Source organism: Prionailurus bengalensis, chromosome D1, assembly GCF_016509475.1.
Source record: "Prionailurus bengalensis isolate Pbe53 chromosome D1, Fcat_Pben_1.1_paternal_pri, whole genome shotgun sequence".
NCBI classification, from domain to species: Eukaryota; Metazoa; Chordata; class Mammalia; order Carnivora; family Felidae; genus Prionailurus; species Prionailurus bengalensis.
The window spans coordinates 91,613,703-91,685,791 of NC_057346.1; positions in this window are offsets into that span (position 1 = coordinate 91,613,703).

Genomic DNA, 72,089 nt, shown 5'->3' on the forward strand with positions numbered 1-72,089 from the left:
CTGTCTCTCTCTCTCTCTCTCAAATATAAATAAACATTAAAAAATAAAAAAAAATAAATTAAAAAAAGAATTAAGAAAATTACCCAAAAGGCATGCTATTTTAGGGCAACTAGTTCTTATTTATCATAGTATGAAAATCATCTGTCCAACAGAAGTTCAGGAGCTATCCGACACATGTATTTAGTTTCTTAGTGGCATATCAGAGCTATAAATCCATGTCTATCTAACTCAGAAGCTTACTACTTATTAACGATGGCTTTGTCTCTCAAGGGTGCCTCTACTTTAGTCAGTAATGTCACTTTGGGATTGATAAATGTTAGGTGACTGGGTTTTGATCCCACCCACCAAAAAGTAATAAAGCCTATAATGCAACATAGAGAAGATTCTTTGGCTTTTTATTTAAAACCATTATGGTTTGATAAGTATGAACTATCTTGCATTTGTGAAAATTCTCATTGTTAACATTCTAGCAACCACTTAAACTACTGACGTTTAGACTGCACAAGATGAAGACTTTTTTAGCTGGCTTCTCTTCAATTCATCGCCAATCAATGAACATTTTCCCTTCCCAGTGGAGCAGGGCCTACAGGGTTTCCTTCAAGTCTTCCTGGACAATTTTGGGTTCACCAGTTGGGTTGTGTGCTTACTTAAAGTCCCTTGAGTCTTTCCCAAATGTGTTGCAGTTACCATACTCTGATTCAATATGAATACAGAAAGAAAAATAGCTATTTTTTTAAGTTTTCTTATTTATTTAGAGAGAAAGAGAGTGAGTGAGCATCAGGGAGGGGCAGAGAGGGAGAAAGAGAGTGAGAGAGAGAGAGAGAGAGAGAGAGAGAGAGAGAGAGAGAGAATATCCCAAGCAGACTCTGCACTGTCAGCACAGAGCTAGATGCAAGGCTTGATCTCACAGTTTGTGAGATCATGACCTGAGCCGAAACCAAAAGTTGGTTGCTTAACCAACTGAGACACCCAGGCTCCCCAAGAGCTGTGGTTTTTATGCAACCTGAACTAAAGGAGCTTGACTTCATAAAGTTAAGCTACTAAACCACAATTGCTATCAGAATGGGTAGGAGAAAGGAGAGTGTAGAAGATTAAGAAAACCAGTCCTAAAAGTCTATAAATATTTTGTACTGGAACTTGTTTATAAGTGTTTTAAAATTTTAGCTTCACCTTATGAGACTCATGCTGGAAATTTCAGAAGACACAGTAATAGTGTGGGTTTTTTTTTTTTTTTTTTTTTTGGAAAGAAAGGTCATACGAATCTCCATTAGCAAATTCATTTGAGGAAGAAGGCTTGGCTCTACATCAACAGATTATATAATGAATACACATTGTTTTTTTCTGTTTTAGGCTAAAAAGTATTTGAATGACACATATATCATTTTTTTAAATAATTCTTTGCTTCAACTGATTTTTCTAATAACTTAGCAACTGTTGTTACTGATCTTGTCAGGTGAGAAATCTTCTACTGTACTTAACTACAAATGCCCAGCCACTGGATGTAGATTTTACGTGGATCAACACTGAATACTTCCTCCATTTTTCTTTGGGGCTTGCTTGCCAATTTTTTTAAGTAGGCTCCATGCCCCGTGTGGGGTTTGAACTCACAACCCTGAGATTAAGAGTCTCATGCAATACCGGTTGAGCCAGCCAGCTACCCCTTGTTTGCCATTTCTACTTATGTTAGTGCTCAAACTCTTTGTGTATGACTTTTAAATAATTATAGTAATTGTAATAGTAATAATAATAAAAGCAACTAATATTATTAACAAAAATACAATAATTGATGGGTGTCTGAGTGTACATTATCCTTGTAGTATGAAAAAATCTGAGTAATTACATGGAAGAATCATGATGGAATCTGTTCAGTTTGCAAAACTGGTTTCAGCTGCAACTTTGACAGGGGCAGCAAAAGAGAACGTTTTCATTCTCTACAAAGTTTATTCTGTATAGGTTTGGCCCCAGGGTACTAGTCTAAATAACTTGGCCATTTTTTTTTTCTCCCCTGACTTTTCCCTTCCAAACTTCTGAAAAGGGGAATTTTTGATTAGTTATGCTATCTCATTTCTTTATCCCTTTCTTCCTTTCTTCAACAAATATTTATAATGCACCTACTATATTCAAGCCATTTGGGGGGCTCTAGTGAACCAAATAACAGTGCCTGGCCTCAGAAATCTTATATCCCAAGGAGGAGAGAGATAGTACATAAATAATTATACAGATATTAGTTAACTATCATTATGGTAATTGCTGTAAAGGAGAAGTGCAGAGTGGTATAAAATGCATAAGAGGGACCTAATTAAAGTAGTCTTTGGCAGTAGAGAGGACTTCATTGGAGAAAATGACATTAAAGTGCACCTGAAAGATCATCTAAATGAGCCAGGAGAGAGGAGAGAGGTCTGTGTAAGGGCCCTTTTGAAGCATACCTCGGCTGGGGAAGAAATCAAAGAGTTAAAGGTAATGATCAGAATTCTTGTATTTTTATTTTTTTTAATGTTTATTTTGAGAGAGAGAGAGAGAAAGAGAGAGAGAGAGAGAGAGAGCGAGCAACTGTGCAAGTGAGCAGGGGAGGGGCAGAGAGTGAAGGAGAGAGAGAATCCCAAGCAGATTCCACGCTCAGCGCAGAGCCCAATGTCAGGGCTCAATCTCACGAATGTGAGATCATGACCTGAGCTGGTAAGGTGTCAAGAGTCAGATGCTCAACTGACTGAGCCACTCAGGAGCCCCCCAAAATTCTTGTAATTTTAGATAAGAGATTTACAAATGAAGTATAGGAAAAAGCTGCATCAGACTGTATTAACTAAAAATGCAGATTACTGAGACCCACTCATGACCTCCTAAGGAGAACATCTGGAAATGGAATCTGGTACTCTCCTTCCAAGGAAACACCAAGTGGTTCTTATGGATGATACAAATAGTTTGAGATTTGCAAAATTAGATCAACATACTTTCCAAATGTATTACTACATCAAAATGAAGAAGTAAACATATAATGTCAAGCTTTATAATCAGACTCAATTCTGGAAATATTTAATCCTTTCTTTTTCTTTCTTATATTCTTTTTTTTTTCCCTCCAAGACGGTAATAAAGAATTACATCTTGGGAATGTAGTAAAAACTCTACTTTTACCTAATGCTGCCTTATTTCTCCTCTTAGACTATCAAAGGACTAGATGGGAACATCTATTTCTCTCATGTTACACATCAGAAACGGTGGCCCAGAGAGGTTAATTGCTTTTCTGGGAATCACAGTTTGTCCAAAGCAGTGCAAAGGTCTTCTGACTCCAGCGTCCACTCTCTTCTTTCCTAGAACCCCTGTGTCCCTTTATCTCATCTGGGGGTCATTAGTATTTGCTCTCTTCCCCAAGTGGCACTTTTCACATAAACTAGATCCATACTCATAGAAAAAATAAAACAATAGGAAATGCTAAATGTTGAACTTTTCACAGGTGATGTTTTCAAAAATTGATGTCAAGAATAAAATAGCTGTTGGCAGTTACAACTGTTTGGATGTCATTTTACAAAACAATTGCCTGTGAGGTCTTTGTGGATTAAAGTTTTCACATAAATTGGGGAAATCTGGCTGCCTGCTCTCCCTTCTGACCTCCTTTCCCTTGCATTTTTTTTACATAGATACATAGAACAGTTGGTCCCCAGATCTGCCAAGCTCTTTTTCGCCTAAAGAAATAATAACTATCAAAGAAGAAAAGCTTCAAATGGAGGAGCCATAAAAATCACGAGGGCTGTTCTAATTTATTAACAGGTGTTGCAATTACAGCATTCCCCTGAGCATGGGTGATTCTAATTAATTGTGAAGTGGGACTGACTTCCTCTCTAGAGATAGTTCAGACATATCAGGTTCAGCTGTATGTGGGGATAAAGCATGGTGCAGTTTTGCCTAGAGATTTACCACTGAATTTTTTAATCAGCAACTGGACTATGTGATGCTGTTATGGACTGCATGCTGTCTTCCCCAAGCCCCCAAATTATTATATTGAAATCCTAACCCCCATTGTGATATTAGGGAGTGGGTCCTTTCAGACGTAATTAGGCCATCTCCACCCTATGAGGATAAATTGAGCAGACAGCTCTTTGCAAAACAGGAAGAGTGTTCTCACTAAACACCAGATATGCCAGTGTGCCAGTGCCTTATTCTTAGACTTCTTGACTTCCATAGCTGTGAGAACAGATGTTGTTCAAGCCACTCAGTTTGTGGTAATTTGTTATGGCAGCCAGAGTTGACCAAGAGAAGTGGAGTTATTCATGTACTCTCTTCATGAATGATTAGCAGATGCCACATTGGAGTTTAAAAGAGAAATTTCATGTGGCAAACTCTTTGGTGATTCCCAGGATCCCCATCTCCTGATATTCATGCCTTGTGTATTTTCCTCCAATTGAGTGTGTGCTGGGTCTGTGACCTGCTTCGAACGAAAGCATATAGCAAAGTGACAGGGTGCGCATGATTTCACTATGTGATTATTTCACTTAACACTGTAATGCTCATCTTGCAAGGAGACTGTCTCTCCCTTGCTGGCTTTGAAACAGCAAGCTTCCATGTCATGGGTAGCCATATGGAGACTGCCACATGACCAGGAGCTGAGGGTTACCTCCAATCTACAGTCAGTAAGAAATTGAAGCCCTCTGTCCAGCAACTTGCAAGGAACTGAATTCTGCCAACAACTGAGTGAAATATTAGCCTGTCTTTTCCCCAGTGACTATTCATATGAAATAGCAGCCACAGCTAACAGCTTGATTGCAACCTTAGGAGCCCCTAAGCTGAGGAGTCAGGTAAATCATTTCTGGATTCCTAATGCCCATGAGATAATAAATGTATGTTGTTTTAAGCCACTAAGTTTGGGAATTTTGTTATGCAGCAATATATAACTAATACATCTCAGTAAATCTTTAATTTGTGTATAAAGTAGATTTCTCAAAGAGACACTGGCAAGGAGTCCATTCTCTGAAATACAATAATTAAGTCCCAAACCAGAAAATCAAGAATTAAGGGAGGATGGTTCAAGATATTTGGGGGTCAGTTTCCTCTTTTCAAAATGTGTGAGGTTGGAATCTTTACTAAGGCCTCAATAAAACCAAAGGAGTTGGGATCTTCTTTTTTTTCTTTTTAGCCTTTGTCTTACTAGATGGGTTCCTGCTAGCAAAAATATTTATGACCTGGCTTCTGCTTATCTCTTAACCTGACTACTGGGCATTTTTCATTTTGCACCACTTCAAACCAAACTCTGCTCTATTTTCTCTTTAATATTTTTGCTGTTTTTCCCTTATTCATTCTTCATGTCTCTGCTTAAAAATCACTTATTGTAAGGAACTTTCCATAACCCCTTAAATCTAGCTTAAGCATTTCTTCACTCCTATCAATAAGAATTCAACAGGCCAGAGTATGCTTGTCTTTTATTGAAATTTCTTCTTCATTATCCTGTTTCCTTCACTAGGGTGCAAACTGAGCATTGAAGATAGTATTTTAGTCACCTATTTATCTCCTATTTTTTAGTCCCTGGCTTGGTGTTTAAGTGTGTGCTTGCTCAAATGACTTTATTTTAAATAAAATAATGTGTTAGTAAAAAGAGCAGAAGCATTGGAGTCAGATTAAATCTATATTCAAATTTCAGTTCACCGTGTGACCTTGGGTAAATTACTGAGTCTGTATTAGCCTTGATTTCGTATCTGGAAAAATGAGGATAAATATGCCATTTCTTCAGTGAGTCACTCACACATTAATCCATTTTTCCAACAAATACTTATGTAGCTTTTATCATGTGTCAGACCTGACTCTAGGGTTGAGGGATACAGGATTATACAAAACAGACAAAAATCCCTGCCTCCAGAAGCATAAAACATTTAGTAAACAAGACTGATGAAATATACAGTATGTTAGGTAGTGATAAGTGTGAAGGAGAAAAATTAATTACAGAAGAGGAATAGGAAGAATTGGGCGGATTGCAATTTTAGATAAGGTAGCAAGGGAAGGCCTCACTGGAAGGTGACATTTGTGTAAAAACATGAAGGAGGTGCTACAGCAAGATAAGCCAAAAACTAAGGAAAGAGCATTCCTGACAGAGGGGTTAAGGTGGTTATAGAGATTAATTTGCGGGAATAATCTATTGCACATTACCTGGCACATAGAGGTTCTCAGGAAATGTTTATAATTGCCTCATACCCATTTCTCCCCCTACGTTGGCATTTGTTACTATCAAACTACATACTTGTTAATTTCATAGCTCACTGGTTGTCCTTGAAAATGTCTAAACCATATAGCCTACCATCAGACTCAATCTATCAGGTAAACTATAGAAAAAATATCTCTTTTGATTTCTCTAAATGGTAAGTGACATGTTAACTCTGCAGATGCCCAGGTAGGCACCATCACTTCTCAGTTTTCCAGGTGGAATGACAGAACTTCAGTGTTCTCAGTCAGGGGTCCTCTAGGGAAACCTTAAAGATGCTTTAAAAACAAAAACAAAAACAAAAAAACCCTCTTCATTGTGAAGGTGCATAATGACCCCCTATGGAGACATGTCACATGTAGCACTTTGAAGCACAGTTCACAAATATCTATATTTTTAAATCTTTTATAATTTGATTTAACATTGACTTTGAGTTCTCATACCCCTAGACCTACAAGATTTCAACCTCAGGCCTTCTTGGAGCTCTGGCACCCTGGAAGTAAAGAGAGTGTTGATGTCTTGGAGAGGTCCCTTTATAGCCCCAGTTCACATTCTTCTTAAGGTCCGCTGGATCTGCTTCTGTGCCACTCTTGGGGCACATGGAGGCTGGGAATTCCAGTGCCCCAGATTTGAGTCCTTGAGGCCATCACATCACTCAGCCCTCCCAAATTAAGGCTGGGCTCCGTCTCATAGGCACTGTCCTGGAACAATATTTATTATTCTTGCTTAGATGTCTGCATTTGTCCTTAAACATCTCCATGCATGGAGGCACATTCTTCGTAATGGGTTTGCGCTTTTATAGACACAACAGCCAGGGAGGAGTATCTTGTGTCTTTTTCCTACAAGTCATTTATCTTCCCCTAAAGCAAGGAAGTATGGAGATAGCCAACTACTTTCAAAGGAAAGGGGAATGCTGAAATATAAAGAGAAATATGTAAGTTAATATTCTAAACTCTGTCAAACAAAATCTGGATGGTAATTATCTCCAGGAGTATTTATACTTAGTGGAAATCAGTAGAAATTGCAGTTCATGTGATATCAGTTATAAGTTGAATTGCTGCTCTCTCCATCATCGTATGATTTTCTTTTGCACAAATATGTACTTCATAACTGTTCTTAGAAAAACCTGAAGAGAATTCCATGTATTTTAAATACATTCTTGAATGTTGAATCATAAACATTCTTTGCGCATCATCAGCCTCAATTTCTTTTAGGTCAGTAAGTCACAATTTGGGAAAAGATGAAAATAATTCGAAAAAATATGAAAATAATATGAAAATAATAAAAATGAGTAAGAAGATCTATTCATCTTCTTTTATAGTAATAGTATTTCTGGTTTCCTCTAGGATATCTATCAGAACATGGTTGAAAATCAATGACCATAAATAGATAATAAATGACTCTCTGAGACTGTAGTTACTAAATGCTTTTGACATTGATTGCAGTGCTATTTGTCTATATCGATTGATAGGACTTTAGCCAATACAACAAAGGCACTGCCCAAAGGTGATTAGTCTAATGTGCTTAACATCAAAATATCCCACTCAGGGAAAGAAAAAAAAAAACATAGGAAGGGGTTTTACAAGTTCTTTTGTTTTGGTATTATATTTTAGTGGCTCCAACTTGTGGCTCCTCTTCCTGCCAAATCCCTCTTACAATTTTTTTTGCACTACCTTCCATAGCTAAAAGGATTTCTGTAATTCATATTTTTTCTCCTTTCTCTGAACTCCTATAATATCACAGTCTAAATCATGCAATATGTTTTATAGTTAAACTCTGTGTCATATTTCTATGTCAAGCAAGTTTTAGTTCTCTAGTTAGACTATACATTTCTTGAGAAAAGTAACATGCATAAATTTTGTTTTGTTAGATCTCACGAATACTCTCAGCCTCATTCTGGGCAGGTGGTGGTACATAGATCTTTTAAAGTACTTGAGTACTGACTCCTTGCAGCTTCTCTAGTAGTCTTTCATATACATACTTCCTTTAATGCTCAGGTTAATAAAGAAACATAGTGTCCCTTTTTCTTGACAGGTAAGTTTAAGTTCAGATAGTTAAATAACTCACAAACATGTTCCACAATAAAGACACAGCCCAAAGTCATGGAATGAGAATTTGAACACATCTTTCTCTGTCTTCCAACTTTGCATTTGAAGTCAATATACTGTAACGATTCTGTGTAAGTTGAGTGTTTGCTGAAAGGTAATGGAAGATTTATAAAATAACCATAAGTAGAGGTGGAATTTCTTATGAACCACAGGAAATATGATTTACTAATGTTTGCCCCCTTGAGGAATATGCATGCTTTTAGATATTCCATGTGATGGCCTGTTACAATGAAAACTAATTACTGTACCTAAGCAATCTTACAAAGAAGCCTGGTGATTAGATGCATAAGCTATCTGTGTAGAACAATGTACACACCCTAGAATGGCAGTATTTCAACGGTGATAACATGGATTAATTCAGTAAGCATTTATTGATACTAAATCCTAGACACTGTGCTAAGTGTATTGAATACAAAAAAGAATGGCATGCTTCTTAATCTTTACAAGCTTTCAGTCTAGTGACAAAAAATTTTCATGTATAAAGAAAACAGTAAAATTCCCAATGCAAAATAGACTCTCATTAAATGATATGTATGGAATGTAAATGCCACAATGCATTCGTGGGAGTGATCTGGAAGTGTGATTAATTCTATGTAGCATGATGTGGGAGATTCAGGATTCCCAAGAAAAGGTGATATTTTATCAATAATTCGAAAGCTAAAACATTTTAACCCTAAGAGAACTAATGGAGAGGGGCGTACCAGAAAGACAGAAAGGTGTTTTTGTATGATACAAAACATGGCTTATTCAGCATCATCCTACATTGATGCAGTATATAAAAAGTAGAAGGATGAGATACAACAGTGGGAAGTTAGATGAGAATAGATATTGAAAGGGGTGTGTGTGTGTGTGTGTGTGTGTGTGTGTGTGAGTTTCATCTCAACTATTTTCAGTGTTATAGATTTCCTAGTCTCACCATTCTGGTAACTATTCAGAATCTCATCCAGAGCACATACAAAGATTTTTTTTAAGTTGGTGTATTCCAGCAATCTGGATTATCCAAAGATAAGAATCTTGTGATTTGCTTCAAGCATAAATTGTAGGTTTTCCGAATAGTTTAAGTGTGTGTATTTTACTACCTTCACAATATCTTTAATTGTTTGCATCTCAATTTGGTACTTACTGTTGACACCTGTGGCCATATCAAAGTCAATAGCAAGTCAATTTGAGGCACAGTATGGAAGCTCAGTAAATATGGATAGAAAGTAGGTGAGCAGGGTGGTCTCTTTTTAATAACCTTCTAGAGGAAGATTCATTTAAATCAGTTAATTTCATGGCAATCATAAAATGTTTGCAAAGGAAAATGAGCTCTCTGGAGGGATCAAGCCAGACTCATTTTTCTAACTTTCATATTTTTTATTTTTCTTTCTAACTAGTTCTGACAGCTCAGGAATAGTTCTCTCCATTTTTTCCCACTCTGTAACCATCTTTTCACTGTATTAAAATGCATTGCTTCTTATATCATTTAGGACTTGGTGGGAAGAAAATGAACAGAGACAGAAAATTAGGTCAACTCTCTTTTACAAACTTAACAAACTTTTGTTTGATCTTAAAACAGATAGGGGTGGGGCGCCTGGGTGGCGCAGTCGGTTAAGCGTCCAACTTCAGCCAGGTCACGATCTCGCGGTCCGTGAGTTTGAGCCCCGCGTCAGGCTCTGGGCTGATGGCTCAGAGCCTGGAGCCTGTTTCCGATTCTGTGTCTCCCTCTCTCTCTGCCCCTCCCCCGTTCATGCTCTGTCTCTCTCTGTCCCAAAAATAAAAATAAATGTTGAAAAAAAAAATTTAAAAAAAAAAAAAAAACAAAAAAACCAGATAGGGGTTTTTCTAGTTGCATGCGTACAAGCAGACAAAGCTGTTTTTTTTCAACCCAAGCAGATAAGCTTGCACATATTCTCTGTGGAAAATGAAACGTTAACATGTAGATAAATAGGTATATTGGATAAGTTATAGCAAAATGGTCTTTGAGATCGAAAATAACCTAGGTCTTCACAGATTGCATGGAGCAGTACTATTGGTTTTAATGTAACACTCTGAAAACCATCTGAAAACAGGTAACCTTAAATATGCTTAACATATTTGCCATGCAATAGTTTTTATTTAAAAGAAATTTATTGTGGGGCACCTGGGTGGCTCAGTCAGTTAAGCGTCTCACTCCTGATTTCAGCTTAGTTCATGATCTCACAGTTCATAGGTCCTCGACAATATCTATTGCCATCTAACTTCCCATTGTTGCTTCTTATCCGTCTACTTTTATATATGTCATCGACATAGGATGACTCTGAACAAAACATGTTTTTGTATCACAGAAAACACTGTGTCGGGCTGTGCGCTGACAGTTTGGAGCCTGTTTGGGATTCTCTCTACCTCTCCCTCTGTCCCTCCCCCACTCGCACACTCTGTTTCTCTCTCTCTCAAAATAAATAAATAAACTTAAAAAAAAACGGTCGAACATTAAAAAAAAGTTTATTCTAATAAAACATGTGCTGAAGTGTACCATTTGATGCATTTTGATATATACGTACACCTATAAAATTTGTCCCCTTTATTATTGCCTGACTTATCCCTCCTTGCCTTCCCAACCATGTACGTGTACGTTTATTTCTGTGTTTTGTTGCATTGATCTCTTGGTGTGTCATGAAGCCAAAATGACACTGTGTAGTTATTGTAATTTTTTAATAAAACTTGAAGACAGGTATTACGAGTCTTCCAGCTTTGTTCTTAGTCTTTCAAAGATGTTTTAGCTCTTCTGGTCATTTGCATTCCCTAAGAGTTTGAGAATTGACTTAACAGTGTCAGCAAAAAAAAAAAAATATATCTTCCTGAGATTTTGATTAGGAATGTATTTAATTTACTGATCAATATTGAGAGAATTAATATTTTAACAATTTTGAGTCTTTATACAATGGACAGGGTATGGCTTAATTTATTTAGAACTTTTTAAAACTTTTCTTGGCAATCTTTTATAGTAATCAGAGAACAGGGTTTACAATGTTTGTTATATTGATACCTAACATTTCATATTATTTGATATTATTGTAAATGGTATTTTTATTTTAATTTCCTTCGTATGTTGATTTGTATCCTGCAAACCCATAACTAAGATATTAGCTCTAGCACCTTTTTTGTAGAATACATTGAGTTTTGTACATAGATGAAAATGTTATCTGTAAATGTTTCACTTCTGTTTACTTGGGATATCTTTTGTATATCTTTTGCTTGCTTCAAGATATCTGTAGAATCTGTTGCCATGTAACTCTCAATACTCTCTCTCTCTCTCTCTCTCTCTCTCTCTCTCTATCATCTATCTGTCTTAGTCTTTGCTATTTTTTCCTCGTTAGTCTGGGTAGAGTTTTGTCAAAATTTGCATAATATTCTTGACAAAAAACTTTTGGAATAATTATTTGTCCATGTAATTATTTCCAACTCCAATCTGTATTGTTTTCTTTTCTTTACTCTGACACCTTTCATTTTTGGAGAGGTATTGCATTCACAGCTAATTTGAGCAGAAATTAGAGTTCTCATATACCCCTGTGTCTCACACATGTATAGCCTCCCCCATTATCAGCATTGAGCACAGGAATGATAGATCAGTTACATTTGATGAACCTACATGGACTCATTGTTATCACCCAAAGGCTATAGTTTACATTAAAGTTCACTGTGTTATACACTCCATAGGGTTGATAAATATATGATGGCATATATCTACCATATAATATCATAAAGAATGCTTTCATTGCCTTAAAAATGCTGTGATCCACCTTTTCATTCCTCCCTCCTTCCTAACGCCTGACAATCTCTGATCTTTTTATTGTCTCTCTAGTTTCGCTTTTTCCAGAATGTCATATAGTTGGAATCATATAGTCTTTTCATATTGGCTTCTCTTACTTAGTAACGTGCCTTCATGCCATTTTATGGTTTGATGGCTCATTTCTTGGTAGCAATGAATAATATCCCAATGTCTGAATGTACTACAGTTTATTTATCCCTTCACCTACTGAAGAACATCTTGGTTGCTTCCAAGTTCTGGCAGTTATGAATAAAGCTTTTATGAACATTTGTGTGCAGGTGTTTCTGTGGACATATGTTTTCAGTTCATTCGGATAAATACCAAGGAACACAATTACTGGGTCATATGGCAAAATAACATTTTTTTTTTGCATGAAGTTTCCAAAATATGTTCCAAAGATGCTGTACCATTTTGCAATCCCACCAGCAATGAGTGAGAGTTCATATTGCTCCACAATCTCATCCTTGCCAGCATTTAATATTGCTGTTATTCTAGGTCTTGGCCATTTGAACAGACATGTGACGGATACCTCACTGCTGTTTTAATTTGCAATGTCCTAATAATATATGATGTTAAACATCAGTTCACATGATTATTTGCCATCTTTATATCTTCTTGAGTGGGGCATCTGTTCAGATCGTGTCCCATTTTTTAAATTAGATTTTCTTATTGATGAGTTTTATATATTCTTGGTATATTTTGGGTAACAGTCCTTTATCAGATGTATTTTTGGGATATATGCTCTCCCAGTTTGTGCCTTGATTGCTTAGTCTCTTGATAGTGTCTTTCAAAGAGAACAATTTCGATTTATTAAAATTCAGTTTATCAACTCTTTTTTTTTAATTTTTTTTCAACGTTTTTTAATTTATTTTGGGACAGAGAGAGACAGAGCATGAACAGGGAAGGGGCAGAGAGAGAGGGAGACACAGAATCGGAAACAGGCTCCAGGCTCTGAGCCATCAGCCCAGAGCCTGACGCGGGGCTGGAACTCACGGACCGCGAGATCGTGACCTGGCTGAAGTCGGACGCTTAACCGACTGCGCCACCCAGGCGCCCCTATCAACTCTTTTCTTAATGGATTATATCTTTGATGTTGTATGTAGTTAAATCATCACCATACCCAGGGTCATTTAGATTTTGTCCTGTGTTATCTTCTAAATGTTCTGTAGTTTTGCATTTTACATTGAACTCTGTATTATCCATTTTGAGTTAATTTTTGTGAGAGGTATAACATCTGTGTGTAGAATCACTGTTTTGCATGTGGTTGTCCCAGTGTTTCAACACTACTTGTTGAAAGACTTTATTTTTCTCCATTGTATTGACTTTGCTCCCATGTCAAAGATTACTTGATTGTATTTATGTGGGTCTATGTCGAGCTCCCCATTTTGTTCCATTGGTTACTCTGTCTATTCTTTCACCAGTACCACAGTGTCTTGATTTTTATAGCTTTATAGTAATTAAATTCTTTTCATTTTTTTAATTCTTTTTGAATTCTAAAATTGAAAGAGAAAGCCATTGATTTGTGGCCTTTCCTACTATCAGCAGATATTGCTATAATTTTCCCTCTAAATGATCTTCCTGTTTCCAACTGATTTTCATATGTTGTATTTACATTTTCACTAACTTAAAAATACTTTCTCATATCCATTTTAATCATCACATTGACTTACAAGTTGTTTAGGAGTGTATTAGTTTTCAAATATTTCAGGATTTTTAATATTTAAATTTTTGTTTTGATTTATGAATGCCAATTGACCTTCTTTATCTGTCTGTGGTGATAGTGTTTATCCTGTAATATTCTTTCTCCAGTATTAATATTGGCACTCATCTTAGCTTGTTTTGATTAGGCTTAGCAGAATTATGTTTTTTATCCTATTAGTTTTAACCTATTTGTGTCTTGAAATTCCAATTGAATTTCTTGAAGGCTTTGTAGAGTTTGATCTTAACATTTTTATGTGATCTAACAATTTGTCTTATAATTGAATATTTTTATCACTTGTATTTAATTTTATTATTAATTCGGTAAGGATAAAATATATTTTGTCTTCCTATATTCTCTTTTTCCCATCAGTTTTGTTCTTTGTCCTTTTTCTTTACCTTCTTTAAGATCATTTTTTCTAATCATTTCATCTCTCTTTTTTTAAATGTTTATTTATTTTTGAGAGAAATAGAGACACAGAGCGTGAGCAGTAGAGGGGCAGAGAGAGAGAGAGAGAGAGAGAGAGAGAGAGAGACAGAATCTGAATCAGGCTCCAGACTCTGAGCTGTCAGCACAGAGCCTGACACAGGTCTCGAACCCACAAATGGTAAGAGCATGACTTGAGCCAAAGTTGGATGCCCTTCTAATCATTTCATCTCTTGTTGACTTTAGCTACAACCATTTGGTTTTCTGTTACTGATTGCTTTTTTTAGTTTTATTTTAATTCCGGTACAGTTAACATACAATATTATGTTAGTTTCAAGTGTATAATATAGTGATTCAACAACTCTGTACATGATTCAGTGCTCATCCTCAGTGTGCTCTTAATACCCATAACCTATTTCACCCATTCCCCAACCTACATTTCCCCTGGTAACCATCTGTTTATTCTCTGTAATTAAGAGTCTGTTTCTTGGTTTATCTCTTTTTTTCTTTGTAGATTTGTTTCTTAAATTCCACAAGAGTGAAAGCATATAGTATTTGTCTTTCTTTGACTGACTTACTTCATTTAGCATTATACTGTCTAGGTCCATCCATGTGGTTGCAAATGGCAAGATTTCATTCCTTTTTTGTAGCTGAGTAATATTCCATTTACACACGCACGCGCACACACAAACACACACACACACACACACACACACACACACACACATACACCATGTCTTTATTCACTCATCTGTTGATGGATACTTGAGTTGCTTCCATAATTTGGCTATTAGAAATAATGCTGCAATAAACATAGGGCTGTATATATCTTTTCAAGTTTGTGTTTTCATGTTCTTTGAGTAAATATCCAAGAGTGAAATTATTGGATCATATGATAATTCTGTTTTTAATTTTTTGAAACTCCATACTGATTTCCACCCAGCTGCACCAGTTTGCATTCCCACCAACAGTGCACGAGGGTTCCTTTTTCTACACATACACATCCTTGCCAACACTTGTTGTTTCTTATGTTTTTTAATTTAGCCATTGTGACAGGTGTGAGGTGATACCTCGTTGCAGTTTTGATTTGCATTTCCCTGATGATGAGTTATGTTGAATGTCTTTTCATGTGTCTGTAGGCCAACTGATTGCTTTAATGTTCATGGTATACCTCTTAAACTTGTCACTGCTTATCTTCAAGTGTTATGAGTCCAGTTCATATACAGAATAAGAACCAAAAATATTACCCTTTTATATCTCCCCTATATCCTTTGCTATCAATGTACTTGTCAATGTACTTAACTTTTACATATGTTATAAATCCAACCCTACCTTGTTATAACTTTTATTTAGTCAAGAATCTTTTGTAAAGATTTGAATAGTAAGAGAAGTTCTTGGTTGTACATTTATCCAAGAAGTACCCATTTCTATTGATCTTCATTCCTTTGTGTAGATCCGTGTTTCCATTTGAGGTTTTCCTAAGAAGACTGGAGATCTAACTTTTCTTGTCATGTGATTGTTGATGATCTATTCTTTCAACTTTTCTGGGTGCACATAGGTTTTTGATGTACTTTTATTTTTGAATGATAAGTTCATTGGGCAGATAATTCTAAGGTGACATTTTTTTTCATTAAGTACTCCAAAGATGTTGCTTATGTTTTCTCAGATGCATGTTTCCTGTGAAAAATCTGCCAACATTCTAATCTTTGTTACGTCTATATATAACATGTTACTTTTGCTTTAACTCTTCTTAAGATTTTCTTTATTATTCAATTATAGCGATTTGATTTAATATGACTTTTTTTTTCATGTTCCTTGTACATGAGGTTATTTGAACTCTTTGGATGACTTTTGAACATTATTACTTCCCAGACCACTTTAGGCACTCCAGCTACCCATATATTCGGCTGCATAGCTGTGTAAACTTTCTTCCAGATCATTGATATGCTATTCATTTTCTTCATTCTTTTTTCTCACTGCTTCATTTTGGATTATTTCAACTGCTACCTTCTCAAGTTTATAAATCTTTCTTCTTATATATTTCATTTTCTTTAATCTGGCATTAATTTTATTGAATAAATGATCACATTTCATTACTAATAATGCATCATCTGATCGATTAACAAAAGCTCCTCCATTTAGCTACTCTTTTTACTTAGTTTTTAGACACACTTCTCCATACATTTTCCAAGCAGGCAGGGACATATACGTTTCGAGTTTTCTCTTATATTGTTTGTTTCTCCATTCTCTAATGTTAAAGTTTAAATTGGGATGTAAAATGTATGTAATGTAATAGCATGTATTACATGATATTTTTGAAACTGATTTTTCTCTTCATTTTTTTTTTACCAGAGTTATTCTTTAAGAAAATATATTCTCTTCAGTATTAAGTTTATTCAGGTTCTGCCTTCCATTGTATTTAAATATTTAGGGTTTTTTTTTTTCTTCCCCTCTCTTACATTGCTGTTGTCTGGAGGTCAAGATCTGTATTCTCTTGATATGTTAATCCACTCCTCAGCTTTCTCAACCTGGTGCTCACTATATTAGTCAAAATGAAACATCTTTGCTATAGCAATATTTCACTTGACATTTATCTGTATCCCATTATCCAGACATTTAAGTATGTTTTCTATAGACCTTAACTGTCTGGCAGCTATGAATCACTTAGAGGTTTTATAAAAATAATTAAACTAAGAAGTTGTTATGGTTCAGGATGTTTCATCATTGTAGCTGTATCTTCCCAAGGGTCCAAACATACCTAGAAAAGGCAGAAACAAAGTCAGTCCACAATAGCTAATGAATTTTTATTACCCTCCTGAAGGCACAGTTTTCAGACAGGTAGAGCAAGGCAATATCTCAGGTTCTCTCAAAAGGCTATAGTTTGACCCAGGTGTATATATATATATATAGATCACAAAAATCCCTTTTCTCCAATATATGGTTAGAGCAATAAATTTGGTGTCTAGCTTTCCAGAGTCCATATACTCTTTGTCATGTCTAGGTCAAATGCCATCTCTGGGGTCTTTTTGCCATGTCACATTTTTGGAGGCAGCGATCTAGTTATTAGAAATTTAAAGTTATAAAACTTTTATAGACAAGATTACTATATGCAAGAGAGTTATGGAAAAAGAACTGAGTTGTCTTAAAACAATTAGCCAGACGTATAGCATTACTGAAAGGAAAAGACTTTCTGTAGATGTTTGAACCTTTAACCTGTTCATTCTGATCCATTCTGAAAATGACTGGTGCATAGGGTGCAGGGTTCTGAAATTACTCTGTTTTCTTGAATAATGCATTCCATTCTGTTTAATATGTAACATTCATAATCCTAATAAACAGTTAATAAGGCATGTCTCTTTTTTATTATAGCTCTCATTCACTCATCCTATGAGGAGTCAGGAGACTGGGTGATTAATTATGCTGCTTGAATAATGAAGGTAGCTGATGAGTCTGCTAATCAGTGTTTCCTAAATTTTTATGTGCATATGGATTAATTGGAGAGCTGGTTAAAATGCAGATTCAGTTTAGTGTCAGTGGGGTGTGTGGCCTGAGATTCTGCATTTCTAATAAGCTTACCAGTGATATTTCTGAAGCTGGTCCACACTGACTGTACCATCAGCAAAGTTTTTAGTGTCGTGAATTACTCAGTAGAAGTTTGTTTACATTCTGTGGTTGAGTGCTATTCTGCTGGAAAGAGAGTCTCGAGTTTTGGGTTTGAGTCAGAAAGTGAATGGCCCCAGCATCAAGATCTAGTTGTTACATCTTCGGTTGCCCAGTATGCTTGCAGCTCTCATCAGGGTCACAGACCCTTGACATGCTTCTGTGTTTGGGTCACAGACCCTTGACATGCTTCTGTGTTTGGGTCACAGACCCTTGACATGCTTCTGTGTTTGGGTCACAGACCCTTGACATGCTTCTGTGTTTGGGTCACAGACCCTTGACATGCTTCTGTGTTTGGGGCATACCGCCTTGCATAGCCTGGCTCTCACTGCCTGCCATTGCTTCATGGCACTGTTTCTTAAACGTCATCCAGTGACCACATAAATCAAAAGCTGTTGAGATACTCATTAAAATGCAGATTCCAGTAGCCACTCTAGAGCACAATATCTGTAGGTGATTCTCTGCAGTGTGAAATATGATCTCTGGAACAAGCACAGTAAAACTGAGAACCACTCTCATACTGTATCCCTTGCACTCCATGACCAAGTTGTGTGTGCCCCTTTGTGGTCCATCTACGTTTATGTTTGTGTCTTATTCTTATTTGTGAAGAATTCCATCCAAGAATGCTTGCATGGCCCTAGGTACCTAATTCTGTCTTGAATTATGGCCTAATATGCTTGCAAGGCATAGTTGTTGTTGTTGTTTTTTTTACCACATAACTTTTGTTTGCTTCATTTTCTGCCTGTTTCTGTCATTTTCAGATTTATGTGTGTTTGACTCTGTGTTTGACTCTTATTCACCATAATGCTGGGGGGAAAAACACAACAAGAAGTGTTACTGTCCTTTTCACTCTAGATGTGATTACCTAATGCCACATCAACTCAATTCAATATATATTAAATGAGCATTTATATATGCATGACCATGGGCCAAGTTGCTATAGGGGATGCAAACATGATAAGGATATAGTGTCAACTCTTAAAGGGCTTAAAATTTATATATGATTATGGGCAACTTAGAATTAAAATCATTTTGTCAAACAGTCAAAACATAAAAGATACTCCCAAAATTTAATGAGCACATTTTTTTTTAAATTTCTGCTCAGTATCTTCTAGAAGAACTATCTTTATTAGGCTTTTTTATTGCTGCTGAAACCAATTACAACAAACTTAGTGGCATAAAACAAAATTATCTTGTACATATGAAGGATGGAAGTTCAAAATAAGTCTCAATGAACTAAAATCAAGGTTTTGGTTGGACTAACTTCCGTCTGAAGGCTCTGGGGGAGGATCTGTTCCTTGCATTTTCTAGCTTCTGGAGGCTTCCTACATTCCTTGGCTCACAGATCCTTTCCAGCATGGTATCATTTTGGCTAATTCCATTATGATATTTCCATCTACAAGTCTGCCCCTCCTACTTCCCTTTTGTATGAATCTTTTGATTACATTGGGCCCATCGAATGTAATCTCTCCATTACAAGACCCTTAACTTAATCAAATCTGCAAAGTCCACTTTGAATGCAAAGTAACATTCACAGATTCTGGACATTAGAACATGGACAGCTCTGTAGAAGGAGAGGGCGTTATGCAGCCTGCCACACCGTCCTTCCCCAGATTAGTCTCTGGAATATTGTGGCTGGCTCTATTGTAATAACCCCGTCTCTGGATAGGGTCTGTAACATAGACTGAGAAGTTAGAGGTGTCCACCATGATGATCACAGTGATAAGTTCTGCAGTGGGTCTGTGACCCAAGCTAAGTGAGGGTGATTACATCTTGTTACTTTTGTCAGAACTATTTTTAAAAGATACTCTTTCTCCTGGGTTTACTAAGTTTGTAAGATATGATTCTTGTTTTTAATTTTTTTAATGTTTATTTGTTATTTTTGAGAGAGAGCGAGCGAGATGGGGAGTGACAGAGAGAGAGAGAGAGAGGGAGACAGAGGCTCTGAAGCAGGCTCTGCACTGAGAGCGGAGAGCTCGATGTGGGGTTTGAACCCATGAAACACAAGATCATGCCCTGAGCCAAAGTCTGATGTTCAACTGACAGAGCCACCCAGGTTCCCCTGTAATATATGATTCTTAAGTAACTGATAGCCAATAAATGCATTTCCATATGGAAAGCTCTTACTGTAGAATAAAATGAAAACAGAGAAAAACTGATGAGAGATGGCAATGGGAAAAAAACTTGTGGTGACCTTTTCAGAGCTCAACAAAGAAGATGATAACCTCATTCTCCTTTTTGTTCTTCATCACATGTGAGTTGTTTTTAGCTACTTGAAAGCAAATCAAGCAGAGTGAATATAATTATGGTGGATTATCCGAATCACAGATAAAAGGAAAAACAACAGGCCAAGTCTAGAAAGCAAAGTTTTGCCTTTTGTTTTGGGTGCAAACAAAGGTAGCAAAGCTGGTGAGCAGGAGAATTATTAACACTAGACCAGGGCAAGTGATTCAGAACTTTTGGACATTCTATGCATAGCCTGGAATGTCCTTTTTACGAGATGGACGCTTTGTGCCACAGAGTGGACTGTGGTAGGTTGAGTAGCCACATCAGGTTGCCCCGTGGAGGTGTTATGCATGGACACAGTTCACTAGGTCCTTACTAAATGATTGTGGGTAAACTTCTATAAGACAGAGTGAAATAAAAAGTGCTGGAGTAAAGTGGGTTCTATTTTAGGGAGGAAAATGACCCAAGCGAAAGAGGGACCATTGACTCAACTCCATGACTGAGTTTATTGTAAAGAGTTCATTGAACTAACTGTGGTTATTGGTATGAGTACAGACAAACCTAAAACTTTTTTTTCTTATTAGGACTTCTGAAGGTGAAATATTTCCATTTAATGGTCAGTTATTTTTCCTTCTTGTCTTAAGAAAGCAGCTCTAATAGGCAGATGGCTCAGTTGTTGCTCTGACTCGCACAGTTCTATGTGCCTTGCACACACTAGGATGCCGTGGATTTCAAAGGAGATTCCCAGCTATGTGGAGGAGATGACAACAGAGCAGATCCAAGCCCTAAACAGCGGGTTTTATGGCATAGCCGTGGGAGAGTCATACCCACCAAGATTAGAAAACATCAGAAAGACCTGCCTGTGAAAATCTGAACTGACCTTTAATTAAAGCTATAAGGGGAAAAAGTACCTTCCCCCCCCCCCCTTCTTTTCTTTTTCAAAGCTGCTGCAAATAGATGACAGATGCAAGACTTACTGCATCGAGAATTTAGTGAGAAAAGCACATTTTCTTTCCTAGGGTTGTAGTAAATTGTTTTGTTACATGGAGGAAAAATACAACACTCCTGTGCACTGTTGCTTATTTCCAAGTCCTGTTTTCCTGCATGTTGTGAAATATTTGGTTCTTCTCCTTTTAATCAGACATCTAAATACTGGAATCAACTGGAATGTGTAGGTGGATCTAATATATTGTGTTCAGGTTCAGTTATGTCTAAAAAAAATGTATGTTTTCCCAGTGCCATTTAACAATGCCGTTATTATTCAAATTGTTCATGAGAGGCTGATGCTCTGGCATTCTCCAAAGCCTACGTAAATAAATACTGAAAGCCCTAAAAAGTAAAAACAAACAGAAAACTCCTTTAACAAAGTATATTAGAAAATACATAATATAAAAATAGCCCTAATGATAGGCTTTGTCTAAAATAAATAAATACATTAAATTTACCAGTAATCAAGTGAGGTACCTTGTAACTATTTACGCACTAGCCCTGCCATTTGCATTTAATGCCATATATTGCTTTTAACAGTAAAGTTGATTATGAATTTAATAAACTTCAAGATACTTTTCTACCAACCACATCATGGCATTTCTGGTTGCCTCTTTTAGGGAGTCTGTATCCTAATGAAAAATAAAGGAGCCAATATTTCAAAAGCCAATTTCATTTTTAAATGCCATGTAGAAATAGGACAAGGGAGAGAAAGCACAGAAGACAACAATGGTAGTAGTAAAGGGTGGCCCAAAGCCATGTGCAGGGGGATGCACCCCCTGGCCCTAATTTATGTGAACATAACCTCAATTCATAATGCGAAAGTCAATTCACAGGATTATAAACAGGCAGTGCAGTAACAGTAGAGTAGATGAGGCAGCCCTTCAGATTCAACCATTCCCATCCGATCATTGTCAAAAGAATAAAATTCACGCCTTGGCCTCATCTGTTCTTATTACAATCTTTGTCACTGGAATGAGGCGCCAGAATGTTAATAACCATCGTGGTTCAGGATAGCTTGTAGTCGGCAGCACTGCTGTAACCTTTTCAATATTCCATATTTGATTGGCTTCTCAATCCACCCTGATTTCTCACATGAAGCAGAGGTTGTAAAGGGTGATAACAGAGGCAGCCATCCAATCAAACTGCAGAACCTTGAAAAGGTCAAACACATATAGAGTTGCCTCCCTGAGAATATATCAGAGAAGTGAAATAAAGGCCCCTTTTCTTACCTGAAATTTTGTAATATCAGTCTTGGACCAGAGCAATTCAAATCACGGAGTTAAAAAGGAAACCATGTGTCCATCTTCTTGAGAAATAAAACTGTAGCTGTGGAGTAATTTTCTTGGTTTTGTTTCTAAATGAGCCCTACTGTATTTAGAAGGATATTATGTGCATATCCAAATAATGAAAACTGTATAGAATTTTATTTAAGATAATAAATAATAGGAGGGATCTGAATAATAGGAGTTCTCATCCCCAGTGTAGCATTTATTAGTTTAGTCACTTTGGCCAACCATCTTAGCCACTATTAAGTCTCAACATTGTCATCAGTAAAATATGAAATCAGTGTGTTTCTGAAATAATTATTTTAGGGATGGGAATAATGTAATCATTCACTCTAATCAGAAGATGGCAGCACATAGTAGTAGCAGCAAGAACAGTCATGGTAATAAGAAATAATATCAGTGGTAATTATAATATTACTAAGCAGACACACTAATAGATGCAGTAGCAGAAACACTTATTTTAATAAATGTAATAGGGGTGGAAGTAAATTAGGCAGTTTTTTTTTTTACCCAAATAGCTATGCACCCAGAGGCATATTTTAAAGAAAATGTATTTTGATAAAACAAATGATCAGGAAGTATGGCCAGAGCTTTGGCTTGCAATCCCAAGAACTCAGGCTTCTACACAAGAAAAGACAAAGGGGTAAATAAATTTAATTTCTAATGGTTTAGAGAGTTTAATTAGATTTATGCTTCCTCACCCAAACTGTCTCCTAAATTAGAATATTTCTTACATTATCTGCCTTAAACTCTCTTAGGAGAACAGACTAGAAAGAAGAGAGCAACCGAGCTGGGGGCAGTTAACTGAGGAGTGTATTTTACCTATGAACATACCAGAGGGTTAAAAGTTTTGGCTAGAGACCAACTGAAGGCCTCACATCATATTCCATAAGTTGTGCATGTTCCACAGGTGGTCCCCATAATTTTCTTTCCTTTTCTTCTGTTGGGCCCCACCCCTCAGATTGGGGTATAATTTGAACTGCCTAGAAATTAGGTTAACAGAGTTCACTTATAAGAACAACAAATCAGTAGGGTCAAAAACTTGGAGTGTCTGGTTTTAACAAATTTGGTTGAAAATGTAACTTTAGGGATTCACAGAGTGACACTGCTAAAGAGAAATCCCATGCCTGGGGAGGGGGAAAATGTAAATAACAAGCAATGTTGTAATTTGCTGGATTGTTATCTTCTATGGAGGAATTATTTCAGAAACTCATTAATGCAAGTTAAGGACCTACTATTCATAGTGCAGTGCTTCTCTGTAGGACTGGATGATTGCTTTACCAGTGTTATTTTAAAAGATATTTCCAGTAACTGCAGAGCAGCTTTTCAATGTTGAGAGAAGTGCATTCATAGAGCTAGATGAAAGCCAGTTTGGTGGAGGGCATTATTTGTAAGCTCTGACTTCATAAGATTTCATTCTGAAAGGAATATTCAAATATGTAAAAATAAATTAGTATTCCGGGACTTCCCAAGTAAGGAAAATATACTAATGACCCTTTTTATCACGATATTTTAAATTAAGTGAAATATGGAAAAAAGTCTAATAAAATCATTGAAAAGACAAATGACAGACTCAGAACTTTAGGAGAAATAGGAATCTTGAAATATCATAAAAATCTCTTTTTCATCACCTCTCTGTCCATTTCTGTCTCTCCCTCTTCTCCCTTACAAGTACACATCCATGTACACATGATAGCATGGTGCAAGAGACACAACGACAAAGTTATTTAGTAACCCAGGGAATACCTTTCATCAACAGATGTTTTATTGCCTATTTACTGTGTTAGTTACCAAGAATAAGAGTATTGGTGATGATGGATATAGTGTTTACCTTCATGGTAATAAAGTAGACACATTTAGCAATGTAATTACTCTCTCCCCACCTCAATAGGACAGATTTAGTAAGCATTCTTTGAAAACATGCAACCAAAGGATTTGTCATAGTCTGAGATCCCAAGGAATAATCCTAGTAGATTGTGAATATTTGAACTGATATCTGACAATGAGTAGAATTTGACTATGAAAGCAGGTAAAGGATGGAGAATATTATATGCAATTGAGACAGCATTTGTCAACATCCTGGAAACGGGAAGAATTGAGGAGGAAAATAAAAGCTAATTTTGCTGAAATTCAGAAAGGAAAGTGGTGTAAGTTGCAAGAGGTGAGGCTGGAAGGATAGGATATGGCTAAACTACACAGGCTTTTGAGGTCATTTTAGGTGTTTGTTATCTTAAGAGCATTAAAAAGGCTTTGAAACTTTTAAACAGAGAAACAACATTGATTTGGGTTTTCAAAAGACCATTCTAGGTATCATGTATCAAATAGAATGGAAGAGATTAGAGTAGTTTGGAGAATAAAAGGCCATTTAAGAAGATAGAGCAGTAATCTGGATGAGAAAGAAATCTGTTTAGAAACTTAATTGGAGGGACAGATGGATGGCTCAATCAGTTAAGCATCTGACTTTGACTCAGGTCATGAACTTGTGGTTTGTGAGTTCAAGTCCCCGATCAGTCTCTCTGATGTCAGTGGGAGCCTGCTTCGGATCCTCTGTCCCTCTCCCTCTCTGCCCCTCCCCCTCTTCTGCAGGTGCACGCTCTCTCTCTCAAATATAAATAAACATTAAAAAAAAAAGAAACTTAGGGTGCCTGGGTGGCTCAGTTGGTTAAGCTACTGACTAGCTCAGGTCATAATTTCGAGGTTCATGGGTTTGAACCCCATGTTGGACTCTGTGCTGACAGCTCAGAGCCTGGAGTCTGCTTCAGATATTCTCTCTCTCTCTCTCTCTCTCTCTCTCTCTCTCTCTCCCCCTCCCTCCCTCCCCTTCTCCCTCCCCTACTCATGCTCTGTCTCTGTCTCTTAAAAATCAGAAAATAGGGGCGCCTGGGTGGCACAGTCGGTTAAGCATCTGACTTCAGCCAGGTCACGATCTCGCGGTCCGTGAGTTCGAGCCCTGCGTCAGGCTCTGGGCTGATGGCTCAGAGCCTGGAGCCTGTTTCCGATTCTGTGTCTCCCTCTCTCTCTGCCCCTCGCCCGTTCATGCTCTGTCTCTCTCTGTCCCAAAAATAAATAAACGTTGAAAAAAAATTTAAAAAAAATCAGAAAATAAAACATACAAAAAAAGAAACTATGGAAGCAAAAATGGAATGTACACAGGTATGGACAAGATGGGACTCTGAAAGAATAGACGCCAATGGATACACCTAGCTCTTAGAAGCCGAATGGATTCGACTTTGAATGGGTGCCAACATCAGAATGCCATTGGAATGGGGTAACCCAGAGAGAGTTATGGAGTTGGTTTATAAAGCAGTGACCCTAGGGAAAATCAAAAGGTAGACAGACCTCAAAAACACTCCTCCATTAATACAAAGTTAATTAGTGTGTATGATCAGGGAATTGAGAAGATTTGCCCCAATAAAATGTCATAATCCCTTGCCCGGTTTTTAGTCCTTAATGAGATAGTTTTTGGAGCCTTAATAAGGTGTATCATTAAGTGTTTACTGTGGAGAGAGGAATATCAAACATTCTGAGGACTGTTGGAATAAGTTCCGAGTAGAGGTTGGTAAACAGTGGTCTGAAGAATCATTATATGTCCCCTGTTAGCAGTGAGGCAAGTGGGAGACGATAAATACAGGCCTGGTCCAGGTATAGTTCACAGTGGCTTAAATGACAATTTCCATGCTGTCTGAATGTAGAATTGAGTAGACATATTTTGTCATTGGTGGAACCCCCACATTGGTTTAGGGCTGTCATCCTGGGAAAGGCTGAAGGAAGACTATGAACCTACTCTCTTCCCTAGGAGCACTGACAAAAATTAATGCTATCCTTTTCTTTTTTTTAAGTTTATTTATTTATTTATTTTGAGAGTGAGCAAGTGGGGGAGGGGCAGAATGAGGCAGAGAGAAAGAGAGAATCTCAAGCAGAGAATCTCTGCACTGATAGAGATTCCCAGAGGGGAACTCAAACCCACGAACATATCATTACCTGAGCCGATATCAAGAGTCAGACGCTTAACTGAGATACCCAGGCCTCCCAAATTAATGCTCTCCTTAAATAACTAAAGGATGCATGTGTATTAGTTCACATCTTCCCACCTAACTCACCAGCCTGGGCTCTGCACAAGTAAGGCAGATATTGAAGGATAAAAGAGAACTAATACATACTAAACCAAGGAGTAGTTCCAATGCCAGAGGAGGTATTTTTGATAGAGCAAGTTCATATAGCCTCAGGTGGGAGGCTATAGTTAATTTGAGATGTATTCTTATCTATCTCTATCAAAATAAAGGATCAAAAATTATTTGAACTTAGTTGGACAACACAACAATATAAATTTACAGTCTAGTTCCAGGGCTTTATTAATACTCTTATCCAGATATAATATATAAACCCCTGGTACAGGTGGACATTCCACAGAACATCATACTGGTTCATTACGCTGATGACATCATGCTACTTGGATTGAGGATGTGGTGAACATATAGGGCCTGGTAAGACATAGGTAGTCAAGGGGGTGATAGGTTAAAAACTAGAATCATGAAAACCTGCATGAGTATATTTTTTTATATTTGAATTTTTATCTTAATTTTAATTAATTGACTATTTTTAGTGGTTTTAGGTTTTAGGGAAAAATTGAGCAGAAAGTACAGAGTTTCCTCTGGGCCTGTGCATTTTTACCTGTTATTAATATATTTCATTGGATGTAATTTATTACAATTTATTGCATCAGGTTATTGTAATTGATGAACCAGCATTTATATATTATTGTTAACTGAATATTAAGTGAAAGAGTAAATTTTAGAGATTTAAAGCCAGCATAATACACCATTTAAAAATTTATTTAAAAAATTTTAACGTTTATTCATTTTTTGAGAGAGAGAGAGTGAGAGTGAGTGTGAGGGAGGGACAGAGAGAGAGAGACGCAGAATCCGAAGCAGGTTCCAGGCTCTGAGCTGTCAGCACAGAGCCCGTTGTGGGGCTTGAACTCACAAACCATGAGATCATGACCTGAGCTGAAGTTGGACACTTAACCAATTGATCCACCCAGGCATCCCTAAAATTTAAAGGTAGGGGTGTCTGGGTGGCACAGTTGGTTAAGCCTCTGACTCTTGATCTTGGACCAGGACGTGATCTCACATTTCGTGAGTTAGAGCCCTGCATCGGGCTCAGCACTGCTGGTGCAGAGCCTGCTTGGGATTCTGTCTTTCCCTCTCTCTGCCCCTCCCCTGCTTGTGCTCTCTCTCTCTCTCAAAATAAATAAATAAACTTAAAAAATTAAAAAAAAATTAAAGGCAATAATATTAAGAAAATAAATGTCTACAGTTGTAGTAAACTATACACAATGGAAAGCAAAAGCAAGATGCAATGAATTCAGGATTATAGTTCTCTCAGGTTGAGAGTAGGTGGGGTATGGAGGAGCTATGGCTGACTATTTTTTATAGTTGTCAGCTTTCATTTTACCTTATTTGAAATATGTACATGATAAACATTTACACCAATATTGCATTTGAGCATCTGTAAAATATTACTAAATATTTCCGTTGTAACAAACTCATTTATTTATAGGAAAGTTCCTTAACAAAAGGTGATAATTAACAAGGAAAGAGAGATGAAATTAAAGCAAATCATACTCCCAAACGCAAATGTAGTCAATTTGCTGCCATTTAGTAGAAGGGCACTGTCTTAGCATTTAAGAACATTTCATTTTTAGAGGACAGCAAAATAATTAGTGGTGACAAGAAGTTATCAAGAACCAGTGAAATTGTCTTTGGTGTACTCAGTTAGATAAGTCTAAGAATCAGGAATTCTTTTTTTTTTTTTTTTTTTAAATTTTTTTTCAACGTTTATTTATTTTTGGGACAGAGAGAGACAGAGCATGAACGGGGGAGGGGCAGAGAGAGAGGGAGACACAGAATCGGAAATAGGCTCCAGGCTCTGAGCCATCAGCCCAGAGCCTGACGCGGGGCTCGAACTCATGGACCGCGAGATCGTGACCTGGCTGAAGTCGGACGCTTAACCAACTGCGCCACCCAGGCGCCCCAGGAATTCTTTTTTTAAATAATTTATTGATTTTTTTTCACTTCAAAGGCAATTTGCACTGAATGCAGAAAACTTGGGAACCAGAAAGGTATCGGGTAAAATAACAGCATCACAACTAATGTTAAGAAGATATTCACTATGGCTAGGTCCTGGATAATACATATGTTAAGTTTATATATAATACATATGTTAAATATAAATATATACATATATATACAGAATATATATTTGTGTATATATTTGGTACTTAGTACCAACTATATATACATTTATATAGAGTTATGTGTGTGTGTGTGTATAAATGTATATATATATAATATATATATACATTTATATAAATCTATATAAATGTATATATAGTTGGTACTATAGTGATAATATAACTTTTACCCTAATATTTCAAACTTAGCAATGCACTCTAAATATATTCTACTTTTATTTATTTAGAGAAGTTTTAATGTTTTATTTATTTTTGAGAGAGACAAAGGGAGATAGAGTGTGAGTGGGGGAGGGGAGGGGCAGAGAGACAGGGAGACACAGAATCCAAAGCAGGTTCCAGGCTCTTAGCAGTCGGCACAGAGACTGATGCAGGGCTCAAACCCATAAGCCATGAGATCATGACCTGAGCTGAAGTTGGATGCTTAACTGACTGAGCTACCTAGGCGCCCCAGATTCTACTTTTAAATGATGGTTTTAAACCTGTTTAAAAGGTTGTAATATCCATTATATAATTTCATTTTAATATTCCTCTTAAAAATTATATATGATAAACTCAAAAAGATGTTTATACTTAAAATGTATTAGGGAAGGAGAGTGACTGGGTAGCTTAGTCAGTTAAGCTTCTGACTCTTGATTTCAGCTCAGGTCCTGATCTCACAGTTCAGGAGTTTGAGCCCTGAGATGGGCTCTCCACTGACAGCTTGGAGCCTGGTTGGGATTCTCTCTCTGCCCCTCCCCTGCTCTCTCTCTTTCTCTCTCAATATAAACAAACTTAAAAAATGTATTCGGGAAAGAATATCTTTAAAATAATTTCTGGCTGAAAGGTAAACACATTATTAAGACTTTTGTTTTATATTTCCTTATTGCCCTATAAAAACCCTTAGCAATTGATAATATCACCAACACTTTTTTATCATCTTTTCAATATTGTTCTTTAGGAAATAAATCAGGTCTTATAACTGTCTTAATTTGCATATATAACATTTTATTTTAAATACTTATTTTTGACTTAATATTAGGCTTCTGCATGTAAATTGTTCATATCCATCTCTTTATTTTTCTTCTCTCTCTCTCTTTTTTCTATTGCTGTCTTTTTCTTCTCAATGATTTATTTAGGTATGCATTTCTTCCTTTGTATCCAATAAAAAAACAATCCCTAGATACTGATAGAATTCTCTATTATTAACATCTTACCTTCGTCTCAAAGACCCCTTAAAAATCAGCAATAAGAAACGAACAACCTGGTTAAAGAATGGGTCAAAGTCCTGTGCAAACACCTCACTAGAGAAAATACACAGCTGGTAAATAAGCATATGAAAAGATGCCCCACTTAATATGTCATCAGGGAGATGCAAGTTAAAACATCAATGAGATACTGCTCCACACTTATTAGAATGCCCACAATCTGGAACACTAACACCACCAAATGCTGGCAAGAATGTGGGCCTAAAGGTCTCTCATTCGTTATTGGTGGAATGCAAAATGGTACAGCCACTTTGCAAGACAGTTTGGAGATTTCTAACAATACTAAACATGCTCTTCCCATGTAATCCAGCAATGTCACTCCTTGGTATTTACATAAATGAATTGAAAACTGGTGTTTATACAAACACAAGTGTTCAGAGCAGCTTTATGTATAATTGCCAAAACTTGGAAGCAACCAAGATTTCCTTCAAGAGGTAAAGGGATAAGTACACTGTGATAATCCAGACAATGAAGTATGATTCATCCCTACAAAGACATGAGCTAATAAGCCATGAAAAGACAGGGAGTTACCGTAAGTGTATGTTACTAAGTGAAAGAAGCCAATATGAAAGGGCTATGTATTATGTGATTTCAATTATATGACATTCTGGAAAAGGCAAAACTAGAGAAAGAGTAAAAAAAAAAATAGGTGGTTGCCAGGAATTGGTGGGGGAGAGGTATGAATAAATGGATTACAGAGGAATTTTAGGACAATGAAAATAGTATATGACACCATGATGGATACATGTCATGATACATTTGTCCCAGCTCATAAAATATGCAACACCAAGAGTGAAACATAAGATAAACTATGGACTTTGGTTGATTCTGATGTGTCAGTGGAGGTTCATTAGTTGTAACATAGGTACCACTCTGGTGCAGTATTTTGATAATGGAGGAGGCTATATATATATGAGGGGGAGGAATAGACAAGAAATCTCTGTACCTTCCCCTCAATTTTGCTGTAAACCTAAAATTGCTCTTAAGTTTCTGTCTTATTTTTTTTTAATCTGGATAAAAACAGATTTTTAGATGCTGAAAATTATAATCAAATACTTGGATTAAAGAACCTGATGAACATTCTAATGTATTAAATCAGTACTAGAGATGACATAATTGAGTGGTTCTCTGAGAATACAAAAAAGAACAAAGAGAATATAAAAAGTTGATAGAGATGAAGGGTCAACAGATATCCAATATTTAGGTTTTGACCATACCAGAAAGAATGAAAACTAAGCAATATTTGAAAAGATAGTACAAATAAAGTGTCATGGGCTGAAAATAAGATGAAATCTCCAGTTGAAAAGATGGATAGTGAGAAAGATTGGCTCACAATAATAAACTGAGGATAGTACAGTTGTATCTAATATAAATTGAGTGCATTAAATTTGGATAACACAATGATATGATTCCTACTTACCATTATAGCCATGCTGTAAGGTAGATATTTTGAAAAGGAAGACACAAATTTAGATATTTTGCCTAAATTCACACAACTAATACAGTGTTATTCACAGATTCAAACATAGATCTATCCATTTCCAAATCACATATTTATATTTACCAGATATACTGGGATGATAAAACTACATGAATTTTAAAGACTGTTTAATTTGAAAGTGAACAAAATGAGCAGAAAAGTCACACTTAGTGAGTTTAAAAAAAATAAAAACTCAGATTTCTCTACATTAGTACAATGAGAGGATGCATCAGTCATGGGGATAGTGCAGTTTTTAAATGAAAATATTTTCATTTAAAATATAGTAGTACTATATTGTACACCTGAAACTAATATTACACTGTATGTTAACTAACTGGAATTTAAATAAAAACTTAAAAAAATAAAATATAGTTCTCAATTCTATAGAATATTTCATCCAGTTAATATAAGTGAGAATTATTCTGTAAATATCTTTAAAAACTCCTTGATAGAAAAAAAATATTTTAAACCTAAAAAAATAAATAATGCTATTTTTATCCCTTTTGAACTCTTACCCATTGTATTTTCTTTTTCACTTTGTTGGGTTATTTTTTTATGATTATTTATCTTTTTTGAGAGAGAGAGAGGGAGAGAGAGGGAGAGAACATGCAAGGGTGGAAGAGGGGCAAAGAGAAGGAGAGAGAATCCCAAGCAGGCTCAGCTCTGTCGGCACAGAGCCCAGTGCAGGGCTCGAACTATGAGACCATGATTTGAGCTGTAACCGAGAGTTAGATGCCTAACCAACTGAGCCATCCAGGAATCCCTCACTTTGGTATTATATAATCTGTTTAAAGACAACAGGAAACACTGACAAATTAAAATTATTCATAGTATGAAATCAATATAAAATAGTTTAATAAAGCTTCTATGCCCCTAAGAGTAGTATGAAGAAGACAAATCATCAAGAGAGTCTAAAGGGGCAAAGTTAAAAAAGCATATATTTTAAATATTGGAAACCAGTGTATTAGTTTCCTATTACAGCTGTAACGATTTACCAGAGACTTGGTGTCTTAACACAAATTTATTATTGTACTTTTCTGAGGGTCAGAAGTTCAAAACTGGTATCCCTGGGCTGAAGTCATCATGTTGTAATGGCTGAGTTCCTTCTGAAAGCTCTAAGAGAGAATCTGCTCCTCTGCTTTATCCAACTTCTAGAGACTGCTGGCATCCCTTGTTTTGAGAGATCTCCTTCCTCTACTTTCAAAGCTACATCTGGCCAAGTTTTTCTCACACTACAATCTCTGGTTTTTGATCTTTTGCTTTCCTCTTCTATTTATGAGGACCCTTGTGAAAACTTCGAGCCCACTTGAATAATCTAAGATAATATCCCATATCAAGGTCAACTATTTAGCAATCTTAATTCTATCTTCAACCTTAGTTTCCCTTCACCACCTACCTGTGTACATATTCTGGGAATTATTATTTGGACATCTTTGGGAGGTTGTTATTATACTTAACACCCCAACATTTGGCTTCCCAAGATCCATATCTATCCCACTTGCAAAATACATTTACTCTATCCCAAGACCTCCCCAAATCTCAGTGAATAACAGTGTCAACTTGGGTTCCAAGTATCATCTAAATCTCAATAGCTTAAAAGCCCCAATTTCATTATCTAAATAATCAAGAACAGGTATTAGCAAAACTCTGCATATAATCCATCTTGGAGCCCAGTTTTTCACTTTTTCTCTATTATGTTTCTAGATTATCTGTAAGTAGAATTATTTTAATTATTTTTTTAATTTTATTATGTTATATTTTATTTTTTGAGGTTTTTGCTTATTTATTTTCAGAAGTAGAATTCAGTGATTCATCACTTGCATATAACACCCAATGCTTATCACAACAAGTGCCCTCCATGGTATCCATCATCCATCTTGCCCATCCTGCCCCACTTCCTTCTGTCAACCCTCAGTTTGTTCTAAATCCTTAAGACTCCCTTGTCATTTCTTTCCCTTTCTTCTCTTCCTTCCCTTCCCATATGTTCATCTGTTTTGTCTCTTAAACTTCACACATGAGAGAAATAATATGGTATTTGTCTTTCTGATTGATTTATTTCACTTAGCATAATACATTCTAGCAGTATTCATCATTGCAAATAGCAATATTTCATTTTTTTGATGGCTGAGTAATATTTGTATGTATATAATATATATGTATATATATATATATATATATATACACACACACACACACATATATATATTATACACACACACACACACACACACACATACCACATCTTCTTTATCTATTCATCAGTTGATGGACATTTAGGCTCTCTCCATAGTATGGATATTGTTGATAATGCTGCCATAAACACAGGGGTGCATGTACCCCTTCACATCTATATTTTTGTATCCTTTCAGTAAATACCTAGTAGTGCAATTGCTAGATTGTATAGTAATTCCATTTTTAGTTTTTTTGAGGAACCTCCATACTCTTCTCCAGAGTGGCTGCATCAGTTTGCATTCCCACCAGCAGTGCAAGAGAGTTCCCCTTTCTCCACATCCTGGCCAATACCTGCTGTTTCTTGTGTTGTTAATTTTAGACATTCTGACAGGTGTGGTGGTATCTCATTGTGGTTTCATTTGTATTCCCTAATGATGAGTGATGTTGAGTATCTTTCATGGGTCTGTTAGCCATCTGGATATCTTCTTTGGAAATGTGTATTTATGTCTTCTGCCCATTTCTTAACTGGATTATTTGCTTTTTGGGTTTGACTTTGAGAAGTTCTTTGTAGATTTTGGATACTACCTCTTTATTAGAAATGCCATTTGCATATATATTCTCCCATTCCTTAGACTGCCTTTTAGCTTTGTTGATTGTTTCCTTCACTGTACATAAGCTTTTTATCTTGATGAAGTCCCAGTAGTTCATGTTTGCTTTTATTTCCCTTGCCTCCAGCGATATGTGTAGTAAGAAATTGCTCTAGCTGAGATCAAAAAGATTTCTGTCTGTGTTCTCCTCTAGGATTTTGATGATTTCCTGTCTCACATTTAGGTCTTTCATCCATTTTGAATTTATTTTTGTGTATGGTGTAAGAAAGTGATCCAGGTTCATTCTTCTGCATGTTGCCATCCAGGTTTTCCAACATTTGTTGAAGAGACTGTTATTTTATATTCAATATTCTTCCCTGCTTTGTTGAAAATTAGTTGACTCTATAGTTGTGGGTCTGTTTCTAGGTTTTCTATTCTGTTCCATTGATCTATGTGCCTTTTTATGTGGGTCTATTTCTAGGTTTTCTATTCTGTTCCATTGATCTATGTGCCTTTTTATGTGCCATGACCATACTGTTTTAATGATTACAGCTTAGTGATATAGCTTGAAATTGGGAATTGTGATGCCTCCAGTTTTTTTGTTTGTTTTTGTTTTTCTTTTATCGTGATTGCTTTGTCTGTTCAGGCTCTTTTGTGGCTCCATACAAATTTTAGGATTTTGTGAGCTAGCTCTGTGAGAAATACTGGTGGTATTTTGATGAGGATTGATCTTGGTTTTGTTTTGTTTTGTTTTGTTGTTGTTTTGTTTTGTTGTTGTTTTTAATCCATTGTGATACCCTATATCTTTTGATTGGAACATTTAGTCCATTTACATTCAGGGTAATTATTGAAAGACATGAGTTTAGTGCCATTGTGTTACCTGTGAAGTTGGTGTTTCTAGTAATGTTCTCTGTTCCTTTCTAATCTTTGTTGTTTCTGGTCTTTTTCCCCTCACTCAAAGAGTCCCCCTTAATATTTCTTGCAGGGCTGTTTTAGTGGTCATGAACTCCTTTAGTTTTTTGTTTGGGAAACTCTTTATCTCTCTCTCTTTATTCTGAATGACAACCTTGATGGATAAAGTATTCTTGGCTGCATATTTTTCCCATTCAGCACATTGAATATATCCTGCCATTATCTCTGGCTTGCCATTTTCTGTAGACAGATCTGCTGCCAACCTGATCTGTCTTCCTTTTCTGTTTTTAGGAATCTTTCCTTGTCTGTGTATTTTGTGAATTTACCATGATATGCCTTGGCAATGGCCAGCATTTGTTGAATTTAATGGGAGTTCCCTGTGCTTCTTGGATTTAGATATCTGTGTCCTTCCCCAGATTAGGGAATTTTTCAGCTATAATTTGTTTGAATAAATCCTCTGCCTCTTTTTCTCTCTCTACATCTTCTGGGACTTCTATGGTAAGAATAGCACATTTTGGTAAGTTACTGAGTCTACCTTCATGATCCATTACCTTAGTTTCCCTCTTTTTTCCAGCTTCGTTGTTTCTCAGAATTTTTTTCTTCTGTATCACTAATTTGTTCCTTTGATTCATCCATCCTTGCTGTTATGACATACTTTGGGTTTGTATCTTGGTTGTTATAGCATTTTAAATTTTGTCATGACTAGATTTTAGCTCTTTCATCTGTGAAGTAAGGAATTCTCTAGTATCTTCTATGATTTTCTCAAGCCCAGCTGGAATTCTTATAATTGCTGTTTTAAATTCTAGTTCAGACATCTTACTTCTATCTCTGTTGATTAAATCTCTGGCCATCATTTCTTCCTGTTCTTTCTTTTGGGTTTAATTCCTCTGTTTTGTTATTTTGAAGGGAAAAAAAATAATAAAATTAAATTAAATTAAAAAAAATAAATGAATAAAGGAAGGAAGCTAGATTATAGGTGTGTTTTATTTGCTTGCTAAGAGAAGCTTGATAGAAAAAGGAAAAAAAATATAAAAAAATGAAAATTAAAAAAAATTAGCTGGCCATTTGCAGCAATGTGAACAGAACTTAAGGGTATTATGCTAAGTGAAATTAGTCAGTCAGAGAAAGATACCATACGTTTTAATTCATGTGTGGATCTTGAGAAACTTAACAGAAGACCATGGGGGAGGGGGAAGGGGGAAAAGTTACAAACAGGGAGGGAGGGAGGCAAACCATAAGTGACTCTTAAATAAAGAGAACAAACTGAGGGTTGATGGGGGGTGGGAGAGAGGGGAAAGTAGGTGATGGGCATTGAGGAAGGCACTTATTTTGATGAGCACTGGGTGTTGTATGGAAACCCATTTGACAATAAAGTATATTAAAAATAAATACGTAAAAATAAATAAATAAAATAAATTTAAAAAATAGCTGTTTATCCAAGAAAAAAAAAACAGAAACAAACAAAAACCCCAAAAGAAGCTGTATCCTGTTTCCCCTAGAGTTGAAGCTTTGCAGCACTCTGTGATCAATAGACTTGTGAGCAAGGGGTTTGTGATGGTCTTTTGAGGGAGGAGCCTGCTGCTCTGATTCTCAGGTCCACTTGCCCTAATGGAGATATGCCTGGAGGGTGCAGGGAGGGGCGGGGCTTAGCGTAGCGGCTCTCTTCTCCACTTGGTGGTGCTATTTGGCTCACTGAGGTCCAACAGTGCTAGTGGGCTAGGGATGAGAAAAGCTATACCCGACTCTCTAGTGTCTGGAGCAAGTTGTTCCTGCTGTCACAGATGTGAAAACAATCACCCCTCCTGTGTCCCCAGCTTCTGTAAGATTCCTACCTTTACCATGTCTTTGATGGACCTGCCAAGTGGTACAGCACTCCTATATTTTATCTCATGTGTGGCTGTGTTTCAAAAGCCCACATTTCAGAGACCCCTAGGCTCAGACCCATATTGATCCTCTGGGGGATGGCCTTGCCACATTGTGGCTGGTGCTAGCTTATCCCAGAAAACAGTTTCTTGACAGAGCAGTAATAGCAGCTTGGAGTTTATGGTAAATCACAACACATAGCTATTACTAGGATTTGCTGCCCTCAGGTGGTGTCTTTGTTCCTGTACTGGTGAATGGGGAAGCTTTATGGTGCCTACAGAGTCTTTTGTGTGTGGAGAGGCAGTATCACCTCTACCAAATGCACTGCAAGCAGGGAAACCACTTCTCCTCCTCTGACCCAGGGGCTCCTCAGGCTGTTGCCAGCACCTGGGGATCTGTCTTGCTTCCTCACTTAGGAAGGGGCCAGGGGCTGAGATCTGTACTCCACTGTTTATAAAAAACTGGTGGTATTGAAACCTTCTCCTTTTTCCCAATGTTTTTGGGGAAAGCTTTCTTATGTAGTCCCCTGTATGTGTTTTCACTTTTTTCCCCCTCTGTCTGTCTGTCTGTCTGTCTAGCTACTCTATGTGATCAGGGCTTCCTGCGGTGCCCATGGCCCTTTTCTCCACCAATCAACTCTCTGTAGTGTGTACCTTCCGTGGGTCATTTTTTCTGTTTGTAGATGTGCAGCTTTGTTCTCTAAGACTTATGGTTAATTTCTTGGGTGTTCAGCATGATTTGATATTTATCTAGCTGTCTGGGGGGAGGAGCCATCTTAACCCTCTCTCTTAGTTATTTAAATCTATATTCTTTTATTGTCAGATGTTGTTTCAATATTTATAATTTTCTTATGGATGAAATACAAAAGAATGAAACTGTTTTTAATCAAGGATAATGTTTACATAAGTTTACAAAGTTTACATAAACTTATAGAAATTAAAGGGAGAGTGGGCTATTTCCAAATCATTTTATGTGATCAGTGTAACGTTAATTCTAAAACCTAGCAAAGGTGATGCAAGAAAGATCTATGATGCATGAGAAAATATTAGCCAATGAACTCTAGCAATATATAGAAAGGAAAAATACGTTGTGACTAAATCTTTTATATATAGAATGCAAAAAGTTAAATAGTTTGGTTCAAGGAGAGACAGTTATAACAGTGGAATACAACAGAGTCAAAAAATAGACCCTCATATATAGAGTCAATTAAATTTTGTTTCTTAAAAAAACCAAACACAGTTTATTAATATATAATTTATATATCATATGAGTTAGGCTGAGAAATAGACCCCAAAGATGTTGATATCATAATCCCTATGACTTGTAAATATGTTACTTAATTGATGAAAGAGATCTTGTTGATATAAATTAAGATCCTGAGATGGATTATCCTGGTGAGCCCAGTGAAATCACAAGGGTCCTTAAAAGAGAAGGCAGTAGAGTTAAAGTCAGAGAGAAGAGCCTGTTACAATGGAAGCAGAGATTGGAGTGATGTACTCTGAAGATGGAGACAACGTCCGTAAGTTAAGAGATACAGATAGCTTCTAAAAGGTAGGGAATAGATTGTCCTGTAGAATCTATAGAAGAAATGAGTCTTGTCTACACCTTGAAATTAGCCAAGTGAGGCCAATTAGCCAATTGGCCTCCATAGCTGTAAGAGAATAAACTTATGTAGTTTTAAGCCACTATATTTGTGGGCAATTTGTTAAAACACCATAGTAAAGTAATGCAGTGTATATAGTTCACCCATTTAAAACATACAATGCATTGGTTTTTAATATATTCACATAGCTGTGCTGTCATCACCACAATCAATTTAGGAACATTTTGATTATCCCTAAAAGAAATTTTGCTCCCTTTAGCTATCACCTGCAATTACCCCAACCTCCCTAAACAACTACTTATTTATGAAACTTCCTATCTCTATAAATTTGCCTATTCCATACACATCGTATAGATGTGTATAATTTTTTGAGCCTGGCTTCTTTTACTTAAAGTGATGTTTTCAAGATTCATCCATGCTACAGCATGGAATAGTACCTCATTTATTTTGATTGCTGAATAACATGGTGAAACCTTGGTTTGCAAGCATAACTCATTCCAGAAACATGCTTGTAATCCAAAGTACTTTTACATCAAGGCAATTTCAAGAACCATTGGCTCAGTTGTGATCATGTGATGTTCAGCATCACGTACTATTGTATTGCAAGACATGGCTCATTTATCATATTAAAATTTTTTTTTTTCGATATTAAAATTTATTAGAAGTGTTTGCTCATCTTGCAGAACAGTCACAGAACAAGTTACTCTCAATCTAAGGTTTTATTGTATTTCCCTGTATGGCTATACCATGTTGTATTCATTTATTCATTGATCGACATTTGTGTTGTTTTCAGTTTTGGCCTGTTATAACAATGCAGATGTGGACATCCATGTACAGTTTTTGTGTGTGTGTGTGTGTGGATATATATTCATTTTCTTGAATATAATTAGTAATGGAATTGCTAGGTCATGCATGTGGTAACTCTTATTTTATCATTTGAGGAATTACAGTTTGTTTTCCCAAGTGGCTGCTCTATTTTACTTTCCCACCAATAGTATATGAGGACTCTAATTTCTACACACCCTCATTGTCTTTTTTATTTTAGTTATCTTGTTGGTGTGAAATAGTATTGTGGATTTGATATGTATTTTTCTCTGATGGCTAAATATGTTGAGAATATTGTATGTTATTTGCCATTTGTTAATCTTTGTTAAGGTAACTGTCTATTCATATCTTTTTTACATTTTGTTTTATTTTTTTGTTTTTTAATGTGTTTATTTTGAGAGAGTGCACATGTGTGGGGGAAGGGCAGAGAGAGGGAGAAAGAAAATCCCGAGCATGCTCTATGCTATCGAGTCGAGCCTGATGCAGGGTTTGATCTCACACACTGTGAAATTATGACATGAGCTGAAATCAAGAGTCAGATACTCAACTGAACAAGCCACCCAGATACCTTCCTTTTTCCATTTTAAATTGTGTTTGTTTTTATATTATTGAATTATAATAGTACTTCATATGTTCTAAGTATAAGCCCTTATCAGGTATGTGATTTGCAAATACTTCCTCCTATTCTGTAGTATATCTTTTCACGGTCTTAATAGTGTTATTTGAATCATAAAAGTTTTTACTTCTAATAATGTTCAGTTTAACCTATTTTTTCCTTTGTTGCTTGTACATTTGTTGTCATATCCAAGAAACAGTTTCCCAATCCAAGGACATGAAGATAAATGCCTGTGTTTTCTTCTGTACATTTTCTAGTTTCAGCTCATATATTTATGTCTTTGATCCATTTTGAGTTAAATTTTATACATGGTATGAGGTAAGGTTCTGGCTTTGTTCTATTGCATATGATATTCAATAGTCCCAGTACCATTTATTGGAAGCCTATTTATTCCCCATTGAATTGTCTCGGCACGCTTGTCAAAAATCAGTTGACCATATGCATGAGCGTTTGTTAAGCTTTAATAAAGGTGTCAGGGGTACTCAATGGGAATGTAAAGACTTTTTTTTAATGTCTATTTACGTAGAGAGAGAGAGAGCATGAGCAGGGAGGGGAAGGGTGAGAGAAAGAGAGAATCCCAAGCAGGCTCCATGTTGTCAGCACAGAGCCTGACATGGGGCTTAGTTTCATGAACTGTGAGATCATTATCTGAGCTGAATCAAGAGTTGAGCGTTTAATCAACTGAGCCACCCAGGTACCCCAGGGAAAGTAAAGTCTTTTTTAACAAATGGCATGGGCATAATAAGTAAATATTTGGGAAAAGATGGGTAAATCTTGAAGCTTACATCATGCCACATACAAGTATTTATCTAAAAATAATATATAGAAGCAAAAGATTGTAGCTTTACATTCATAAATCATATATAGAACACTGAAATTAAAAAAAAAAGAAGGAAAAACATTGTGAAATTGAAATCTGTTAGTGTAAAAATGTTTTGTTCAGGATAATGCATCTGACCATAATGTAATCAGTGGGACTGGACTGTCTTTTTAATCACAAACAATTATAGAACTGGAGTAAATACAGGAGGAATTTATTTTCAGAGCTTAAATAGCAGGCAACATAAAATAGGTCTCCACAAAGTATTAGAAAATAGAACTTAGAATGTGTTAGAAAACACATTTTAGAATGATGCATTATGACCAAGAGGGGTTTATTTCAGAAATGCAATGTTTAAAAGTCAGTTAAATTTATTTTTTATATTAATAGGCTAAGGAAGGAAGTGCATGATTGTATCATCAATACAGAATAAACATTTGACAAAAATAAGCACCTGTTTATGTTTTAGCAAATAAATAAAAATAGGCAAGAAACTTCCTCAAATTGGTAAAAAAAAAAAAAAGTGTAAAAAGTCTACAACCAGCATTTACTTTCTTGTGAAGATTGAATGCTTTTACTTTGAGATCTGAAACAAAGCAAAGATGTCTTCTCTTATCTCTTTTATTCATCACAGTGCTTGCAAGTGTTAGCAGTGCGATAAGGCAATAAACAAGTATTATTGAAGTTATACTTCCAGCCACCCCTCTGAAACACATGTCTGAGGACTCCTGAAATGTCTGAAGGTTGGAACTTAAATAATTTTACATGGGAATTGATTAATGATCCTAATTTTCAGGGTACAAATATGAACAAAATTTTCCTTTGGTGATAGGCTCACCAACAAGTACTTTGCAGCAACACAGATGTCCAGTGTGGATGGAAATGCATAGCCATTTTGAAGAAATGTAATAAAGCATACCCATGGCAATACCCACTCCGTGTAAAACTCAAAACAATAATTGTAAAGCACAATAACATATTGTAGGTGTATTTGATCATTGAATCTAACAAAATTTGAGACAAAATCAGTGTAATATTTGAACAATAGGACCTTTCTGATACTCACAATTATTTTACTTAGTTTCATGAAGATGTATAGTCTGCATTGCTTCTATAATCCTAACATCCCTAAGGGGTAATTAACACACTGGGAAAAAAATGTGTGAAAATTTAAAATAACCAAAAATGTAACTATAACAGCATTGGTTTTTCTGTTTAAGAATCCTTTGGGGAGGAAAATAAAGATAGCTTGTTGAATTTATAATTTACTTCCTTGACACAAATATTTGACTGTTAGAGTCTTAAAAGATTATTAGAAATGATCACTTCTAGCAAACAGCTGTTAGTAAAATATTTCATCCTTCACACACAGTTGTTACTGTGGAAGGTGGGTATTTTTCTAGCTATCAGGATGCAAAAATACATGTTAGAAATTATATTGGTTTAGGATTCGTTTAAGCCACACAGCACTGAAAACCTTAAATATCAATACCTTAAGCATGAGAGGAACATGTTTCTCTCACAGAAGATTCCAGGTAAACTCCATGTCTAGGGCTATTATTGAGTTATTGCTTTCAGATCCAAGTTGCTTCTAGCTTTGTTCTGCTCACATGCCCCCGCTCACCAGATATTCTCATGTCCAACATGGCTGCCCTGGCTCCAACCATTATCTCTGAATTGCAGCCGCCAGGAAGCAGAAAGGCAAGTCACCTCCTTTACAAGACACTGAATGGAAGTTGTTGCACAGACCATTTTCAATTTCATCTCATTCGCCAGAGTTTGGTCAAATGTACACACTGTAAGGTGGGAAATAAATTTTTTTATTTTCTTTTTTTCCCAGCTAAAATTCAGTGGGTTCTAATTTTGACAGGAGGTAAAGATTTTAGGGTAAAATTAACCATCTCAGTCATGGAATAGAATAAAAAACTTTATATGAATAACAGTTTGCAACAACTAAGTCTTGTAACAAATATAGATGAAAAATAATCAGTGTGACACAGCACAGTGTTTCCTCAAGTTTGTTCTGTGTAACACTGGCATGAAGTTAAAAAAAAAAGGTATGTTGAATCTCTTAGGTTAGAAGAAGGATGCCAACATAACAGAGACAAGAAACAAACTACTTATATTTGAATCCTACATCTGCCCCTTATTAACTAGAAGTCCCTGAGGAAATTATTTAATTTCTTTGTGCCTAAATTTCCACTTCTGTATAAATATAATGCTTTACGTACTATAGATTTGTTGGGCATCAGCTATGTGTCATTTTCTTGGAGCTGAAGATATAGCTGTAAACTACATGAAACCTTTTGGTCTCAAAGAATGTGCACATTATAGGAAGGGGTGGGGTGAATATATATTATACACAAAAGGAATAAAATGATTTGTTGTTGTTGCTGTTGTTATATGGTAGGAAGTGCTAAACAGAAAATAAAGGGGGAAAGAAGTTAGGATTGTGTGGGCATGGAGGATGCTTTATTTGCATATGGCAAGTATGAAGTGCTCATTGGGAAATGAGCGTTTGAGAAATGACCCAGAAATGAGCCACTTAGCCTTGCGGAGGGGTCCAAGAAGACAAAGGATCAAATGCTCTTGATTTAAGACAATACCTCAGCTTTACTTAACTACCAAATGAACATGATTGTCAGCTAACCAATGTCTATCACTTATCAGGTGCTTTCTATAGATTAGATATTCTGAGTAGGCAATATTATCCCTATTTTATGTATGCAGAAACTAGACGTCATAGAGATCATATAATTTGCCCCAAATCATACAACTAGGATGTAACAGACAACTTCAAACCCAGGCTGGAGTCCTGGGTTTCTGCTTATGCTACTCCTTCAAACACCAAGTAGGATGATGTCAGTAATTCAACTGTATGTATGTATGTATGTATTTTAAATATTTATTCATCTATTTTGAGAGAGAAAGAGCCAACAAGGGAGGGACAGAGAGAGAGAGAGAGAGAGAGAGAGAGAGAGAGAGAAAATCCCAAGCAGGCTCTGAACTGACAGTACATGTGGGGCTCCATCTCATGAACTTTGAGATCATGACCTGAGCCAAAATCAAGAGTCCCATGTTAACCAACTGAGCCACCCAGGTGCTCCTCAACCAGTGTTTACTGAGCACAGAACTGAGATTTGAGACACATCAGTAAAGAAAACAAAAAACCTGACATTTTTGAGCCTACAGTCAGTCTTCAGGGAAAGGAGAATAGAAAATAAACAGTATGTATATAATTAAATAAATTATACACACACACACACACACGTGTGCACATACACTCATACACACACACACGTGTGCACATACACTCATACACACACACACACACACACACATGCACACACACTGTAATTAGAAAGTGATACATGTTCTGAAAAAAAATGGCAAAGGAATTTGGGGTTATTTCCTGGGGCTACAATTATAAATAACTTTAAAAAATGTTTATTTAATTAGTTTTCAGAGAGAGCGGGAGTGAGTGGGGGAGCGACAGAGAGAGAGGGAGACAGAGAATCCCAAGCAGGCTCTGTGCTGTAAGCACGGAACATGATGTGGGGCTTGAACTCATGAGCCATGACATCATGGCCTGAACTGAAATTGAGAGTCAGATGCTTAACCAACCTAGCCACCCAGGCGCCCCATAAACAATTTTTTAATTTGGTAAATTTCCACTTAATATATCTTGACTAAGGCTAGCTAATCTTAATAATCAGGATACACTAACCTTCAGAAAATAAGGAATATTCTCTCACCATATGAGGAAGAGTAACTGTAATATATGACTGTACATATGACTGTAACATAATCTAGAGAATTATGTTACAGTCATACATTTTTATACAGTTCTGAGAAATAATTAAAGGAAATGTAGATTTCTGATTATTCAGTGAGGTCCATGGTCCTTGGGGAAGGGGGCAAGAGAAAATCTACCTTTGAAAACAGCATAACTAATTTGTGTGTGTGTATGTATACAAATACATAAATACACACATATCCATACACATATATACATACTCATGCATGTACACATATAGATATATGTACAAAAATGAAAACTTGTAAAAAGCATGTTTAATTAAGTAGGTAAATATTTCACATATATATTTATTTTATCATATTTAATAAATGAACACCTGTCTCCTCCAAAATACTGAAGAAAAATATCACTTCAAAGTTAGTAAGAAAACTTCACCTAAAGTTAACTCATACTGGGGGAAACTGCAATTCAAGAAAGAAAAAAAACTGAATTGCTCTGAAATTCACCAGTTAAGTGATAACTTTCTGGCTTTTAGAATTTCAATAATAGGTTTCTTCCTCAAATAGAAAAACCTCAATTTAAAAGAATTCTCCCCTGGGTAAAATTTACCTTTCTTAAGCAGAATAGAATGTGTCAATGACAAAATGGTATAAATACAGTCTCAAAGAATATGGTATACTGTCAAAGCCTATTTAAAAAAAATCATTTAAAAGGGAGGAAAAGGCAGTAACATTAATGATCAAAAAGCAAGGCTTGTGTTCAATTCTTTCTTTGTCCTTTGGTTTTCTCTTAATTGTGGCCTCTTCACCTGCCTCAAAATAACATATTCACAAGCTCTTCCTTACTCCAAGTTAAGGGCTGCCTATTCACAGAGCTTTGGAGAAAAAATGGCAGTGCAGTTCTTCAGCTCCTTTCACCAACGCCAAGTGCCAAGGGAAATCAAGCCAGTTAAGGGAATTTATTTAAATGAATAGGCCCATGGTTGTTAGGAATGACCTATATATTTTAAAAATTCAAATGGAAGTGGTAAGAAGTGTGAGGAGGAAGATATGGTGTAGGAAGTGTTGGAATTAAGGTTGCATCTCCGTCCCTCCTCAGTGTGTGGGTATTTTGTAAGACAAATCTTTTCAGAGCACTCACTGAGAGCTTGAGACCATTCTCTTTAAAGCCCCCTACATTTAACCTTTTTTTTCCTCTTGATTTTTTTCAGTTAAATGATATTTATAAATTTTGATTATTCTAAAATAAATTTCTTCTTTCACAGTTTATTGGGCATTTGCATTTCTTCTGTGAAATGTCTGCTCCTATATTTTGCCCACATTTTCCTTCACGTTGTTTATTTTCTTCTTGTTGATTTAAATGATTTATATTAACTTGGCTTTTACTATGTTTTATGAATATTTTCTATCAATCTATGGCTTGTGTTATGACTTTTTTTAAAGGAGTTGAATTTATTACCTTACTATCTTATGTGTTTTGTTTCCTCTTTTGCATTTTGTTTTAATAGGATCTGCCTTTATGCTTACTTGTGCTTCTTAAAAGTCAGGGAAATTTAAAACACAAAGACATGCTATTTAACATTGATGCAGTTGGCACAAATGTGAATTTTTTTACCTTACCAGGTATTGGCTTAGACATGGATGAATAGTGTCTCTTCTATTGATTTAAGACATGTAAATTTTTGCAGTTGCTCTGGAGAATATTTTGACATATCCTTATAAAAGTGAACATTTGACTACCTTAAGAAATAGCAATTACATTTTCGGCTTATACCTAAGAGAAATCCTTGGTCATGTTTCTCCAGGTGACGCATTGTTTGTAATAACAAAAGCAAAGTCAGTAAAATGCTCATTATTAGGAAGATGGGAAAATAAATCGTATTGTAGTGAAAAAGCCCAGAATATTATAGTGCAATGAAAATGTGCAATAGCATGGTTAAATCTTACATAGCATAATACTGTGTGAAAAAAGTTTAGAAAACTTAAGAAATTTAATTCAATTTAAGAAATTCAGAAGTAAGAAAGACAAACAATATATGGTTGTTAAAACCATATTATGATTAAATCAAGGAGTATATAAGATTCAAAAGAATGGTGTTTTGGGTCTGGACTATTGAGGGTTCAGTTAAGGAGTAGTACATAAGTGGATGTAATCTTTGGGTAACATTTTATTAGTGTAGTAAGTGGCCTCTGTATCCAGTACATTTGAAAACTGGCCATTATGGACCAGTTATAGTAGCCTGTGATGAACCAAGTAGTATGATAAAACCAATTTAAGTCTCAAAGGAAAAATATAGAACACATTCCAATATAAAAACAGTTGTAAAAATAATATGTAAAGAAAGCTGGAAAGCAATATGTAAAAGTTCTTTACTTATCTTGCCTACTTGGCCTCACTTCCTGGAGATATTCCACTATTGTTTCAGAAATATTTCAATGCATAAACATACATGCCATGGTATGCCATGACCATTCCAGAAAATACTTGAATAATTTAAAATTAAAACCCTCACACTTAGAATGTATCTTTCTCTTTTTAATAGCTACATGTCTGTGTATCTATATCTATGTAGAAATCTATATCTATATATCAGAGAAAGAGAGAGAGAGAGCAGGAGAGAGTGTGCACACAGGTGGGGACTATTCCACATACTATTAAGCTGTTTACAATTGCCAAGCCTTCTCTAATCTATTATTCAGGAAGCCACTCAGTTGAAATATTCTGCTCACTCTCACCGAGATGCAAAGCAGCTATATACATTTCATAGAACAGTTACAGAGAAACTACATTAATATGTTCTGATAGTTATACAAATATTTATGCAAAATGTGATTCCAGTATATTTTCAAATTACACGTGTTATAAGTAGATGAATATAGGTATAAAAAGATACAGCCATAGATCTAGGTATAGACATACATAATATTTGGTGAGTTAGAAGGATATACTTCACAATATTCACAGTAGTAACTTCTAAGTAATAGGATTATGGGAGATTTAATTATTTTTGCTATAATTCTCTATATCTTCAAGTTTTTCTCTCATTAATGTGTGTTGAGTTTATAATAAAAATGAACTATAAATATTACTTAATAACACAGCCTTGCAAGCAATCAAATAAATTAGGAAGTACTGTTTTTCATCTCTCAAATTAACAAAGATTAATACCCCCAGCTGTAAAAGGTGCTGAAAAATTCAATATTCATTTGTTACTAATGGCTGTATCAATTGGCCCAATTAAAAGAGAAAGCAATTTGGCAATATAGTAAGGAGCCATCAAAATGCCTTATTCTTTGCCACTGGATAGCAGCTTGTAACAGGTAGTCAGTCCCTTATCCCCAAATAATACAAGATAGGACAATCAACTACAAATAAAAACATATTCTGAATACATGAAGTATTTATTATGAGTAGTTAATTGGGCAATATTCTATGTTCTTGTAAGGAGTAAAGTGTTTAGTGTGGGACAATTATGTAATGGGTTATGTGATCATTAAAAATGGCAATGAAGCCATTAATATTTTAAAATATATGTTAAGTACAGAAAGCAGAATATATCATTGAACTTACATGATTGCTTATGTAAAAATGTGTGAGGGAGATACAAACTGTTGTGACATAATCTTTATGGTCAAGGGGTTTAAAATCTAATTTGGCTGACAATAAATAAAATATGGGAGTCTCTCAAATTTAAATTTCATTCCATTTTACTTTTTTATATGATGAGTTGGGAAACAGGATTTGTGACATTTATATCATGACTGAATGTGCACTGAACTCTCTAGACATGACCTTTTGGAGACCAATTGAAAGTCCTTTAAGAGATTATTTCACTCAAATTGGAATAATAATGGTATAATTTTTTAGTGACATAGCTGACTCTTAATGCTATCTCTCCAAACTGCACAAAATAGAACAATGCTAATTCCAATAATTTGTTCTTCAAGGAAATGATATTAAGTCACAATAAAAAAAGGCATACTTACCATTTGTTATTGTATGTCCTTGAACAAGTCATGTAAGTGTCCTGAGCTTAGTTTTATGTGTGTGTGTGTGTGTGTGTGCACGCATGCGTGTGTGCGCATGCATTTGTGCACATACCTGTGTGAAGAAGAGAGATCTTAAATTACTCATATAAAAGCCCTTGGCCTGGTACAGAATAAAAGTATTCTATATCATATCTATTGTGGGTAATGTAAAAATGGTTTTGGAAAAGCATTTTAAAAATATATATGGTCTAGAACCTGAACTTAGATTTTTATTTATTTATTTATTTTTTATTTTTAAAATTTTTTTTTAACGTTTATTTATTTTTGAGACAGAGAGAGACAGAGCATGAATGGGGGAGGGTCAGAGAGAGGGAGACACAGAATCTGAAACAGGCTCCAGGCTCTGAGCTGTCAGCACAGAGCCCGACATGGGGCTCGAACTCACAGACCGCGAGATCATGACCTGAGCCGAAGTCGGCCGCTTAACCGACTGAGCCACCCAGGCGCCCCTGAACTTAGATTTTTAACTTAAATAAGAAAATAAATAGTGAATGGAATTTTGTTTTTTATCTGATTATATTTACAATCATTGATTTGTCTCATATCAGTATGGTTAAGTATTTTCTTTGTAGCTGTTTCTAATGTTAATTGTAAAAGTTTTTAACTCCAAAAGACAAAATTCAAAAAGGAACCATACCATATTTTCTTTCTCTGAATCATGTTTTTTTTTTTTTTTTGATGCAATCTGTGTGTTGATTTACTTGGCCAGAATTCTTTGAAACAACATGTTGTTTTGTTATGGGAACTGGTGTTTTCTCTGTCATATAAAATTAGAGCAGTCTAAATACTAAAATGAGGGGAGCCTGGGTGGCTTAGTCAGTTAAGCATAGGACTCTTGATTTTGGCTCAGATCATGATCTCCTGGCTTATGGGACTGGGCAGCATGGAGCCTGCTTAGGATTCTCTCTCATTCTCTCTCTCTCTCTCTCTCTGATCCTCCCCTGCTCGTGCTCTCTCTCACTCTCTCAAAATAAATGAATAAACTCAAAATACATACATACATACTTACATACATACATAAATAGGAAAATGAAAAATTCTATCACAAAACTTAAAACAACCCTTTCTTTTAAAAAAAAGGTTTTTTTCAACGTTTATTTATTTTTGGGACAGAGAGAGACAGAGCATGAACAGGGGAGGGGCAGAGAGAGAGGGAGACACAGAATCGGAAACAGGCTCCAGGCTCCGAGCCATCAGCCCAGAGCCCTACGCGGGGCTTGAACTCCTGGACCGCGAGATCGTGACCTGGCTGAAGTCAGACGCTCAACCGACTGCACCACCCAGGCGCCCCAAAACAACCCTTTCTTGATGCACTTATTGAAAGACTATTGCAAAGCTTTTCAAGAGATATAGACATTTTTAAAAATTAAATTTTTGGTATGGAGTTATAAACTATAAAGCAATTTCACAGAAGAGTTTGGACAACTTTGAGTATTCTGAGACTTCCTCTCAAAATTGGTATATCTAAATTCTCCTAACCAACATTTAAGTTTCTTTTCCAATTGGGAACCTGATGATTGTATTCTGTAAGTCATTAATCTTTCACTTCTCATTTATTTATTCAACAAATTTGGAAGGATTGTGTCTAGGTCAGTTGTAATCATTGATAGTACAGTAGGGTATAAAAGAGCAAAATCTCCCATCATTGAGCTTGTATTAATTTCTCATTTCTGCTGTAACCAATTACTATAAAAATTGTGGTTTTAAAATGCACAAATTTAGTGTCTGAAAGTTCTGGAGGTCAGAGGACTAAAGTCAAGGTGTTGATAGGGTTCCGTGTCTTCTAGAAGCTTCAGGAGGTAGTCCTTTTCCTTACCTTTTTCAGCTGCTAGAGACTGCCTGCATTCATTCGTTCATGGTCCCTTCCTTGCCTCGCTTGAAGGATGAAACCTCTTGCTTCCATCATCTCATTTACTATTGGGAACTCTTACCCTCTCCTCACCCTCTTTAAGGACCAAGGTGATTACACTGGGACCACACAGATAATCCAGAATGATCTCTTCATTTCAAGATCCTTTACTTAATCACATGTGTAATGTCCTTTGACCAATTAAAATAATGTATTCACTGATTCTGGTTGAGAATTAGGATGTGGATATCTTTGAGCAGCCCATTGTTCAGTGTATCACATAATTTATTGATAAAAATCACATTTAAAAACTTGTCCCATTTCTTGAGGGACTTGAGCATTAATAAAGGAGAAAATAAATGGGAGATTCTAATGTTGCATGCTTACTGCACAGCAGGTAGCAGGATACTGTAGGATAGAAGTTTCATGTTTAGACAGATGTAGACTTGAATCTGAGCTGCGGCATTTTCTAATTGTGGGAGGTTGGGAACTTTATTAACCTCTCTGCATTTGCTTCTGCATATGTAAAATGGGAATATGAATTAATAATACCAATGTCAAAGGTTTTTTCAAATAATAAAATGAAATCATACATATGAGGTTTAGTGAAGTTTCCAGTAAATACTAAGAGCTCAACAAATGTTATTCAATATTATTTCTTATCATCTTCATTAATATAATTATTAGATTGGGGAAATGCAGGCCAACACTAGTGCACAAATGATGGACTTGTTAAAGGTTGAGCTGTCAAGTAATACTTTCTAGAAGAAATAAATCTGGAGTGGATGATCAGACATCCAAATATACTCTCTATACAACCACACAGAAAATGTGAATTTCATCTTAGAAAAAAAATAGATTATTAAGAAAATAGAACAGGATGAAAATAAAATAAAGAAAAGGAAAAATAAAAGAGGTTCCTTGAGTTGTTGGCAATTTCTCTCTGAGGTAGATTGAATCGTTGGCCTGCATTCTTTTATCTTTTCTTGTTTCTATGCCATTTTTTATGTTACTTTTCTTCCTTCCAGAAGCTGAGTGGACTTCTCTGTCCCTTTAGTCTGGGGCTCAACTAAAGTGTGCCATCTGAATCCAGGTCCTAGTAAGCAACACATTTTTTTTCACCTGCTTTTTTTTTTCTTTTTTTTGGCCTCTGTTTGTACCATGAGAAGAATACACTCCAGGGATCCTCTTGGTCCAAATAGGAAGAGAAACACATGACACAAACACAGAAGCAACCTGCAGCATAGAGCCATCCAACTGAGCCAACTCTAAATTGAATAAATGCCCCTTACTGTAGGACACTGAGGTTTTTTGTATTGCTTGTTACACAGCAGTGAATCACTGATGCTTTTCATAAAATCACAGTAAAGCACTTCTTACTCTTCCAGAAGCCTATTCTAACATGTTTGGATCAGGAGGATTAGGACACAATTTACACAACTGTTTTATTAAGGAGTCAACACTCCCCTTCCCCAGTGACACACTCAAATAAGTTTGTATCTATTGTAGAACAAAGCTATTTCAGAATGAAAGAATTGTAATGACTGAAGTTGACTTTACTGTCTTCCAGTATTACAAAACTGATAGTTACTAATTATCTGTCATAAACAAGTGGGTAAAAAAGACTACTTTTCAGAAGTGAAAGGAATGAGAAACTCAAGTCACAAAAATATAATAGAACCCACTTAATCAGCCCCCTGCTCAGCAGAACATGCCTTGCATTATGATAATTTCCAGCAAACACTTTTAGGATGGCTCAGTGCAGCTTCATGGGAATAAATGGGGGCTAAGTAGGCACCTGGAGATGCGTGCAGCTGATTCACAGTGGTTCATACATGTAAATTGGTGTGTGAAATTAAAAATATTTCCATATATTCAATGAAAGGTGTTTTATTTTATGTTGTATATAATAGGCAGGGTCTAGAGGGCCTTCAATAGTTGTCTAAAGATAAAGATTGAACTCTAAGTTACCATTACACATTTGAAGAAGTTGGAAGAGGAAAAAAAAGTAACATATAACATAATGGTATTATTTCTTGTGTGTTTTAAAATGTAGTCTTCTCTAATGCTTTGTTTAAAATTTGCTTTAGATATAGCTGCTATGATTCAAAATGAGCTAGAATTAGTTAATAAGTTACTTATGTATTTGAGTTGAGTGGGGCTCTAAGTTAGAGGAAGGGAAATAGGACTTGGAGAGAAAAATACCAGGTATTTAAATATTTTCTTCTCTGTGTTAGCGACATTACTGGGCATATGTAATGTCGGTGATGATGACGATAATAATAATAGTAGGTAATGTTTTTTATATATGCCAAATACTGTGCCAAACACTGTACATGGACACTATATCAGTATAGTAATGCCCATAACAAAGAGGATCTACATTAATATATAAAGAAGCCAACATTTATTGAATACATACTATATTCCAAGGATTGGACTAGGTACATTAAATGCTTTATGTCTTCTAATTCTGGCAATAATTTTGAGAACTAGATATTAATGCTGTGTGTATGTGTATGTGTATTTAAAGTGGACTTTAAGTTGGATGCAAAAACTATAAAATACATGATTGAAAAACCAAGTCTTCTTTTAAAAATGTTTATATATTTTGATATACTAAGTGAGCTAGCAGGAGAGGGGCAGAGAGGGAGAGAGGGAGAGAAAGGATCCCAAGCAGGCTCCGCACCATCAGTGCATAGCCCAATTCTAGATCCCACAACTGTGAGTTCATGACCTGAGCTGAAACTAAGAGTCAGATGCTTAACCAACTGAGATACCCAGGTGCCGCGAAAAACCCAGTTTTGACTGAGGAAGGTTGGAAAGAAAAAAAATAAAAATAAGGATAAAAGAAAAAAACCCACAAAAGTTCTCAACTATTGGGGTATTAGTTTAGTAAAGAATCATTGTGCTGTACAATGCTCATATCAGTATCTGTGTAAAGAAATTCATAAAGAACATACTGTACACATACTGATGAGACTAACATCAGAAATGGAAATTGATATTACCAATGATATAATGAAAGAGAGGCTGTTTTAATATTTGTTAAATGCTTCACTACTATTTTATTATCAATTAGTGCAATAGGCGGAAAATTGTAAGTATATATGGATTTTTGTTTAAATGTGGAAAAGAAAGCCCAGACAGCACGAATGGTCATATGGTTAAGTAGGTATATGGGTTTGAGCACCCTAGGGCTGCTGACTGAAGACTGTTGCTTTGAGGATGACGTCTTCACCATCTTGTAACCTGAAATGAGAGCAACTGGTCTAATGTGCAAGACAGTCCATAATGGATGACTGTGGGATCAGGGATCTGGAAGAGATATCAGAGAAGTGAAACACATTTTGAGCATGTGTCCCAGAATATGTAAATGTATTTCTGAGAGTTATACTTATTGTATACAAAGATTACATCCAAAGAGTTAAAATAGTGTAAAAGTTAAGAGTGGAATCTCTAGACCCAGGATACAGAGGTTTAAAGTAGACTCTGTGCCTTTGTTTTCTCACTTTTAAAATGTTTAAAAAATATGCCTCACTTGAAAATTTGGTATAAAAGTTAAATTAGCTATGTAGGTAAATAACCTAGAATAATATTTTCTGTATAGTTAATACCGAGTAAATACTGGATATTATTGTTATTATAAAGGATTCAAAATGAAAGTTTAAAATGTGACTATGTATATATATACATTCTATTATCTATTTTCTTCCAAAAACCCAGTGAACCTTCTTAAGAACCCCTTGGATTTATGTGCCTCAGTCTGAAAGCTACTGCCCTATTGCATGTAGTCAGAGCATCCAAGTATTTGTGGATTTAGTAAGGATAGGACTTCATGGTCCTAGAAAATTTATGGCTGGGAGGGAAAATTCATGTAAGTCATCTAAGCCTTGTGGAAGCTGAGTTGTTGAATCAATAATCACAATTATTTGACATCATCCTGGAAGCACTAGGCAAATGGACAGGAATAAATAAAAGATATAAATATTGGCAGAAGTGAAATAAAATTTTCATTATTTACTGATAAGTTCATATGTTTGGATGTCAGAATCAACTGAAAGCATGAGAGGGGAAAGAAGCTTCTGTAGGTTGCTTGCAAAAGAAAATATAATAAAAATATCAGTAATTTTAATCTAGAACAGCAACAACAAGTTAAAAAACAAAATGTACAAAGAAAGTTCTGTTCACAGAAGCAACAAATACTTAAAATCACCAGGGACAATTTTTAGAAATCACATTACCTGTATAAAGAAAACATTTGAATTCTGACGGATATAGGAGCATTCAAAATAAATGTAATATGGGCTTGTTCTTGGAAAATTCAGTACTATTAAGATACGAATATTTACCAGATGGCTATTTCATCATATTGCCATCCTATTTGAAAACCTATTGGATATTTTAAACATTTTAGACCTGATTAAAACATTTGTATGATAACTATATGCAAACGTATGAAAGAATAACAGAAAATCTTAGAAAAGTAATGGGAGATTATTTCTCTACTGGACTAAAACATTTTATGAAGCAATGACAATTTAGACTGTGTTGTAATTATGCACAAAGGGACAGTTTAATGAAGTAGTTTATTTATATTGGTTAGGATAGGATAGGATAGGCTCAAAGACATTTATTTCTTTCTAATGGAAAAGTGCAAAGAAGGATTTTTTTCATCAGCAGACGGCTTTTGCTACAGGCTGTTGTAGCCAGTTGAATAGTGTCCCCTCAAATTTATGTCCATCTGGAACTTTAGAATATGATTTTATTTGGAAAAGGTCTTTGCACATGCAATTTTTTAAAGATCTCAAGATGAGATTACTCTGGCTTTAGGATAAGCTTCAGTCCAATAACTGGTATTCTTCCAAGAAGAGGAGAGCACCAAAAAGGAACACTAAAAAGAAATGTTGTGTGAGGAGTGAGGCAGAGATTGGATACCCCCACAAACCCAGCAATGCCAGGGATTGTGGAAACCACCAGAAGTTAGGAAGAAGCAAGAAGACAAGAAGAGATTATATCTATAGCCTTCCCTGCCAGTGCCTTGATTTCAAACTTCTAGCCTCCAGAACTGTGAGGAAATAGATTTCTCTTGTTTTATGCCACCAAATTTGTGGTTATTTGTTATGGCAGCCCTAGTAAAATAATATAGCTATTAAAAATTCTGGCCCATGAATGGCATACATCACTTCCCCTTACAAGCCTTAGGCTAGAACTCAATCACATAATTTTACCCAACTGCGAGGAGACTAGAAAACATAGCATAGCTGTGTGTCCAGGATGAAGAGAACATAGCTGTTGGAGGATATTTGCCAGTCTGCCAAAAATATTTCAAATTACTGGAAAAAAATACATGATTGAATAAGTTCTGTTGAAAGAATTGGTAAGCTATTTAAATGCCCATAATAATAACAAACACTTCAATAGGGCTTAGAAGAACGCATGCCTGATTTACAAAAATTAAAATAAAAATGAAAAAACCTGGTATTTGTGAGAAATAAGCAAAACAAGAACTTTCACATTTTGTTGGTAGAAGTGTATACTCTTCTGGTGAGCAGTCTGGCAATATATGTCAAAATGCTCACTAGCATATTCTTCTGAACAATCTCAGAAAGTGTTTACCCTAAGAAGATAAAATAAATAAGCGTAGGAATTGCTTGACCAAAATTAGTGTCAATCTAGGCTGTTTTGCTTGTTGAATCATAAATGTGAGTTATACACAGAGATTGAGAGTCCCCCAGGCTTTGGGCTACATGCGGGGGGTTATCTTAGGTTGGCCGTAGGCACTAACCCAGTCATATAGGCTGAATCCCTTCATCAGAAACTCTCAAAGTGCAAAATCAAACAACATCAGATCTAATGGCATGCCCTGAGAACTTCTTGTGAAGTTTTAGTCAGCACATGCTGTTCAAATACTATATGCTGAAAATAGTGAGGGAAGAATTTTATTTGTTATAGCCTTTTTTTTAAGAAGTCAACTGTAGAACACACTTTGGTGGAAAAGAGATCTATGGAGATATATCCGTTCCATTTTAGATATCCAAAGAGTACAGGTAATCAGTAATCATCCCAAAGAAGGTTGGGCATGGGCTCTTGTTGAAGAAAGGTTAGAAGTTGACTCAAATGGCTGTCTTCTAATACATCAGATACATCTGTCCATTATGTTTGACATGCTATTCTAGTGGTATGGAAGTCAGCTTCAAGGTGGCTTTGTAATGTTCTGCAAATTGGAACTTCATTAACTGTTTGATATATTTAATATAAAAAATTTCTATTGAATTTAAAATCAGTTTTCATTATCACAAGAACTTCTGACATTATTTATATCCTGAAAGAAAAGGCATGTCTGTTAGATTTTTAAATTTCTAATGATCTAAATTTTTCAGAGATTATGAAAAGAGTATTAAATATTTTATCACCTTTCTGTTTGAGCAGAGTTTCTCCTTGATGGTAACTTTTAAGAAGTAGAAGAGATTATCATTAACACTTTTGATTAGGATTTTTCTTGTGAACATTTTGAGTATAAAATCATATGTACAAATTTTATGTTAACATAAGTATGCTCAAGTTTTGTATTTAAATATTTTTATAAGTTTTATACAATATATGTTTTAGTATTTCCTAATACTTCATGATTATCTTCTTATCATAATTAATTGCTGTAACTGTAACTTATTTTTGCAAATCCCATATGAAAGCACATGTTTTTGGTTTTCCCTAGTATCTTTGCAAATATTATCAGTTTTTCTTTTTAATTTTTTTATGTTTATTTTTGAGAGAGAGCAAGAGAGACAGAGCACAAGCAGGAGAGGGGCAGAGAGAGAGGGAGACAAAGAATCCCAAGCAGGCTCCAGGCTCTGAGCTGTTAGCACAGAGCCTGATGCAGAGTTCAAACTCACAAGCTGTAAGATCATGACATGACTGAGCCACCCAGGTGCCCCACTATCAGTTTTTCTGAATGTTGTTGTGGTAGATAGACAGATACACCATGAAGTGATACCCAATGATCCTTACTTCTGGTATTCATGTTCTTGTATAATCCTATCCCCTTGGATGTATGTAGGAACTATGAATTGCTTCTAATCAATCGAATATGGCAAAGGATGCCACTTTTGTAGTTATATTACATTATGTGGCAGAAGTGATGGGATGCCATTCCTGTACTTATGCAAGATTCTATTTTGCTAGTGGACTTGCTCTAGAGATTTTTCTTCAATGACTTGATGAAGTAAGCAGTGATGTTGAGGAAGCTCATCAGACAAGTAAGTGCAGGTAACTTCTGGGCACTGTAAACAGTCTCTGAGAAATGCAGGTGTACTCTAGAAAATGCCTAGCAGCTGAGTGTGGCTTCTAGCAGATAGCCAGCAAGAATCCAGGCCTTCATTCCTGCAGACACAAGGAAATTAATTCCACCAGCAACACTGGAAGCAGATACCTCTACAGTTGAACCTCTAGATAAGAATGCAGTATGTGAGGGGAACCTGGGTGGCTCATTGGTTAAGTGTCCAACCCTTGATTTGGCTCAGGTCATGATCTCACGGTCTTGAGATCAAGCCCCAGGTTGGGCTCCCTGCTGGAGTGGAATCTGCTTCAGATTCTCTTTCTCCCTCTCCTTCTGCCCCTTTCCTCCCTCTCTTAACCTCTCAGAAAAAAACAAAAAAACGAAAACAAAACAAAACAATGCAGTGTGTGGGAACCCGAACAGGGTACCCGGATAAGCTGTGAAGTAAGTGTATGTTGTTTTAAATGCTATATTTGTGGTAAATTAAAAAAAAATAATGTGTATTTATTTTTGATAGAGTGTGAGCAGGGGAGGGGCAGAGAGAGAGAGAGAGGGAGACACAGAATCTGAAGCAGGTTCCAGGCTCTGAGCTGTCAGCATAGAGCCTGATGTGGAGCTTGAACTCATGAACTTTGAGATAATGACCTAAGCCAAAGTCGGACGCTTAACCGACTGAGCCACCCAGGCACCCCTGTGGTAAATTTTTATATAGCAATAGAAAATGAATACAGTTATGGTGTGAATATGGTTAGGAAGGTTTTTGCTAGATGAATCTTAGTTTCCTATAGACTAATCATGTTCATCAGTATCAGTATTGAGTAGAATTACATTCACTAGTATTCTGTCCTTTCTTCCTTATCATGTAAAAACTTCAGCAGTTTACAAAACAGTGTCTATCAAGTGGTATATGTTAACCTCTCTTAGAATTGTGTCTCAATAGCATGTGTATAATCCTGGCTGTTCTTCTTCACTGATCCCTGTTGCCCAAAATTCTAACACTCTTGCTGTTCCCCAATCATCCTTCAGTCCGAATACTTCTTTGTCATCTCTGCTGATCTTTACTGATCTGAACAATCCAGTTCTATCACCACTGACCTTTGCTGTTCTAAAATGAATATCACTGAAGATTATGGCTCATCTTGATGCATATTTTCTAACTTGAGGTATAAAAAACAAGCAATCTCTTATTAACTATGAAGCAGGGTGACTCAGTGTTACTATATTAATTTAAGGAAATCCCACAAGCTAACTGCCTTGGCTATTTAGTTTCAAGTAATAATGCATACTTTAGCTTATGTCTATATACTTTTTGTTCTTTGTGCACAGGCTACCGTTGGAATGGTTGGCATATGATCAGATTCTAGCTACCATGGTAGGTGCAGTCTACCAAACGTGTAGGTTGGGGACTATAGAGAATCCAGAAATCATTCCAGGGTCCACATGGCTACAACTATTTATATGATAATATTAAGGACTTACTTACATTTTATTCTCTGATGAATTCACAATATTTTTGTGCTTTAAAATTCCTCAGTTTAATTTCTAATATATAAAATACAGAGAACCATAACCAGTGATATGTCTGTGAGCTGGATCTCAAAAAAAGCCCCAAATTTTAACATTTTCAAGTCAGTTTCCATGTGTGAACCTTACCATCATAGCTGATTTGAAGCTACCAAGTAGCATAACTGAATAAAAATTTTAGAAGAGACGCACACAGCGATTGTCTCTTTGGGGTCAGTATTAGCCGGGTCCAGCATTGCACTGACCATGAACCTCATAAACGAAGGATCTCCGGGCCCTTCAGTAACTTTGAAGAGTCTAAAGTGGTCCGAGATGACAAAGTGTGAGCAGCACTGCTGTAGAGATTCTGTTGGAAGCAACGTAGCAGACTTCTTAATCTCTATTACTCTCAGAGAACTTTCCACTTCTGTGAACTTCTCTAACTTCCAAATGTACTTATATCTGTTTTTTTCCTTAACTTTATTTAAATTCAAGTTAGTTAACATATAGTGTAATAATGGTTTCCGGAGTAGAAATCAGTGAATCATCACTTACATATAACACCCAGTGCTCATCCCAACCAGTGCCCTCCTTAATGCCCATCACCCATTTAGCCCATCCCCCCACCCAACACCCTGCCGGCAACCCTGAGTATGTTATGGTTTGCTTCCCTCTCTGTTTTTATCTTAACATCCTACTTCTGGTTTGAACTATTTTTGCATTAAATACCCACAATAAAAGTCAGTGAATAGGAAATGTCAGGGGATGGGGATATTACCAAACCTCACTTCTAGGATATACTTAGATCTCACTTTCAGCTAAGAAACATCCCTATAGGGGCACCTGGGTGTCTCAGTTGGTTAAGCATCTGCCTTTGGCTCAGGTCATGATCTCACAGGTTTGTTAAGTTGGGGCCCCACATCGCGGTTCTGTGCTGACAACTCAGAGCCTGGAGCCTGTTTCAGATTCTGTGTCTTCCCCTCTCTCTCTGCCCCTCCCACGCTTGTGCTCTGTCTCTCTCTCTCAAAAATAAATGAACATTAAAAAGATTAAAACAAGAAAATCACTCTAAAATATTCTTGAATATGAAATTTTAATAAACTCATAATAAAAATTTGCAAATCTATGTAATAATTCCTTCTCATAGAATAGAAAAACAAACATATTAAGGTAATTTTTATTGAATGGTTACTATGGGATATGTGCTATATTCTTTTTTTAAGCATTTTTTTTAACGTTTATTTATTTTTGAGAGAGAAAGAGAGACAGAGTGCAAGTAATGGAGTGGCAGAGAGAGAGAGGGAAACACAGAATCGGAAGCAGTCTCCAGGTGCCCTGGCACTATATTCTGAAGACACAGCAGATGACAAAATATAAAGTCTATGACCTCTTTCAACTTACATTCTAGTGAGATAAACAAATTGGATACATACACACACTTACAGATAAAATAAGGAATATATCCAATAGTGATAAATGTCAAGCATGAAAATGCTGGATAAGGGGCTAGAGAATGAGGGTGACGAAGGGAGGACACAGGTGAGTGACAGGTGAGCAGTGACCTGAAAGAAGTGATGGTGCAAACCATGTAGTTAATAGAAGAACAAACGCAAAAGCCCTGAGGTGGATTTAAGCTTGGTATACTGAAGAGTGCTCAAACAAGGAGATCATGTAAATCTAAGGGAGGGGTGGTTATGTTTAGGTATTTAGGACATTTATATGTGGATAGAAGGAAATTGGCCTTCAGAGAAGCAGAGAAATGGCTCCAGGGCCACATGGTCTGAGGTGTGCATAGCACAAGTAAGCACTGATTGCCATAGCATTGCCAGGGCAAGGCATGATAATGGATTCCCATGTGCAAGCCTCTCCCAGGTGGCCCCTTGCATTGATCATATTCCAGGTTCCACTGGGATAATATAACTGTTGAAACTAGGATGCTAAAAGGCTGGGTGAATTATTCCTGCTTATAATACCCCTAGAGCAATACAAGTGAACTGCACATTGATTCTAATTCTGGGTATGAAATCCACATGCATGCTTCCATATCTGGCCTTTGTAGTACTGTTGCCTTGACTGGGATGCTGTATCCTCTTGAACTAGTTATTTCCTTTTTGTCCTCTTGGTCTCATTTCAGAACTTGCATCCTCCATGGCACCTTCTTTCCTGCTCCATGAAAAAGTTGTCTACAGTTTCTATTCACTCTCCTAACTCTTTGTACTTATACTATTGTTATAAATATAAATATAAATATAAATATAAATATAAATATAAATATAAATATAAATTACATGTTTACATTCTTTATCTCCCATCAAGTTGTAAAATATTTAGGTAGGTGCAAGGAAAGGCATTTTAAAGATATGCTTAAAGAGTGGGTGCTTATAGGGGCACCTGGGTGACTGAGTCAGTTAAATGTCCAACTTCAGCTCAGGTCATGATCTCACAGCTTGTGTGTTTGAGCCCCGTATTGGGCTCTGTGCTGACAGCTCAGAGCCTGGAGCCTGCTTTTGATTCTGTGTCTCCCTCTCTCTCTGACCCTCCCCTGCTCACACTCTGTCTCCCAAAAATGAATTATCATTAAAAAAATTAAATAAAAAAAAGAATGGGTGCTTATTATATATTTAATCATTATGTATCATTATTTATGATTTTAGAGGTAAACAGACATTACATTTTATTGAATTTAACTTTATTGAATTTTGTTGAATCTTTGAAAATAGAACTTTGAGAGATAAAGGGATTTTATCCTAGGTTGTTCCTTGAATTTGTTTAAAAAACTGGACAGTGACCAAGGTCATGGGGCAAAACTGTATCTAGTATTTTTCCACATTTTATCAGGCTGTTTCACATCAATAAAGACATAGTATAAACATAATTTAATCCTTTGGTACTGCCCCTGTTTTTTTCAATATTGCAGATTAAACTATTTGAGAATAAAATAACAAATGTACCTTTTTATCATTATGCTTCTAACAGAAGAAAATGCAATGTGCTTTCATAAAATGGTTTAAGATTTTTCATGAAAAATGCTATTGACACATTTATTTTAATTGCTTTATTTCTACTTATAAAGTACAGTAAGGAATACTTTTGAACATGTATTTTTCTTAAAATATTTTTCCTAGCTCAAATTTTGATTTTTAACATACTCACTTTTCTTCTGTTAGTTATTATCTCATCTCTTCAGAGTGTTCCCTTATTTACTACTCAATATCCTGGTCAAAGCTTTTTCATATCTGAATCACAAAACCCTACTTTGTATTCATAACTATGTAAAATCATTATCTGTCAAATTGATAAATTCACACACAATACCACGTTCTTCCATTAGCAGATATTTTCTAAAGACAACTCAAATATATATTTCAGCTAGGAGTTGTGAAATGTGTTAATTATAACAGTTTTGTTACTTTTTTCTGGTCAATTTTCAGTTATATTTTATTTTGACACAAAGGGATTGACTGTACTCCTTTACACTAATATATAAAACCATTAATTACATGTTGACATTATATTAGAATATACAACTTCAATACAGTCAGCATGGAGTCATTAACAGCTAATAATGTGATAGAATTTACACATTTCTTACCAGCTTGCTCAGTGATGGCCTTTCTTTGCTATCAAATAAATTAATTTTTTGCTTGAGATATGTGTAGAATTGATACTGTCAGTGATCGATATGGAGTTTGCAATCATTAGACCACTGAATTGGTATTCAGGATTGACTGGGTAAGTCATTTTCCTCTTTTGAGATCTCAAACTACTCACAAACTTTGAATCTCATTACCAAATGAGGTAACATGTGCAAGGAATTTAGTGTCCTGAAAAAGGTAGAGGAAAAGTAGGGGGAAAAAAACTTTCATATGTACGAGATTGAATTGATTGAAAAATTGGTAAATATTTTTTCTATAATCAGAGATTATTCCTGTCTCAATCATTTTTTAAATTATCTTGCCTAAAAGTTTTTCACTTCTGCTTCCCGTGACATGGCATTACCCAGAAACTTGTGTTCCAGGATAAATTCATATTTGGATTTGACCTATAACATGTATTTATGGACTTTCTAGGATACATGATACATACAGGATTAATGATAAATCAGCTATTTAAAAAAATTAATGGTTATTTTTGAGAGAGAGAGAGAGAGAGAGAGAGAGCATGAATAGGGGAAGGGCAGAGAGAGAGAGAGAGAGAGAGAGGAGAGAGAGAGAAAGAGAGAGAGACAGGATCTGAAGCAGGCTCCATGTTCCTTGCTGTCAGCACAGAGCTAGACACAGGGCTTGAACCCATGAGCTGTGAGACCATGACCTGAGCCAAAGTCAGACGCTTAACCAAGTGAGCCATCCATGCACCCCTGATAAGCCAGCTATTATTCACCCAATCTAATAATGGAAATAAGACATGACCATTAAAACCCCTCAATACCCAGACTCTATTCATGGAGAGTTCTTGGAGGGTACAAAGGAAAATTACATTGAACGTAGGAAGAAGAGACTTTATCCTGTTTGGTAGTTGCATAAAAAATTCATGGAGAGGAATAGCCATACTAAACGGACTGGTTATTTTACAAATTAAAAGGAATAATCAGAAAACATTTAAAAGTGAATAGCATAAATGAGGAATCTCAGCAAGATAGTGCAGGCAAGCTCAAATAATTATTAATTGTTAAAGTTCAGTAAAGCAATGGCTGTTAAGGGCAGAATGCAAAGTTAAAGAAAGATCAAATAGAGCCTACAATTACCCACTAAGGATTTTGGATTCTAGTTGGTAACCAAATGTCAAGTATTGAATTTTTTGAGATAAAATAGACATAATCAAAGATATGTTTTATGTAGTGGAGTATTCTACAAGTAATATATGATAACTGACAATTAGGAATCCCAGATTATAGAACATATCTCATTCTGATTAGATGAGTGCAATTAGATAAGTCATATAATGGTTCAGTGTACTTAATGTACTATAATACCCTATACCTAGGAGTTAAGTTGTAGAAAATAGGGCAAGAAGATAGTATTTTTAATATGGATATCTATTTACATCAGAAGGCAAGTTAAATAGCTGTTTTAATGGAAACACCTTAACATGTTAGTGGGTGTATCTCCTTCAACTTTGCTGTGAAAGCCAGAATCCTAGGAGTGACTCCCCCCAGCCAAAGATTATAGAATTCGTCCTCCTCTCCCTGTGTATATTGCCATCACCCTTGTCTAGTGTTTTTGTTCCCTGAATAAGCATAATTGGGACCTCCGAACTCCTCTCCCAGTAGATACTCTCTTCCATCATTGAATCCACTTATATTTCATTCCCTTATGTAAATACTTGAGTGATTTGACATTTTACTTGGAGTGCATTACAAAATTCATCAGATGGCTCCAAAGCCCTTCACGTTGTACCCTCTGCCTACTTTGGTAGATTCATCTTGCACCACTGAATTCCTTCTCTGAACCCAATGGCCTTCATTCAGCTACTTGAATATAGTGTTTCTTTTTGGCTCATAGTATTTACACATACCATTTCTTCTGACTGTCAGACACATACATTTCTTCTGTGTTTGAAACCAAGTTGGATATGTAAAGGCATCTGACAGAGATTTTAAAAGCACGGCAAATCAAAACAAACTATTTTTGCAAAAATAAAGGTGATGAATGACATGGCAAGAACTATTGACCAAATGAACCACTTCTCTGCCTCTCAGAAGCACAGTTTTAACTGTCTGTGCAGGTCCAGGGAGATCAGTCAACCTCAGAGCCCTTTCCCCACCACCACCCTGCGAAATCATGCTGGTCTGGAAGGTATGATCTGATAGAGCAGAGCAGAATGCTTCCTACAAGGAGGCAAATAGCTCTTAAAAAAAAGAAAAAGAAAAGGAAAGAAAAAGAAAGGAAGAGAATAGAAATGTGTTGAATCGTAGATAGGTACATCATAGATAAGATGCTTTTTCTCCTGTTGGTTGGATTGAGTAGGGGGCTGGGTAGAGATCAAAATGATTATTTCAATGCAGTGTTACCCCCAGGGCTCTTTCAGAGCTCAGTTCTATGCCACTTCCTCAAGGAATTGCTCTCCAGTCATCCAGTGTGTCAGTACCTTTATGTGAAAATCTCAGAATCCCTAATGTGCCCATTTGTGGTATGTATTTCTAGTAAGATGATGTAGCTGCATTGTTTCTGACACTCTATGATAATCAAACAGTTTGTTCACTGAGGGTTCTATGTAATTAACGATACAAGGAATACAGACTGAGAAGTGCTGTTTTGTGATAACCAGACATTTGAGCATATTGCCAGTATTAGTCTGGATAGGCCCGATAGGCCATGGAAACAGTAAGCCTCAATATTTCTGTTTCAATCACACAAATTCTGATGAAAGTCTGAGCCACTCTCCATGGTACCTGACTTCTCTGGAGTGGCTGGATCATTCAGTCTTTGGCATGATAATGTAGAGACTTTTGCATACACTGCGGAATGAGAAGAGAGAGGAGAAGTAACAATGCCACGATTAAATATTTTGACCTAGAAGTGATACATACCTCTTTTACTCACAAACTATTTGGCAGATCCATCCATGCAGTCTTTTCTATTTTCTTTTTTTTTTTTTTAATTTTTTAAATGTTTATTTTTGTTAGAGAAAGACAGACAGACTGCAAGTGGGGGCGGGGCAGAGAGAGAAGGAGACACAGAATCCAAAGTATGTGACATGCTGCAAGCAGTCAAAACAGAGCCTGACCAGGGGCTCAAAACCACAAACTGCAAGATCATGACCTAAGCCAAAGTGGGATGCTAAACCGACTGACCACCCAGGCACCCCACTATTTTCAAGGGATATAAGAAATGTGTTTTTCTGTGGGCACAGGAGATAGAGGAGATAGGATAGTGGGGTATTTTAATGATCAACTGTTACTTAACAGTGTCTTTCAAACTGTCAGATTTATAAGATAGAGATCCAGATTTGATCCTGTATCATTCGTGATGTTTTACAACTGAAGATGTCTAAATTTTAATAAAGATGCCTAATATATTTTTTTCCCATTCACAGTGTAGGACAATATTAGACACAGTCTGAAATAGCTGCCAATCTGTATTTTTCTCCTGGCCTTGTGCCTTGTTTTTTCTTTTCTTTTCTTTTCTTTTCTTTTCTTTTCTTTTCTTTTCTTTTCTTTTCTTTTCTTTTCTTTTTTCTTTTCTTTTCTTTTCTCTTTTCTTTTCTCTTTCCTTTTCTTTTCTTTTCTCTTTCCTCTTATTTTCTTTTCTCTTCTTTTCTTTCTTTCTTTCTTTCTTTCTTTCTTTCTTTCTTTCTTTCTCTTTCTTTTCCTTCCTTCCTTCCTTCCTTCCTTCCTTCCTTCCTTTCTTTCTTCCTTTCTTTCTTTCTTTCTTTCTTTCTTTCTTTCTTTCTTTCTTTCTTTCTTTCTTTCTTTCTTTCTTTCTTTCTTTCTTTCATGTTTATTTACTTTTGAGAGAGGGAGACACAGAATCTGAAGCAGGCTCCAGGCTCTGAGCTGACAGCACAGAGCTGATGCAGGGCTCGAACTCACAAACCACGAGATCTTGACATGAGCCAAAGTTGGGTGCTTAACTGAGACTGAGCCACCTAGGCGCCCCATCTCCTGGCCCTGTTTACTATACTTAGCACCATTTGAAGTCTTAACTTTTAATGGGTATATAAGTGCTTAGATATGAGAATGGATCACCCCACCCTGGATGATTAGGTCAATTCTCAAGTAGTTGGTTTTTGATATATATAAAATATAGTATAATTAGATTACTACTGTGGTGATTGCAACTGCATTCTAACTAGGGTGTTTCCTTTATTATAAGATACAATTGTTTTACAGTTCATCATATATGTAACAATAGTTTGTGAAAAGAAACAGTCACAATACATTTATTTATAAAAAGCTCAATGATTTCAGAAAGTTTCAAATGCAGAAATATTATATTTTAAAATATAGAAAGTAGTCACATGAATTCTAATTTCTCACACAAAACATTTTAGTTGCATTATATTTTTATGCATTTTTTGAATCAGTGTTAATTCATATGACTATTGAAGCAAATAAGATGGGAAAAAAATAAATAGGCATATATTGCCTATATAAGCGAGGAGGTTTGCCTCCATTTGATTTTCACATTTATTTAAAGAGAACAGTGTCATTAATAATCTCACTTAACAGATGAAGTTGTAAATTTGGAGATGAGTCATTTGCCCAAGTTCATGTAACTTGTAAATGGTAGGACTGGGGTTTTAGCTTAGTTGAGCCTGATTCTCTAGACTGCTCTGGGATCTTTCCATTAACCAGGTGAAATGATGGCAATTTCCAAGAAATATCTTGTCTATATTTTCTTGATATATATGGTAGTACCCCACAGACCACTGCCCTATATCTTAAGGACTGTGTGTGTGTGTGTATGTGTGTGTGGTGTCTGTATATTCAGTCAGAATGGTAAGAATAATAACATTTTGTTCTTATTCAAACCAATTTGTTTGACAAAAGTTCTAGGGTGAAAGTGTTAAAAACTGACAGTATCTTTAGGTCAAAGGATAATTATAGTGAGAGATTAGTTTAGTCACATCAGAGGGAGTTCACTTCAGACGTTTTTCTAATGTCAGCTACAATATTTTCTACTCACTAATGGGAATCTGAGCTTTCTTAAGAAATAAAGAGATACAAAATAACATTACATCAAAGGAAAGAACAATGTTCTTTTGGTTGGAATGGATTTATAATTTACTTCTTTCCATTGTCAGAGTAAAATCTAAAATGTTTTTTCTTTTTTCTTTAAAAAAATAATTTCTTCACTAACAGTGCTTATGCATTACCATGTAATTCAGACATGTTCTACAGAAGTACTCCACTGGGTAGAGATGCCATCCAGACTGAGAAAGTGGTCACATTTATTTTTTCTCTGGCTTTCTCATTAGGATAATGGTTCAAGAGCATTGCTAGTGTCATGATTATGGGTAATGATTATTGTCCATAAATTTCTCCACATTTCTTAGTTTCACCTTGGAGCAAGTTAAAATGGCACAAACTATGTATTTGAACCACATTGTTTTGATGCTCATAGATAGGAAAAACAGACATGTTGCACCATTGTTTTACAACATAGTGCGTTGCAAGAAACATAGGCATTAAAATAATCCATGGAAAGAGATTTTTTATAGTATCTTTTAGTATCCTACTTACAAGGATCTGAGGGAGATATTTTCACATCACTGTGTGGAAGGAGAAACCTTTGCCTCAGATTGGTTTTCTATCTTTTGGATTCTATCCATAGGAAACATTTTAAATTATTTAATTTTATGAATTGATGTAGTTGATAAGGGTTCGTTCTCTTGGGCCCACTCAAGTGTTACCTTGATGCTATGCTCAAGGGTGAACTCAGAAGAAACATATTTCCTGGTCACTCATATAAAGTAGTACCTGCACTCACTTTGTCCCAGACTATTTATTCCTCTTATACTACTATTTTTCTCTTTATTGTATGTAATTAATTAAATGTTATATATGTATTTGTTATCTCTCTTCTTCCACTAAACCTAAGCTCCATGGAACCGAGGACTTTATCTGATTTGCTCACTATGGGAAGCATAGTTCCTGGGATGTGACAGCAGCTTACTGAATAAATGAATGCATGAACAAGCATGTATGATTTTTTTTCTACCTGCCTGTAATCTCTAACCTAGCTCAGACCATACTTGCTAACTCTACCACTGTCTTTTTCCTCAAAACTTTTCATTCCACTATGCTGTTGCTCAGTACATTGGAGTATCCATACCACTGTTGAATCAAATTGGAGCTCTTCAGCCCTCTCCATTCCCTATATGTGGCATATTTTTGAACAGTTTCTTTTTCCCACTTACCAGGCAATTTCCCTCAAAGAGAAGGAGAAGCCCCAAAATGTATTCTCATACCACCTTTGTCTCATTCTGATTTCACTTTGAGTTGGTTTTCCTGCCTTGCTACCTACTCTTCTTGTCTCTATCTTCTGCTTCTCTTCGGGGTAGCTTTCCTTCTTAGCTCACTGCTTCTGAGTCTGATGGAGAAGGATGGATAGACAGAGGTCAGAAGGTTTTAAATCAGTGAAAACTCTGTATAGAGCCATAATGATGGATACATGTCATTCAATATACATTTGTCCATGAACTACAATGTAAAATACAGGTTTTGGATGATTTCAATGTGTCAGTGTAGGTTTATCAAATATACTAAATGTACCAATCTGATAGAAGCATGTTGATAATGGGGAAGGCTATACAGGTGTCAGGGTAGGGAAGTCTCTATACCTCCCCCTCAATTATTCTGTGAACCTTAAACGGGTTTAAGAACGAAATTCTTTAAAAAAAAATTCAATTGGTGAATAATAGTAAAATTATTTACAGCAAAGCAGAGATATAAAGAAAAATAACACCCAGGATGTTTTCAGGAGACAGGTTGCTAATGAGGTTCAAAGTAATGATAAAAATGAGTTAGATAGAATAGGAAAATTAATGATAGGAAAGCAACTGTGAGAAGAAAAATACAGTGATCAGCATGAGATGCAGCACATTGAGAATTCAGCACTTCATAATCAAATTTGCCATATTTGTTGACCTGTGTGCTAGAACTTAAAATTTTTGAAATAAGGAGAAGAGGTGAGATATTAGGGATACAAGAAAGAAGGGTCATAAAGAGCAAATACCCACCAGAAACAATTCTCTAAGTTACATTACATGTATCATATTTAATGCTTTCAGTCACATAGTGTAACAGTTTATTTTCCTGGTGGAAACTCTGTGTTAGTATAGTATACCCTTTCCATATTTGTCGCCTTTCTGGAATCCTTAAGATTATGCATCAACCTAGACATTTTAAGTGTCTGTTAGGACAAGTTCATTCATGATTTGGCTCAAATGAGGGGGCACAGATTCATCATTCTGTCCTCAGTTTTCTTCCTTTATTACTCTATGTGCATTTCTTGGGTGAGTTTGTCTACTCCCAAGTTTCTGAGAAGTATGTATATGCATATAAACTAACCTAGACCTCTCTCCTGAAATCTAGAAATCTGTGTATATCTACTGAACATGTCTTTTTGCTCCCAGGTATTGAAACCCAGTACTTCCTAATCCAGTGTCCTTTTCCCATTATGCTCTTCCCTGTTGTCTAAGTAAATGGAGCCACCATCATCTAAGTGTTCAAATTAGAAATGTGAACATTTTTCTTGATTATTCTCTCTGCCTTATAATCGAGTCTAATAAACTATAAACTTGCACCCATTCCCCACCCTGCATGTATCTCAAACAACAAATTTATCTCCACTTTCATTATTATTTCCCTTTTTTATATCAATATCTACGTAAAACCCTTAAAAATCCTCCTTGGAGATTCTAGTGTATCATATATTTCTCCCATTATTTTTGCTTGTTTGTTTTGTCTCTCCTTTACCTTACCTCCAAAAGAATCTTTCTAAAATAACAATCTGGTCTTTTCATTTTCCTGTATAAAACCTACACATGGCCATCCATTTACCTCAGGATAAAGTGTATGGTTTTCTATGTCCATTTAAAAAAAAAAAAGTAAGGTAATTATAGATTCAGGGGCACCTGGGTGGCTCAGTTGGTTAAGGGTCCCATTCTTGATTTTGGTTCGGGTCATAATCTCACTATTCCTGAGTTAAAGGACGAGCCTTGGGCTCTGTGCTCACAATGAGGACCCTGCTAGGGACTCTCTCTCTCTCTGTCTCTCTCTCTGCCCCTCCCCCACTTATGCTCGCTCTCTCTTAAAAGTAAGTAAGCATTTTTTTAAAGGTAATTATATATTCATCTACAGCCACAGGAAAGAATACAGAGGGATCCAGTGTACCCTTTACCCAGCTTACCCCAATGGCGACTTACTGTACAATGACAGCACGCCATCACAATGAGGAAGTTGATATTAATGTGGTCCACCGACCTTATGCTTTTTTTATCATGATTTATCAAGCCCTTTATGATATGGCCTCTGCTTAACACCTCCATAATTATCTTCCATGAAGACAACACTCAAATGTTTATTTGAGTATGACAAATAATAATGACACCCAACTTAGAGATTGTTTTATAACTTTCATAAAGCTTTCACATCTGTCATCTTATTAGACTCTTAAAGGAACCCTATTATGTAGTAAAGGTATATATCCTCACAGACAGCATTTTATAGGTTGAGCTAACTATGCAAAATACAATGTTTAATTTGAAATCATAAACCAAGTCAATGGCACCTGAGCAAAGTGGTAAAATATAGAGAATTGAATGTTTGTTACGTACTAGAACTGTATTTTATATCATCTAATCTGTAAAAGTACTTGTCAAAAGAACCACCCTATTATATGAATTATATCATCTAATCTGCAAAACACGACAGTTATTTTATAGATGAGGTTCAGTGAAATTACACACTTTTACATAAAATCACAATGCTATTAATTAATGAACTCTACCTTGACTACCATCTGCTTTCAAACTCTGTGAAAGCTTTAGCCCACCTATGGGCTAGTTACAGAAGATTAGAATTATTCTTTCAAAGGTTCTGTAAAAAGTTAATTGTTATTACAAAATACTCATTTTAGAACATCTAAGAAAGTAATTAAGAACCTGAAATTTGAAGACGTTTGTTGTTTTATGAGCCTGTTTGGTGTTCTGTCCCAGTCCTTCACATGGTCATTTAGAACAAATACAAGTGCTTGAGACCAATTTAATTTTAAGTTCTCATTTTAACTCTCATGGAGAGATGATGAGGCTGAAGTCCCCATTTGCTTAGTAAGAAATTGTTTCAAGAAAGTGAGAATATACCAAAGCATCAATTAAAAAGGTATGTCAAGATGGAAGCTGTGGATTCTTTCCTTTTAATGGCAGTTTTGCTTCCACAGATTCCTACCACTGAGCTGTAAAAC